General features: G+C 36.6%; 3 protein-coding genes across 3 annotated transcripts; 1 reads left to right on the plus strand and 2 right to left on the minus strand.

Annotated features, from left to right (window-relative positions):
• Positions 1-833: 833 nt before the first annotated feature.
• On the plus strand, positions 834-4,105 carry LOC120633313 (general odorant-binding protein 1-like). The gene is made up of 3 exons (XM_039903502.1): positions 834-974; positions 2,118-2,298; positions 3,218-4,105. The coding sequence occupies exons 1-3, from the start codon at positions 834-836 to the stop codon at positions 3,397-3,399; spliced, it is 504 nt and encodes a 167-aa protein (XP_039759436.1). The 3' UTR covers positions 3,400-4,105.
• Positions 4,106-7,968: 3,863 nt separating this feature from the next.
• Positions 7,969-10,046, minus strand: LOC120633164 (pheromone-binding protein-like). The gene is made up of 3 exons (XM_039903295.1): positions 9,912-10,046; positions 9,212-9,392; positions 7,969-8,268 (listed from the first exon to the last, which is right to left on the minus strand). The coding sequence occupies exons 1-3, from the start codon at positions 10,041-10,043 to the stop codon at positions 8,087-8,089; spliced, it is 495 nt and encodes a 164-aa protein (XP_039759229.1). The 5' UTR covers positions 10,044-10,046; the 3' UTR covers positions 7,969-8,086.
• A 4,275-nt stretch (positions 10,047-14,321) lies between these two features.
• On the minus strand, positions 14,322-16,909 carry LOC120633103 (general odorant-binding protein 2-like). The gene is given in 3 exon segments (XM_039903213.1): positions 14,322-15,091; positions 15,709-15,889; positions 16,682-16,909. Coding segments are annotated over 3 exon segments (588 nt in total). The 3' UTR covers positions 14,322-14,912.
• Between the last annotated feature and the right edge of the window lie 55,180 nt (positions 16,910-72,089).

Raw genomic sequence — 72,089 nt, forward strand, 5'->3', positions numbered from 1 at the left:
TTGTGCATCTATCATCCCACAAACTACTATTAAAGACAATTGAATCTTGATTCATGACGCCTCGGGTAATTGCGGCTCAGTGCACCATCCGGTCGCTCAGATACACGTTAATTGCTAAAAATTAAAATTATGGTACTGTGTTGTTACGTTTTAGAGTTCGGGTAAACGCTCAAGTTTCATATTTGCATGATCTCTATGAAATATATGCCCTCAGCACTGTTACGATGTACAAATATATATGACATCTACAGATGTCTCAGGCGAAGGACATTGCCAACTCTTTGCTGGGTGCCATATCTAATGTAATTATAAAAGTATATTCCGATGAAAGGCAAAATTAATAAAAATTTGGACAAATTTACTCTCAGGATGCGTACATTTGGCCGGACCAGAGACCCAAAAAAGTTAATCGACGACAAAGTGAAAGATCACGGAGGCCGAATAAACACGATAAGCTAGTAGTGGAGAGAAAAACTCATGTTTGTAAATTTGGCGTTGGAAGCAATCTGCCGATTACCGCCTCTGATGAATTTGGTCTGATCAGGTTCACCCAGGACTAGAGATGTTATGTGGTAGAGTCACTACAAACAGACATACTTGACGTTTCAAAAATGCTTATATTAGGTCTACTTGAAATAAATGAATTTTGAATTTTGACAATCAATGAAATATCCGTGTGGGTATAACAGAAGTATAATGCAAATGGAGTAGCGGTATATACCAAGTTAGTAATATACTGAACCATTTCGCTGTGAAATATTTCTAGCTTAGTTAGCGCTTCTTAACCAATATAAAATGCCAGCAAATAGTGCTAATCGAGCATACACGATAAAATGGTGCCCAAAGCTAGATGGCGTTTGTTCGCTGTGGTAGTTTTCATAGTTTACCAAGCACAACGAGCAACAGCTTCTCAGGAAGTTATGAAGAAACTTACCACGGGCTTCGGGAAAGCTTTAGAAGAGTGTAAGAAAGAAGTAAGTTATATATAATGATATTTTTCAAGAATAATCCAGTTTCTTAACCAGGTTATTTTTAGAGAACGCATAAGAACATGCTAGAAATGGATCCAAATTAAATTTTGGTTGCTGGTAAGATGACGCTGCAGTTATTTATAAAAAGCTTTGTGATCTTTAAAATACTGGATGAATATTGAAATGGTTATGAAAATTTATCTAAGCAAAAAGAAATGATGATGAAAATCTATGCAAGGGTTGGCTGTCAAGCGGTGTTTTACCAGATATATTTTGGAGAGTTAGACTAGACCACTAATTCCTATTTGTTCTATTTCTTCCCTTACCATGTTAACATCGATCTGCTAGGAATCGTAAGGTTCTGCACGCCTATACAGTTGATATCCTATGGATACGTACAAAGAGCTTTGTTTCTTCTAAATACGCACCGAAAAGATTTGGAGTTCCCTAGCTTCTATTTCCCTAACATCCTATAGTATGATTTCCTTTAAATCTAGAGCTAACAGGAGTCTTATAGACAAGCGCGCTCCACTTGAGGCTGCATCATCGCTTGCCATCATTTATTATTTCTTATCTGTCCTTTAATGTCATGATACTTTTTAGTGTAAAGTTTATTTCCAAAGTATTCAAAAATAATAAAACCTATATAAATTAAAAAAACTCTATTAAGTTAATTTGTTGTAACCCATTTGTTATTTTTGTATATAAACAACGTGTAAATGAAAACGGAAATAAAACTTCACGGGTTTTAGTGGTACATTATCTACTGTCTTACTTATATGTTATGTATACTTATCTGTGAAAACGAAAACCTAATAGTTTTCGACTAAATCATTGCAATAGTTTTTGCTGAAAGGAATGAGATACAGGCCTATACAAAAGTAAAATCAAGTGACTCCTTCCCTTTTATCTTTAATAGGGCTCTCATAAGTAAAAACTTAGAATATTAAGAATTCTTTTGTATAGAAAAATAAGTATGCTTCTTTTGATTTAATACTAAAATTATACGTTGTATACTAAAAATTAGCGGAAAGATTTATTACTTTATAAGACACGGAAGTGACGGAACCAAAAAATACAAGTAATTATTTTTTTTAGTTAGGAATAAGTATTGTACTTTCATTAAATATAATTGTATTTCTGCAGTTGGGTCTCGGTGAGCACATAATGAACGACTTCTACAACTACTGGAGGGAAGACTACGAACTGCTGAACAGAGACACCGGCTGTGCGATCATGTGCATGGCCTCCAAGTTCGACCTGATCTCCGATGATATGAATCTGCATCATAAAAACGCGCATGAATTCGCGAAGACCCATGGAGCTGGTGAGTTTATTACCATAAAGTTATAGCAGGTATAGGTACAAGTTTTCCTATAGACCGGATAATTGCAAAACTTTATTCTTACGATTACAATTCTTACGATTTATGAGTATAAACAATGTATAAAAACAGAATTATGTCATCTTATGCCAAACGTTGACAAAAAAATACGTATTTATTGTAAGATAAAATTATCATCTGTGTCATAATACCTTAATATCGAGAGGTTTTACAGGAACTCTATGTTAAGTTAGTCGTATGGATCTGAGACATGGTCGCTAACTATGGGCCTCATAAGAAGTCAGAATCACTCAGCGGGCGATGGAGAGAGCTATGTTAGGAGTATCTCTACGTGATCAAATCAGAATTGAGATCCGTAGAAGAACTAGGGCGGGGCACATAGCTCGGAGAACAGATGGACGTTGGGGTCTTAAGGTGCTGGGTCGGGCCCCAACGAGGTGGACAGATGACATCAGGCGAGTAGCTGGGTGCCGTTGGAAGCAAGCGGCCCAGGACCGTGTATTGTGGAACTCCCTACAAAAGACCTATGTCCAGCAGTGGACGTCAATTGGTTGAGGTGATGATGAAGATGATGATGTAATGTTTGCTACGAAGTTATGAGATTTATGATTTTATTTTGCTATTTGCTGTATAGATACAATTCCAAGAAACATATCTAATTTTAAAAGTGTGCAGCTTGATTACCTTAGAGCCAATGGTAACCTAGGTTAGTTTTCAATTTCCTATCCCACGCCCAGTTAGGGCATTAATTAAGTTACTAGCTAACAGTGCAGCACAGTACAGTGTAAATCACGTTAACAGTGCAGATTGTAAAATCTAGTTATTTATTACCCAGATGATAACTTGGCCAGATGATAACGTTAACAGTGCAGATTGTAAAATCTAGTTATTTATTACCCAGATGATAACTTGGCCAAGCAGCTGGTTGACATGCTGCATGAATGCGAGAAGGCCCACAGCAATGTGTCCGACAACTGCTCGAAGACCCTGGAGATATCCAAGTGCTTCCGAAGGAAGATACACGACCTTAAATGGGCGCCCTCGATGGAAGAGATTCTAGAGGAGTTAATGACTGAGGTTTAATACGAGAAAAAACAATTGGTAACTGGAGATGATAATGAGCATTCTTCAAACACAACTTTAGAAACTAGCCCAAAAATAGGAAATCAAGTTTATTTTCATTACTCATTTGCAAGCTTGCATTTGAATCTAACATTTTGAAAAGGCAAAGAGAAAATGATAACGTCCATACATACGAATGTTTACGATAGAAAATGGAAACGTGGGTAAATGGGGTTCGTAAACCTGATCTATTGTCTAGTATATTATTAAAAAAAAAAGACCAATAGGGTTATTTAGATTGACCAACATTTTTTCCTCACCTGTGTAAGTAAATTGTTAAACGGGTAAAATTGGAACCTACGATTTTTTTTTGTTAAATGGTCTGATCCCTAAAATTGTCCCCCGTTAAACTTTGAACAGGATGAGGTCAAAAGATGACAAGAAAGTAAAACATAGGATATGTTACTAATATTAAAGTTGACAATCCAAATATGAACTAGATTTATTTTTCATTATAAATATTCTTTTGAAATTAAACCTACCCGGTTACGATATTAACTTTAGAATTCCTCCAGTTATCAGATCAATGATAATCTAAGACTACAACGACCTGCTTAACGTTTTATGGATTTTCTTAATATTTTACGCTTCTCCCAACAACTTGTCAGTTAGCTTATAAGTTATTTAATCTTCATGTATTCTCTTGTATATTATAAGTGGTGTGGAAGTGTGACAATCAAAAATAAATATTGAATAAGAATTAAAAAGCGTGTCTCAGAATCATTTGGACTCTAGGTACCTACCTATATGCATAAATCCCAATACAAGCCCATAATTAAAAATTTCAAAGTTCTTCTATTATTCTTAATCGGTCTCAAAGAAATCACTACCAAATCGAAACTAAATTCGTCGATTTAGTTTAATACTGACATTTGTGCACAGCTGATGCCAAGAAGCTCCTAATTTTAATACAAAATTGTTGACATAAGATGTAGAAAATATCTGACTCTAACCAAGAAGACAAAGCTTGATTTCTTAGAGGTTACAAGTTACATGAGAACATCCAAGCAGGTGGTTTCTAGTCTTATTAGAAAGATGCTTGCTATTGAAAGTTGCAGAATCTCCTATAGTTTAACCATATATTTATTAGTTTAACCATCAGCAAAAGCCTATAGCAGTCCACTGCTGGACCAATTATAGTTCCCGGGCAGACGAGTTATTGATCGCAGTAGATGGTATTAGTAGCACAGAGGATGCCACTTCCCATTATATTCTCGCCAGCTTCTCTTGGGAGGCAGCGGTTAGCTATTGGGCTAGCTACACGACACTACGCAATTCTCTCTACGGTCTGAGGGGGGGTTCAAGCTGCCTTGATCCCTTCCTCGTTAGCGCGGGAGCCCCAACAATCGGTTGTGGGGGTTAGTAGACGTCCGGGAGGTATACAACGGGCTCCCCGGGCGTCTAACAAAGCCAACAAGAGGGACATGCCGTGGTGGTTTTGAGTGTGGGTATATCCCGTCCTGTCCTAGGTTCGGAAATAGCAATAACGCTTTTCCACCACACCAAAAAAAAAAGATCAGAATACAGTAATCGCCTAGGTCGGAATAAATCAATCTTATCGCCAATATTATTAAAGATTTAATCAATAAATAGGGTAAACCCAACGGACTACCCAACTGACCCACCCTATTTCCTTAAAAAAAGGGTAAATAATAATAAAAATAATAATGAACTAAAAGATATAATAAATAATATAATTGAGTGATAAGAAATATAAGTAAGGATGCAATGAATAACTAAATTAATATATTACGACAATACACACATCGCCATCTAGCGTAGCCCAAAGTAAGCATAGCTTGAGTTATGGGTACTATGATAAAAGATGAATATCTTTATGAATACTATATATAAATACTTATAACTTGGAAGAAAAATTGCCATTTACTTCAAAGACTCTTGTAGTATGTCTAGTGGCTTTTCATAGATATGGTTCTGCTCTACCTTGGTCTAAATGGAATATCTCTTGAAGTTTTCTATCATCATTAGTTTCTCCATTTTTGCTAATCTCGGCCACAACTTCCTAATACCTCAGGAAATAGTGAATATAGTGCTTAAGATAAGTGTATGTATTTTTTTCATTTGCTTGGCTTGAATATAAGTGCTTGAAATCGAACAAAGTAAAATAATATCATACTTAAATTATTTTTGGTTAAATTATTGTAATTAAACACATTAAACACAATAAATTACTATTTAAATAGATATAAGCACACAAAAAGTGCTACACAGCCCTCTCTTTTAGGTGAGGAAAGGAAATCAAAGATATCTTATTTATCCTACAATTTTTGGTATGCTGTGTTACCCTAGAAAACAGAAATCACGTTTAGCGTTAGTTGTTATCTCGGTTTGTGTTAGACACATCTTTATTTATCCATATAAAGGCGGGGTCACAATACCTTTTTCAACATAGAAACGGATTTTAAACGAAGCTTATTTCATCCGGATGCCATCTGGCATTTTCATATAAGACGATAAAATGGCTATAAGTTAGAAAAGTGTCGTCACAGATTTTGCACCCGGGTCACGTAAGAATGAGGGTAAAGTAAACAATAAAGGCAAACATCTTAGATGCTAGGGCACAGGTGCAGGACGGATAAACGTCGCTGCTACGGGATGTAACGATCCATTGTCGGGGATGGGATTGCTGACTTAGATATATGTTGCAGTTCCCATTGTTACTTTTACCCCCAATGCAATAAAAACGGTGTTATTAGTTAACAGCTTTGAAGCAGAAGAATCAGTTGGAATGCAAGTGTCCCAGCGATAGTCCTTAACCATGCTTGATGAAAATCTGATTGAGGCGTGTCAGCAATTTTCCAGCACACTACTCAAGTGTAAAAAATTCGCGATAAACTAATTCTAAAAGCACAATACAGATAATTTAGCTATTCAACAGATTATTTCATTCAGCCTCTAAGAGAATTTCTATAAAATTTTGAGTACATTTAGTCGTGGAGTAGTACATTTATCCAAATGTGATGGACTTTTCCTTGACCGATTTCGGCTACGGTGTACATCTAGCGAGAGATTTTCGAACTACGCGGGAGTTATTATAGTGCACAAGTGTATGCGCAAACACAGGTGCACTCTCGATTCCTTTACTCTCCGACACGACTGGAAAGAGATCAGGCGCAGGGCGAAACTTAGAACGAGCGAACGAGAGCCTTAACGTGCTCTCCTATGCATGGGGGTGAATCACCACCAATTTCCTAACTCCGGGTTTGTTCTAAGAATTTATTGATAGGAAAACCCAATACTATCGCCAATAGGTATAACCAGATTCGGGGATCGAGCCCAGTACATTGTTATCTGCAGTCGAATATGCTAAACACTAGAAAAAGGAGGCAGTCTGAACTGAAGAAACATGTAGAGTAAAAATCAAACCAAATTCCATCGAAAACACACTAGCTTATCCAAACTGTTACTTAATTACCTCCACCTATTGGAACGCGTATACTTATACGCTGTTATCAAAGTTTTAAACAAAGTAATTATTAAAACAAAATGTTCGCCGCAGACAGGACAATCGCTGTTCTAGCGCAAGCTAGCTTCATACAAGGCTCCCTAATTGAGGTTCGGTGTTGTATAGACGCTCGTAAATCCACAAGGATCGAAGCAGGATTGAGCAAGGCATTGTCGCACAGGATTTATGGTGGATTAGTGATGTTAGTAACCTACGGAGCCGGTTGGGGTCTACTACTTATTGCATGTGTGTATCTAGGTTAATTATTAACACTTCCAAAAAAGATGGAGTAAATACTTAAAGTTTGCTTATACAAGTATTTTGAAGTACGACGGGCATTAGGAACGATAGATCGCACTAGACGTAAACAAATTATAAGATTATAATTTGTGACTTTGAAAACCAGTTTTTGGAGAAATAAGTGAAATAATGTTCAATGAATCAATCAGTTCTGGGGGCAGGACTTCTCTGGTAGATATTTAGATGCATCATGCTTCTCCAATTGCAGCTGATACTAAGCGTGGCTACGGATTATTTAGATTTAAGGCACGGTGGTCGAAAACTGCTATTTCCTAAATTTAGACTGGTACCTTAATACACACCTAATAAATAAGCACTGAGGAAGTCGATCCCAGAACCTTGTGAACTCTCGTTGATCATGCTAATTAGAATAAAATAAAACGTAGTCGATAATAAAATATGAACTTACTAATTTTACAAATTCCTCCTGATGTAATGTAATGTTACAAATTGTCCTGACTGGCGCAGTGGATTTGAAGTTAAAGGTCTCGGACACGATCCCCGCAGGTAAAAAACGGCCAAAGCCTTCCCATCAGTCAAGATGTTTCAGACCAGAGATAGTTAAGTTATTTTTTGGCCGTGACTTTTTATGACTCTACCCATAAGGAAGTGCCGCTAAGCGGTTTATGCCGTGAAGAAACCAATAAGGGGTATGAATTTAATATGCCATACCCCTAACAGGTAAGCCCGCTACCATCTTAGCTCGTACCATAGCTTACCACCAGTGAGTCAGTGCTAAATAGAAGTGGAATAAATAAAATGCATTTAGCAAAAATGTGTATATTAACAAGTGAGTTCGTTTCTTTATTCTTCTTTCACGTAGCAACTGCCGCCCGCATATAAGATATGCAGTACAAGCGAACAGAGTAACGTAGCTAGGTATCATATCTCAGTGAGTACTTCAGTAATCATAACGTCCATCTTGGGTACCCAGTTCAGTTCGTGCATGGCGTTTCGAAAGCACTTGGCTATCTCGAGGGCGCGCAGACAGGAGTCGTCCACTGCGGTGTGCTGCTGTTCACACTCGTGCACCGTGGTCACGAGCTTGGACGCCATTTCGTTTGCTGAAACATTATTTCAAATGTAAAATCAGGCTCGGCTTCGGACGTGCATGGAGTACTGCAGTCATCTTTATGACGGCTCAGCTAAGTACCAATTGGTCGCTTTGGATGCTGTAGATCGCCAAGCCAGGAGACTTATGGGTGACGATTCACCGCTTTTGGCTAAACTCTGAAGTCTTGATCATCGTCTTAAACTAGCTAGTTTGTCTGTGTTTTATAGGATATACTTTGAGGAGTGTGCTCAAAAACTGTTCGGTCGCGTTTCCTCTTCACCATCTTACAACGATTACTTAAAGCGATTTGCAGCTTCTTTTCTTATACGCATGGCTGGGGTTTGGAACGTCCTCCCGAGTTCTGTATCTCCTTATTATTACAACCTGGGTATCTTTAAAACAAGAGTGAAGAGGCATCTTCTAGGCAAGCGCGTCCCATCTTAGGGCACATCTGCACTTTCTATCAGGTGAGATTGTGGTCAAGCACTAATTACCAATGAAACAAAAAATATTTTAAGCTGGTGTACTTAACGGCATCAAATCTGTCTAAAATAAAACTCTCTAAAACAAATAACTCTTGTCAGCTACAGGCGCATTTGTGAGAGCTGTGTCTTAATAAGTAGAAGGGTTGCATTTCTGCGATCTAATGTTTGCACTTGACTGCAAACCAGGAAGATTAGGCCGTGGCTAGTTACAAACTTACAACTACTTCATCACTTATCACCAGATATATTGAAGAAGAGGAAGAAATACTTTATTGCACACTAACATCAAAATATATTTGAAATAAAGAATAAACCAACAGAATAAAAATTGCAGACCTGCAAAGGCTGCCTTATTGCTGCAAGTAATTTCTTACAGCAAGCTCTTATATTGCAGTGAAAGGCTAACTTGTCGAGGACTAAAGAAAATCTGAATAATTATATTCGGCGCAAGTAGTGATAGTTTATTACCGGCTCCGTGGCTTACAGCAAATTCCTCAGCATTTCCATGGTGAAGTTTTCCACTAGTATCCAGAAGGTTGAGCTTTTTGCTCATACAGGCGATAGCACAGCCGGTATCTCTGTTAAGCAAAGCGTGATCCACCTTCCAGAAGTGGTACAAATCGGATAGCACGTTGTCACCAAAATTGAGCTGGAATTTAAATAACACATCCATAAACTCTACAAAATATATTTACTCGAGAATATGACTGAGCATATGATTGATTACTATCGAATAAAAAAGGATTTCTATAAGAAACTCTTATAAAAACATCGGTTAAAATGAAGATTTAGCTCGAAATCCAAACTCATATTATTTCATTGTAAGTACACATTTGCAAATGTAACTGATCGGAGAGAAAACCAAATATGCTCAAAATAAATATGTTCATCAATAATTATCATGGACTATTTAATTATCCTTTAACTAACACTAACTTGTCAGGTTAATATTCTAGATATTTTACTGACAAAACCAGTGTGACCAGTTCTTTAAACTCAGACTACCAAAGCCAATTCAGCAAAGAAAGATTCTTTACCATTATCAACCCAACTAACTCCCTCTGCTAAACATAGAAATCTTCTCTGTTTGCTGCAATAAGATCGAGCTGGATCTAGGAAAACAGTGTTAGTTAAAACATTCGATTTCGTCTTATATTGGTTAACTCACCTCACGTTTACATTCATCCAACACCTTCAAAAAACTTGACGTTATACTCTTCATAATTAACTCACTCGAAGATATTTCATTTGCACCAATTGCAATTAGCAATACTACAACAATTGGATTAACCTTAACCATATCTGTAGCTTCTGTTTTAATTTGTGTTTGAGAATACATGATATCCGTGGTCACTTTTATAGGATTACTTCTGATCTGGCTTTCGATGTAACCGTTAACTACCGTTTAATTGACTATGCATAATTGATACATGTCACCTTAAATACAGTGTAACGTGGAAGTTTTACGCTCATGTTTTATTGCATCTATACTTATTTTAATTGTTGCTTTATTTGACACTTGATTCAATTGAACGTCGTTTTTCTCACGTCATGATAATTAATTTCCTTTATGCCTAGACCTATTTAATGCGAGCTTATGTTTATTCGCTGCTATCAGTTTACTTCCATTGGTCACTCGTTAACATCATCATCAAATCATTACCAGCCCAATACAAGGCTTGGGTCTCCTCCCCCAATGAGAAGGATTTAGGCCGTTGTCCATCACCCTGGTCCTGTGTTGCTTGGTGGACCCCGCACACCTTTGATAGCATTATATTAAATTGTGAGGCGTGCATGTTTCCTCACGATGTTTTCCTTCACCGTTGAAGCTAGTGATATTTTAGTTGCTTAAGACGCACATAACTAATATATTAAAAAAGTTAGACGTGCGTGCTGGGATTTGAACTCGTTAAAGGTATGTATCTTTGTTATAAATACAAATAATATGAGCCCTAAAATACTCCCTAAGAGGTTAGTTATTCGGTTGCATAAAACGAACAAAACTCAGAAAACTTTTCTACGTTGTGATCGCGTTGCGAGCTTCTCCGAAACTGAAGCCGGAGTTATAACCACCGCTTGGTTACGAATATAAAAATGTATCTCATTTTTTATATGTTTGTTACCTATATACGCTTTAACCGCTTTATCGATCTTGATCAGAGATTGCTAACATCCTGGTGATAGACATTGAGTAGTATTAGGGATAATTAACAGTTCCAATGGGATATAAAAAAAAAACGTTTTTTACCTAAGCTATTTGTATATAAGTCATTTTGATGGTGGAGTAAAACATCAGAGGAAAACTTCATGCTTGAGAGTATAACGTTCTCAAAAGCTTGTGTAAAGTATACCAATCCGCACTTGATAATCCAAATCCTTCTCAATCTAAGAGCACACCGGTGCCGAGTAGTGGGCCGGATAACATTATTGGATATCACTCTTCTTAAATAATTATCGTGAATTTGATAAAAATAGTGCTGATAAATTAAGTATTTATTGAATAAAACTAATACGGTATTTTAAATAGAAATGTAACGTTAGGTGTCCAGCCTCGCTGCTGCACATAATTCCGAAAGCACTTGGCTACTTCTAAGGCAGCTAAGCATCGATTTTCCTCTTCTAAGGTTCCATGATAGCATTTTTTATAGAGTTTCACCATATAGGTCACCATATCGTCATCTGTTTAAAATAGAGCCTTACTAATTTATAAAAACAAATGTGTGTTTGTCAGTTTTAGCACGCAGCAATAGTCGTTTTCTGTTGTTACTTTTTCGTTTCAAATGAATTTTAATTACATTGTCTAAGAATAAAGAACCTCTTAAAAGCAAAAGTGCCAAGCTTCCAGGACATAATCCACGCTGCGATGGTAATGAAGCCTTATTTTATATTGCTGGGTAACAAGTTTTTACCCATATTCCCTTTTTATGGTGAACGCTTAGAACATTAGAGGTAAAATAATAACTGTAAACTGCTAAATGGTATGTAGTGACTAGCCGTTTGTTCGACAAACGAATTTAGAGTGGAGTGGTTTTTGAAGCTTCGATATTACGCGTGAACGCGGTTTCTGGACTAAGCCATAAAAAATAATACCATGTTGTTTACCATCATACCATTAAAAAGTTAACTAACCACCAATGTAAATTATTACCACAGATCAAATATATAATTTTAAGAAGCACCTGGACGATTAACCTTGCCTAGTTAATAATATTTCACAGAGTTACCACACCTTAGATAGTTTACTCTTGCATACAATAAGTACATACAAAATTAAAAACTGCTTACAAGCTCGAACCAAAAGAATAACTGATTTCCTTCATTACATTTTCATTTGCCTGCAAATACATAATTATCCCAGTCAGAATTATTATTCCTTTCATTTTCTCATAAACTTTTTAATTACTTTGATTATTTTGCCATTTTAATATCTTTCATCAAATAAGTATTCCGATTATACAGCAATGTTTTGGTTCACACATCACAATTGATTATCCAGCTTGTGCGAGTCGTGAAACCGATTTGTTTTGTTAATTGCTCACATCTGTTTGCAACTGCGTGCTAATTATTTAAGTTGCATTGTTTTTCCTTGATGCACTTTCTGTGACTTATATTTATTTCTTGAACGCGTGGTTTAGTTACCAAAACCTTGTCTGATTGAGACAGTAGCCGTGGCTAGTTACAAACCCACCAACTACCTCGCTAGGAGCCGCTAGAATAACCGAATACCGATTTTGGAACTTCCTACAAAAGACCTCTATCCAGCAGTGGACGGCAATCTGTTGAAGTGAAGATGATAAAGATAATGTGGTTAATAAAACCATAAGTTAGCTTGTCCAAGGAAAAGCATTTGTCAAGTATCTTAGGATTCCTTACTTTTTAAGAATTTTCCAACTTTCGATTAAATGAACGAAATCACATGTGCTTATTTGTTAATAAAATCTACATGTCAAAAATTCGTGACCACGCCGTCTTAAGTAGTCTATCAAGTCACTTAGCACTTAGCGTCAGTAAAGGCGTACGTACTTACCTAGCGATTGAATTATCAAATGGCAAAATGATGGCTTGATTATACACTCTGCAGCGCTAAGTGCACTTTGTACTTAATCATTTTCTTGGGATTAGTGAAGGATTTGAAGTGGCGTCACGATGATTTTAAAATACTTATATGTTAACAAAATCTCAATTCCGATTTACATTCAAATTCAAAATGTATTTATTTTAAGTAGGCTTATTTTATAAGCACTTCCAGGTTGTATGATAGTAGCGAATCTACCACCCATATGTAAGGAAGATTCGGTCGACAATTTCATTTTAATAAAGATTCTTATCACACTTCTAGAGTTACCGATTTAATATATAGCGTAATAAAACTATGTGTGGCAGGCCTACATAGTTAAAATATATTATATAAAGTATTAAAATTAATCCAAAAAGACTAAAAATAAGACTACTAAATCTTGCAGACGTTGCATTGCTTAAATGTTAGATATATTACAATAACTTCTCAATAAACATCACATTCATCATTCTGATCACCGTAAGCTTATAAATGTAATAATGCTAAACATAGGCCTCCTGTCTCATAGCTATTTAAGCCTCATAAAAAGCTTAGACCCTCCAAGTTGGTTCGTTGCTTGCGCTTTAACTACAGCTCTTATGATAGAGTATTTTGTCATTTTTTTTTTAAATATATTTCGACAATACACAAATACACATCTAGCCCCAAAGCTAAGTGTAGCTTGTGTTTTGGGTACTAAGATGAATATTTTAATAAATAATATACCGAATTACTTTTGTATATAGAAAAAAAACCGAGACACTGAAAAACATACATGTTCATCATCCAAGCATTTTCTAGGAGTGGGAATCAAAGCCTTAGACTTCGGAAGCAGGTTCGCTGCACACTGCGCCAATCGGCTGTCAATTAAGTGATAATGATCAGAACAAGGACACTAGTCCATCTAAACTTGGATCACCGTTTCTAAACCGACGCGTTATCATATTATTTGCAAGTCTCGTTATTTATAGGAATAACGCTAACTAGACTGCATTGTGATTTACCAACAGATGAGATTGCAGTCAAATTGTTTTGACTTATAATGAAATTAAATAACAAACTAGCTGTATCGCAAACCATGGAAACTGTGAATCTTGCTCAAAGTTATGGTGACAAAAAGTATTTTTATTTTAGTAATTAATTTTTAATTCATCCGTCTACCGCGCTTTATCTTCGTTATTTTAAATAAAGATCTCTTTTGAAAGCATTCGCTTTGGTGAATCGCCAATTGCCGTAGTTTTATTCGTGCTTTATTAATATTAAAAGTTTTATGTGCTTTTTATCTTTGATCGGTTAATTGTAGACGTGTGCCTGTTTACAAAGCGGTCGGGTGTATTCATTAGTAACAACATAATTATCTCCGCGGTAATTAGTCGGTCTTGTCATTTGTTTTACACCAAGGATAAAACAAGTTGATGTAACTTGTTTTATCACTTTTTACAAACTTTAATACGTTGAAACAAGCACTTCTAAGATGAGGTTAAGTGGACATATTCAAAATAATAAAAAAAGCCTTTTTATTTATATATTTGTATTCTTTTAAATAAGCGCAAAATCGGTGTCCTTATTCTCGCAGTGAGTTATCGTAAGATATACTTGTTACAAAATAGCAAAATTATAACAGAGGTAGGTACTTTTTTATGTCAATCCCACAACATTAAACCGGGCCTTAGATTCAAAATATTTTGGAAAACTTACAGACACTTAACATTTTTCTCCAAACAAGTGAAATTAGGGCATTTGATAATATATTAAATTAGATATCTTAAAACCAGATTTCCGATCAGCACGTAAATGCAACGATAAACATTATATGGGTAATGCAATCCTTGCTTATTAAACTAAAATGAATTAACACTAATAATGAAAGGTAAAAGAATCAAAACACGAAAAAAATCAACAACAAATAACTTTGATTAAAACTTAAATTTTCATTCTGGAATTTAATTCTATATGATATTAAAATCCTAAATACGCACTAAATGCAGGACATATCTATGTTGCGACTTATCTAAATACAAGGACGATCAATTATGACGTACAGATGCTATATCTAAGAGTACTCGTATGTTATGATTCGAACGTCATAGAGCATCATGACTCCGGTGAAACTCAATACTTTTCTAACACAGCCTCTATCATAGTAACTTCCGGTGCGATCCCTTCCTTCTTCGCGTTAACTTTGAAGCACGCTGCGACCTTCACCACGCGGCTACAGTCATCTTCAATATTATTGTGTTCTTTTTCGCAATTATGGATGAGTTCTACCATCTTTTCAGACAAAAGTTCACCTGAAAGTTTATTATTCTTAATAACGAAAATCTTAGAATCATTAGCATTGCCAATTAAAATTGTTAAACAACTTTATTTGGCTTTAAAAAAAACTGCCTGTTGTAAAAATGATTGCATGATAACGATATTTCGTCATCTTAAAACAACTAATAAGAATATATTAGTAACTAGTTAGTTAAACGTTGGTTCAGTATAAATATTAAGGTCAAATAACTTAAATACTTGTTGTTTTGAAGTGAAAGTTTTTAAGAGCCACATAACATTAAGGCCCAAATGATTTGGTCCGAATTTCTGTAGAACTGACTTAATAATTATTGCTGTAAAAAAATTTGGAGTATTCAAACATGAGTAGACTTTGTTCGTATGCTAAGCATAAATAAGACTTTATATCACTCATGTATGAAAATAACACTATTTTTGAATTTTAACTAGCGTGAGTAAAGTTTGAGTTATCGAAACTACCGGTTATCGGTCTCCAACAAAAATTCACGAGAGTTTAGGCGTTTATTATATTAAAAAAATGAACAAATTGGTCTCTCAGCCAAATTAAAAATATCAAACAGATAATATTGTAGTTTTGGCTACAGTGACTAGTAAAAATTTCCAAAAGACCAACCTTTAGGAAAGCTCTTTACATAATCGTGCATATTGATATGGTGAATCCTGGCATCATCCTGCATAAGCGAGAACTTGTTGGACATGCAGATCAGTGCACAGCCCAGCTCGCGGTGAACCACCTCAAAGTCCTCGCTCCAGAAGTGTTGGAACTGTTCCAGAACCTCAGGCGACAGACCCGACTATCATTAAAGAAACAATTTTATTTTTATTTCATCAGTGTATAGACTGCTCTCACTTGCAGTCAAGCTAGAGCAGCATTAAAGTTATGATGCAGCCTAGAATGGAGCATGCTTGTATATCGAAAGGGTGCATAGTATATCAACTACGTAAGGATGCAGAAAAAATGGCATATGGTTATGTATCCAGCCTCTCTTTAGGGGGGATTGAGTTCGATCTCCGGCACGCACCTCTTAATTTTCGAATTTGGTGCGTTTCTAATTTTAAATTAATTGAATATCACTTAATTGCACGGTTAAAAAAAATACATGAACAAAGGAGAGTTCTCCATACCGTTCTTAAAGATGCGTGAAGTCTATCAATCGGAACATGGCCAGCGTGGTGGATTACGGCCTAACCATATCTCATTCTGAGAGGAGACCCAAGCCCTGTAGTGGGCCGGTAATGATGAGGCCGGTAAGGGTGAAGATCCTTAAGATGCCTCGTAGTTCCATGGTAAAACGTGACTGGAATATCTAGATCGAATAGATCAGCATTGCGAAAAATACCATCTTCAATTGGCCATAAGCAATTAATACAATTTTTCCCTGATAATATGCTGAAACTGCATGCACTACTCTACATCTGGTTATTCCTCCGTAAACTTTTAAAAGTGCCCAAAATATTGGTGTTTGGAGATATTTGTCAATTCTTATCTGTGTACGTATACAAATGTCGTGCAATCCTGGGCCCACTTATGAAGCTACAGCACCCACCAGTGCGCAAAAAAAAAGTCAAATTAAGATTGTTCTTACCTCTCCTCGACACTCTTCCAAAGCTTTGCCAAAATGCGCGGTGACATGGCTCATGGCCTCTGCTGTACCACTCACTGGTCTAGACACCGTGGCCATGACCACTATTACTACGACTGGGTACCAAAGCGACGCCATGCTGCAACCTCTGACTTTCTTGTTATGGGATTCACTTCAAAATCCCTTTATTATATCGGAGAAATATTTTTTTAATCCCACATTACATATCATTAACCTCTATTTGAAGATCAAGCATTTTTGATATTTAACGAAACGAAACAAGATTTAAAATTGAAGACTTGTCGCGTGTCTAATTGTTTATAAGTGATGACATGCGGTATTGAAGTAATTGTAAGTTTGGTGCAGCAATTGATTCCGCTTCGGTAAGTCGTGAAATACAGGTATTTGATGTAAGGTCATTTCTAAGTATATGTTTACATAAGTCATTAAGACTTTGAAGCACTATATATTGGTAAAATGGTTTTTTTATTAAACACCATTTTCTCCACCGTTCCTTGCATGATTTACTTGAAAAATTTTAACATTAATAAAATAAACCCCACTTCTTTGAACAAATATATATAGTTATAATGTTGTCTTCACAAATTTATTGGGAATGTTTGTTTGCACTAATAAAACAATAAAATTAAAAGCAACAACTGAACCCACTCATTCCGACAATTCAGCCCTTGCCAAAGACTGCCCAACAATAAAATATTTGCACAAATGGTTTTTTCTGCGTTAGTTCTCATTTCCAAATCTAATGCCACCACATGTCTGGATTAAGCCAACAGTTCCAGCAATAAAGACCAAATTCAAAGACTATCAAGTTTTTCATTGATTATTAGCGTAGCGCCAATTACAAATGGAATGGGCTACGACTTAATCATGAGTATCCACACAGAACATAACATTAGAAAATATCTATATTTACTCGGATACATGGAGTTAATTTGATATCTCTGCGTCATGTGCTCACCTGTGCTCGCTATTATCTCCGAAACAATAAAGAGAACGCGACAAACATACGCGACTCCATCGCGCGGAAAAATGTAAAAATTTACATATAAATAGATCGCGATTTTGGTGGAAAATATTTATTTCTCCCCTGGCAACACTACGTGCCGGGAATTTGCGATTAGGGCAATGGCAACACACGATTATTCATTGTTGCCTCCCTTAAGTTCGAGCACAGATTGAGTTTTCAATCTTTCTTTGGAACATATTTTTCTAGTATAAAACTTTAATAATATTATTATACATGTTATTTGGTTTCTCCTTAAGCCATATTGTTTTTAAATCAGTGAATGTATCCACACACAACAGAATGTGTCAATTAAACCAGTAATGTACGACGGAACAGAGAGGTTATATCAGTTTAGCCTCATTTTAACCGCTTTGTATGTCTGTTTGTGATTTGGTTGGAAAGATTTTTAGAAAACGTATGTTGTACGTCCACAAGGGGGCAATAAAAAATTGCTGTTTTTTTTCTTTCCTGGAAAACTTGACAATATACATCACAGTTATCACTTAATAGCAGGTTACGGACAGGATCACTGCTGTAGTCCACTAAGACCCAGTTTGGGCTCGCTAGGTCAGGTAGTCGATAAGTTATCCCGATATATCGTTGACAGAAAGATGTCAGGATATGATGTAGAAGCCAGTAAAGGCTTGTTTTTGCTTAAAATTTAAATAATATACATTAGCATTTACAAATTGTTTATTCTACAGGTATTATTTTTATTATATTATGTGTCAGAGAGCTTCTTTTATTTTCTTGAGAGCCAGCTGCTGTCACGAGCTGGCTCGTTACTGTGACGAGTTGTCGACGAGCTACGCGAATGTATAATACATTATGATTGATGATACAAATCCCACTAATAGTACCTTCTGGTTCTGAACATGCGAAATACCTTAAAGGAAAACTTTTTCAATTTCGGTTTCCATATTGCCTACATCCATTGAATTATTTAATCTTAACTTAAATCATAACGCTGAGGAGGTAATATGGGTTCAACGCGCTAATCTCAGGAACTACTAATTAGAATTGGAAAAACCTTTTTCAAGGTCAAGTCAAGGTCAAGTTGCAAGGTCTATTTATCAATGACGGTTATTGGCTATATAACATCACGCTACAGGTTTAGTATGCCAAAATAATGTATAACGAAATCGTTCCTCATTAAAAGTTCTAAAAAAAGTGTGGGACATAATATTTGTAAGGTTGGCTTTTACTCGGATGACGTAATATAAAAGATCGCTGTTCCTAAAATGTAGAAGAGCATTTGGCTTTGGAAGCATGTTTTTTTTAAATTAATTTCTTTTCGGTTTGGACATAATCTTGCACATATTATATGCCCATTTTACCACAATTATAACTATTATTTCGAAAAAGATTATAGATAATTACATTATAGTATCTTCAAGTTGACAGTTATCAAAACTGTTATTGAAATAGTTATGAGACTATTAAATCAATGTAAAGTAAGTTTTAATGGGACCTAATCTCAGAGCTAAAGGCTATGTAATAAAAAGACATTTAATGCACATCAGCCAAGAAACGGTGAAAAAATAATTTTGCATCACATAAAAATGCACAGAATTGTGAATACAGCCGACATTCTCCAGAAATCGTTTAAAAACTAGTGTGTTGGCTCTCTAATGCATTTTTAAAAGAAAAGACATACCGCCTTGTGTCTTGTGTCTTTCCGCGTGTAACGTGTAAGGATGTTTTAAAAATTGTCGTATCTGATAACAAGAACCAGCTTGTTATCTCTTAAAAACTGTATTTTAAGTTTTAAAAGTAACGCATGAAGAATAACATCCAATAACGGAAAGTTGCAAATTTAATTGAAGTGTATAAATTAATAACTGTTTAGTGCAAGTTGTGTTGTAATTACTTGTTACAGCACAAGTCATGTCCGCGTGGAATGGCGCCAAGAATGCTGGCCGTCAGAATAAGCGAAGAGTGTAATTTATCATTGCTGTCGTACCTGTACGTGTACGATGGCAGCAATGTCCATGGATCAAAACAGAACTCAAGTGACATTTATGATAATTCATTCAAGAAATTTAAATAACGAGAAGTAAACACCATTTTTGAGAATAGCTATAAATGTTGTAGAACCATTTATTATAAATTTACATAAATACGTAATTTTCAGTTACAATACAATAAATTGCTAGTTCAGCTCACGTAGTCCATCCCACGGCCCATTAGCCGGAGTCCCTTCGTACCGTCGCCCCGGGCATTGGCCTGCCGCGGCTAGCAAACACTATGAAGCAAAAAAATGTATGAGCAATTCATTAGAGCCTGCAATAGACCTATTTGAGTACAGTAGCAAAGCTTTTTGTGGCAAAGCTCGTCTGGGTAAGAGCTATCACCATACGTGTTCATGCAACCTAGTAGCATTGCTGTGTTCCGGTCTGAAGGGCGTGGTTGCCGGTGCAATTACACGCACCTTTAACACCTACGCCTCATGTTGATGGAGACAGGATGGCACTTCATCGTTGGAAAGTGATTTCCAATTCCACGGTCTTATGCAGCTTGTATCGAGCAACTTAGTGACCACCCTACCGACAAAGACGTGCCGCTAAGCGATTTAGTGTTCCGGTGTGATGTCGCGTAGAAATCTATTAGGGGTATAACTACCATACCCCCTAACAGGTACATAAAGGTACAACAGGTACATACGTCTAAGATGCAACATAACTTACTACCAGGTGAGATATTAGTCAAGAGTTCTCCCAGTGGAATAAAAAATAAAATAAAAAAACTCCCCGCGAATCACTTGATGTCGTCTGTCTGCGTGTCCACATACCAACGCTGCGCTTTCCGGACAAGATCGTCATTCCAGAACCTTGAGACCTCAGCGTCCAACAGATCATTGAGCTAAGCACCCGCCCAATGCCACTTTAGCTTCGAAATTCGTTAGAGCTATATCGGTAACACAAGTTTTCGAAACGAAACATCGAGCTCAGATTTCTCCATCGCCCGCTGAATCATTCTTAGCTTTGAACACTATAGGTTACTAATTTAATCTAGTTCGGTCCTACAATTTCCACATTACCAAAGTAAATCAAGTTTTCGTACATTAAGGTTTAATGGTCTCGCCGTAGGAACTGCGGTCGTCCATCAAGCTGTCAGCAAAGTCTACAGCGGTGCTGCGTTGAATATACATGTAGAACCCCAGAACCCTTAAAATTGCTTCAATGCCAAGTGCAAATATAAATTGGTCTCCTTACATCATTAGCTATTTGTTAGTCCAACAAGGGAAACTAAGCTTTATGTAGTTGTAATAATAGATGTTTACTCTGCATTTTTATCGTGGCCAAAAACACTTCAGCTTCAAACAAAAATAGGTAAAGAAAAGTATTAACACTTTCCAAGTTATTTTTGCTTATTAAGAGTGAACTCTGTTACCATGGTTTAAGGTATGAATGAATAAAGCACCTTGTTGTAGAAAAATAGACTGCACGTGAAATACGTCCCACGGGGTATTTGCACAATTTTTCACCAAAACAGCTTTGAATACGTAAATACAAGTTTGCATGGCTGATAAATCGTAGCTTATGTTTCTATTAAAATATATTATACGAAGTAGTGTATAGTAGCGATGCTCGGTGGTTTCACCCACACCAACTACGGGTCGTAGATCTATTATCTACACCTTTCGTAATGAATATTAAGGAAGTCGTAGATAATATAGCACTGTTGGAACGACAAGTGAGTTAACCACCGGTAGAACGGAATGAACATCCAGCACGTAATTGAAGGCAGATTCTACCGAAAAAATACCGATACGTACTCAGCACTAGTAAATTATTTACAATGGAAGCATACTGTTTCCATTACATACAATTATTACATACACACCAATATAACGGTACGCATTTGGTTGTAAAAAAAAAACTAAAAAAAGTAGGGTTACTTGGAAACAGTATTGTCATTAAAAAGTCCACCTTATATTGCAGATTTATGGTTGAGCAATATAGAGAAAAAGTATAAATCAAAAAAAGTAAGTGAAATATGCAACCAGTGCAATGTCACAAGCTCCGCTAACATGGAGTGACAGACCATTTAAATACACCAGAAGTAGAAATGGATCGAAAATTGAACCCTGTGGTACACGCATTAAAGTGCATGAACCCTAAGAATTTATGAACTTTTGCCCCGCGAGATAAGACGTAAACAAATAAAGTGCAATTTTCTTGACGCCATAGTTTAGTTTAAGTTACCAAGTTTCATGTTTAACGCAATCGAATCCTTTGGATGGATCACAAAAACACCAATGGAATTCTCCCAACGTTTTTAGTTTTAAGCCTCTTGGGCGGGCTGTTGGTGGACTCAGCAGTTTAACTGAACGTGAGCTGCAACCATTGCTGATCCAAGACGTCGCTCCACTTACCTGGCGATGGTGTGCAAATGCGCGCTGGTGGCTAACTTGACTAGGGGACGGTGGGGCGGGCGGCTGGGTCTCGTGGGCGGACTGTAGGTGTACTCCTCCGTCTCGCCGCCCGTCAGCCACGACCAGTGCTCCGTCATAATGTCACTTCACTTCACTTTGCTTAAGATAAAATTTACACTTTTAAGTCTTCTAGCACTTCTTGTCTCGAGTTTTATAACTTTCAAGTAAGCAATTTTTTGTATAATTAACTTTATATTTATACAAAAGAAGCTAATATTCTTTTTTTTAATGACATTAAAAAAAACACACTGACATTTGGATCTTTTGGTTCAAAACTAGTTTTTGAAAAAATTTTAATAATGAAAATATATAAGTTATGTACAAAATGTATTGAAACCCTAAAAATCTAAGACGGTGATACTAGATCCTTTTGGTGGAGGTCAGGTTTAATAAGATGCCATCTCATTGAATATAAAAGTGAAAGCAAGGCTGAAAATTGCCTAGTCTTGCCTGATCATACTGTCAAAGCACAGCTCTAATAAACACTGAGCCTCTCTAGTTTGTAACCTAGTTCCAAGAAAATTTGACAAGTAGACAAAACAAAGTTGTTAAAAACAGCTAAAATAAAATAAAATAATTTTAATAAACTGTCGAGTGCAATTAAACATCACATCTGATAGCATCAAAACTGTTAACGAAACTCATTCGTCAAAGGATTCAAAGCTTCAACTCTTATTAAATTCACGAACAATGATTTATTGCCCCTTAACTAGACGAGCAGTCTACAGCTGACGATTTTCCGGCCAAAACAAAGGAATGTAACTTTTATTAGATAAAGCAAAAGATTTGGAATATTCCTTATGACAAAATTGTTCAGTTCAGTGAGATGATGAACCTTAGTATATTCCAATTGGAGTCGAAATTAAGTTATTGGTTATACTGCTACGTATGTACGAGTTGTATTAAGGAAATCTATCAAGTCAAGTCAAATAAATAATTCTTTATTCAAATAGGCACATAGATGGCACTTTTGATGCGTTATTGTATACAAAATGTGTACATAGCAGTGAGTAGTGATGGCGATAACTACAATCGTAAACTTAAAACTAAAGCTACGAGGGTAACATAATAATGAATAGTGGCAATATCGTGTAAGTACGTGAAAAACAAATAAAATGTAATAAGACCAAAAATACGGTTTAAAATTCAGTAGCTTTCTGAGTCTCAAAATGGTGGCACTGTAAGTTTTGTTTATTTAAGTACATAAAACTAGTAAATTTTGTAGCATCGGAGAGATGCAACGTAGAGCACGTTTTTTAGTACATTGACAGCTTTACAGATTAGATTTAATCTAAATCTAGGTGAGTAATTCAATAAATCAGTAAAAAAATTATAAACTGTTAATTAGCAGAGAGTGGGGCGCTCCGCGTGGCAGGCAGCCATTGGATGTAGAAGGCTGGGGGGAGAAAGAGTTGGCGCTGCTCAAAAGAGGCCTATTTCCAGCAGTAGATGCGTATTGGCTGATGATGATGATGATGATGTACATCAAAATATATATAGCTTACTGGCACTGGCAAAGATCTAGAAATAGAACTGTTTGTAGAAAAAGTCTAATATTTTGTGTATAACAGAGCACTGGCTCACCAAATCTCTATTAACGGTACACATCAATAACTTCATATTGTCAAGTGTGTTCTGCAGAAAGGCTGCAATTCATGGTGGATCCTCAATTTTTATCCGCAAACTTTTAAGGAACGAAAAGATGTGTTAAGTCTTTCTGGAGAACGCATTATAGAGCTGTCTTGTGTGGAGCTGGAGCGATATACTCGTATTATAGTGTGCGTATACCATCCCCCCTCAGGTTATTATAACTATTTTGAAGATATAATGGAGGATGTATTCAGGCGATTGTGTATATCTGTTAAAAAAGTTATAGTATGCGGAGATTTCAAAGTTGATATTCTATTAGAAAACGCGACTACAAATAGATTGCTTAACTTATTTAAATGTTTTAATTTGAACCATGCTTTTAGTGAACCAACTAGAATCACAGCAACCTCAACATCTTGTTTAGATAATACTTTTTATAACTGTGATATCCTACACAAATCGACAATAAACAACTTAAGGTCAGATCTATCAGAATAATCTCAATAAAAATAAACAAATTGTAAATTGTAGGCCCATAACTAAAAGCAATTAACGCGATTCAAAGGTGTAATATCCGCTAAATTGGGCTACAGTCGGCATAAACAAAGTACGGATAGGCTCTATGAACTGTATAATAAGACGCCAATTTTCCTCGAACGCGTCAAAACTTTCTCTAAAATATTTAAAAAGGTTTGTGTCCAAGCAAAATCTCTTCATATATAAGATAAATTAATGAAATCTGACAACAAAATACAAGCAACCTGGAAAATTGTTAATAACGAGTCTGGAAAAACAAAATATTGATTTGAATTACGAAGATTTTGATTTGATGTTAATTACAAAGTATGAAGTGTAATGTAATATGTACTTGATGCATAATGTACTAATTTAATTATGTTCGTTTAACTAGCGCATAATATTTAAATTTTATGACTTACAAACTAAGTTTCATGAAAACAATGTTCATGTCTGTAAGGAGATATCGATTCTGTCTCTTTGACTAATATGGTTCCCTTTTACTATGCTAGAATCGATTGACACCTGTCTCATTTCACAGCATATTGCGGGAAAGAAATAGATGATGGGAATTCATTCATATAATAGGGCTAGTTTAGGAGGTAGGAATAAGGTAATAAATCTTAAGACCCTCATGATACTGTGTTAAGATATAGGGAGTTCAAACCTAGCGTAGGGTAGAGTGTTTACCGCACGCTGGGCTGGAATAGAATAAATGGTGGCACATATATTTTTGGTTATTGTACTTCAATTATTTTCGATACAGTTAATGTTTTCCATCAATCTATTATTAACAGATTAGTAATATTTTTCAGACCGTTTGATCGCTTTTATTTACCTCTGCGGGGGATCGAACCACAGAGGTCACCATCGCACTAGGGAGTTTGTGAAATGTTCCTAGACACAGGAATAGAGAGGCCCACAAGAGAGGATTATACAGCCTAGACCACCACTGCCAAAATGTGAGCGGGCGTCAACGCTTAATTCACATCTTTTTTTTTGCCCGTTGTTAAGTTTTTAATCATAGCTGATATTTAGTACCCAATAGAGCTCTTCATTAAATTAGCTCTACAATTTACTTATCCTTGACAAAAGTTTGTTATTAAAGGATAAAAATGTATAATCAAAATGCAATTCCACGTAATCTAAGTAGAGTGGAGACAAGGGCGATGCCCCCGTAGCCCTTCTTAACATTTATAACTGATGAATTTGCTAATACCCACACTCCTGTAAACAACAAAGCAGTTAACCGCCAACAGTTTCATTAAATATTTTTCTTTTACTGTTAGCATACACAAGTTTTGGGCAGTATTAAATGAAACAGAAGTATTCTTCCCGAAAATTATTATTTGCACAGATTTATTTCTAATCACTGTCATATATCTACCTATTATGTGCGCTTGAGTAACAAACATAATTTTTTTCAATAAAACATAGTAATAATTAAAAAAATAATGTGGAAGTCTTAATATCTCATGAAATTTATTTCATAAAACAAGTGTGCAATTAAAAAAAAAGTGTGTGTACACTCGTTAGAAGTTATTCTTATTTGGCTAAACAAGATAAAAATCTTTTCAAAAATTTATCTTTCGCCTTATTCGAACATTTGTACAAAAAACGACGCTAACAATAGAAAAAATACTGTTACTAATATAGTTTTTTTATAAGGCATTATCAAGTTAAATCTGGTTTATATAAAAATCACAAGTGTCGGTTTATTGTGACGATGTGGGCGCGCATCGTAAAAATTTACTGTCATAATTTTTTCCTAACGCGCCAAAAGAAGTACAACTTCAATTATAACCAAGAATTCCATTAATACGCCTATGAACATTATCAACAATAACAAAACAACGAAAATCCTAGACTGGTGAAAACTGGAGTTAGTTAGAATTATTCCAACGTATTCCTTAAAAGCTGTATGTATGGTTCAATAATGTCTTAATTTTTTTAATTTGCACCGCGCGAATATTTCACGTACATTATTGAGACCTAAAGCAAGTGACATCAACGGGAGCGCACAACTTCAATGATCCCTGCCTCTCTGTTTACAGAAGTTTACCGACACCACTTTAGCAGCCCTCAGACCAAGTAGGCGTTAAGCGTTAGGCGTTTCTTTTGCTGAAGATTCGTCTAAAAGATAACTATGTTTATTTTAGAATCATAAAATGTGTAGTTTTCGCCGCGGCTTCGCAGGCGTGGCAGTAATAACTGAATAATTATTAAAAGTTACCTAAAACATCCCGTAACTTCGTTTACCTAATAAAAATGAAATCATACGCTCTATCGGTTTTCTAATAACTTTTTTGGATTTAAATATTCTTTGTTTATCATTTGAAGTTCCAGGATTGACTAACAAACATACGACAAACTCCATTTTATATCAAGGCGAAGTTTTAAGCAACACTATAAGTTCATCTATATTTTTATGATCCTCAAATTCGTCTAAGGTTCAAAAATGTTAAATTCTCATTCGTACATATGTCGTTTGAAAAAGAGGCTCTTCATTTTATATTTAAGTCGGAAGATTAAAAAAAGTCGATGTAGTAAGGGTGGATTCCGGTAGTTGCTGAACCTATATATGGAGCATTTTTAAATAAATTTGGCATAACGTTGAAATATTTAGCTTGGCCACGCTCTGACTCTAGAAAGGCTCTGTAAGTTGAATTTCGCCAGAATACTGCAAACTATTACGTAGTAATGCCACGTTTTCTATAAGCCTCCTTGGGGCTGGCTCCGTGTAGTGTTCAATATATACGTCACTCGGAAATGTCTTTTCACAGTTCAACCTTTATCCACCAGTGCAGCCAGTAAGGGACGCGCCCTTTATTGCGCGGGTGATTTATCGCCAGTGGAATGCATTGCAGTACTTCCTTACTATGGATTATCCAGGAGGTGACTCGTAAACCGAGGGCGGGCTAAGTAATTAGCAAGAGCTTTGGAGATTTTAATTTTTCGTTGTGTGTACCACATAAAAGGCTCAGAGTCTATCAGCGGGCGATGGAGAGAGTTAAGAGTATCTCTACGTGACCAAATGAGTATATCCGTAGAAGAACTAGAGTTACAGACACAGCTCAACGAGTCGCGAAAAATGGACATGGGCTCCCAAGATGCTGGACGAAATCAAAGCAGTCGCTGGGCCCGCGGGAAACAAGTGGCCTAGGACTATGGATTTTGGAACTCCCTAAAGTCCTATGTCCACCAGTGGACGTCAATCAGTTGAAGTGATGATGATTTTGATCTTGATTGTTTTAAACAAAACATAGTCACAAAACAACATCATGAGCCAATGAGTTATGTATGTTCACCTACTGCTATTACTAGAAATACGAACTGCGACTTGTCAAGTCAAAGTTAGGCAAATTAGGCTTTATTTTCATAATATGTGGTGGACTAAGAATATGACAACGACTACGGCGTCAGCCCGTCTCATTGTGAGGAGACCCGTGCCCTGAAGTGGGCTGTTAATGGTTTATAAACCCTTTAGTTTCCCACAGCTGAGCTCAGGCTTCCGCACTAATAGGGATTTCAAAGGTCGCTTTAAATGATCCACTCTTCCATTGCGATGCTTTCCAAGTTTTTACTGAACGTATAAACACAAAGCTTTCGTAATTGTTACAGAAGTACTTTGACGTCACATTCCTTTTGGACCGGACAATGCATTACGAGTTACGACAAAACAACTGCAAAAAGCAAAAGCACGTACCAGACACTTCATCAGACCATCCACGACAAAATTTGCAATCGAAATTTAACCTACTGCTCTACAAATTAGAGCTACAATTCCAACAAACAAAGATATTTTTAACAAAGCACTGAAAACAATTAAGATTCAATAGAAAAAAGACTTTGTTGTGAGTGGCATAAATATGTGATTACGATAAAGGACAGCTTACAGGAATATGAAAAATAATGCAACGTTAAATGAACCTTACTCTCAGGTTGTGTAGGTATAAATTCGTCTGATTATTGAAGCAAAGGGGTAGGAGCCCTTAATCTAGGGGTTTTGTCGAGATAGAATTAAAAATGTTCGTTTGTGTACATTTGCATACGTTTTACGGTCGTTACTTTCACAACTGAATTAATGCTAGTTTTTCGAACAGAAAAGTCCCGGGTTCTAAAAGCAATTAAAAAAAATGCTAACTATTCAATACTTTAATTACCATTGATTGTCTGAACTTTGAAAAAAACCCTTGTTATTATAGCTACTTAATAATAATTCTTTATTTTCAGGCAATAGTCCCATAGAATAGATTAATGCAGTCAAAACAGATATTTGCCATTTGGACCTAACAGTTTAAATTTAATAAAATAAGATCTTGTATAAGAAAAATTAAGTTTTTCGTCATTTCATACGAGTAGGTATGCTTTTTCTTGTTTCAAAACCCTCGAAGGCAGTTTAATACAAGTTCATATTTAACTCATAAGTTAACGTTAGACTAGGCAACAAAAACCCAAGTAATATGCTTAAGTCAAATTCCAAATTAGATTTTAAAAAATGATATGTTTTATTTTTTATTATTTAATTATACAACTATAGGTTACTCGATATATAGTTATTCCGATTTCATACCCCATATATTATTACAACCAAAAATTAATTTAACCCAATAAGCCCAACCGAAAATCTAAGGAAAACCCCGAAAATGTATCAAGCATTCGTTCAATTCTCAACCATATTTCGCAGCCGATAGGATTCGTTTTGAAAACAGCTCGTAACCTCGGATAGTAATGTCACAGCACTTCAGTTTGGACTTTTTCATTCACAAAATAGAGTTTATTTTTCTATACAAGTCCTTAGCGCCTGACAGTAGTGCAATAGCCATGTCTGCACCATGAGTCATAGTAAAGCCCGTTTCACACAAGCGCAGAGTGAGATTGTTGAAGTGTGTGTGACACACAGAGGGCACAGTGTAAAGAGGAGCGTTATTTTTCCCGCCTATTTTTTGTAACTTTATTTTTTTCAGATAGTTATCTAATATTTTGCTTCTTTGCCGTTGATAAACTCCTTCCTTTATCACGCAACACATGAAAGAGCAAATTAGATGGCAACCACATAGAGAAGATATGAAAATCTGACAGCAAATGAAATAAATAAGGTGTTATCAGAGAATATTACAAACAAATTACTTATAATTTAAACATCCTATGAAAGGAAAGCTCGATTTAAAGGAAGGAATTTCACGTCAAAGTAATTACGGCGAATGGTAAATATTTAGATACACTATAAAATCGTAATTATGTTTTTTAATTCAGGGAAATACATACATTTTTAATTTTCTATCCGCTATCACCGCCACGATACCGCGGACTTTAGGAGCGGGTGCCAGTTTATGTGAAATCGATGCACCGCTGTTTGTAAACATTCTGCATCCACCCTTACATCTGTCAGATCCACTCGAGCGAATAACACCCTTATACTAAGGGGAGAGGGGCGGGAATGACGCGCACACGCCAAACAACATTCAAAAGGCTAATCTTCTTATTTTGGCGAAGAGAATCTATGTAGACTAGTATCGCTATGAGTGACTTAAAAACGGAGAGAGATTATGAATATTTTCACGTTTTTCAGTCGTATTACTTGATTTATCAACTCTTACAACTCAACTCAACTAAACTTTAATTTCAACAAACTTCCTTTTGATTTGAACGAGTCGTTTGCTTGGTCCCATTTTGATAAATATATGATGAATATCTTGGAGGTAAAGGACGTAACTATATATCGCAATAAGAGATATTTGGGAAATGTTTAGTGATAATGTGTAATTATAAGTTGTGAGTTATTCGCTGTAGTCTTTAAAGAGTTCTTCAAAGATTTTATCATCTCCTAGTAAAATAATGCATTAAGATTTGAAGCAGATTCAGTGGAAGAGTCATACAAAGAAAAGAAAATACATAAAAAATACATTAAGTACAAAAATAGTGTTTAACAATTAATAGCGCCAAAATTTTTAATAACTGTCACTCAATGATTTGAAACACAATTTTAACTCTTAAGGCATGCACACACTACACGCTTCATTATAAAACACGCACGTAATATATTAAAATGTTTAGTGTTTTAGTTTATTTTGTTTGCGAGTGCGACGCGGTGGCGCGCCCGTGCAGCCACGTTGCGAACTAACCTAAACCTTGCCTACAGAGCACAGACGGGGGATCGTAAAACTCCTATAACATTCCTAATAGTCTTGATCCTTGCCTCGGAACGTGTTTGCACTAATGACGTAGCCGCTATCTAGCTAGCTATTTATAACCTTTGCTCTTTACTAACCACGATGGATCAGAAGCAGTGCATGTATGTGGCGTTTGAATGTGTGTTTATTACCTACAAGTAGTCTATTTTGATACGGTTTTTATTGCATAGCATGCTTTAAAATTTTTTGCTTGTTCTTAAATAGTCAGTGGCGTGTACTAGGTTTCTTACCAGGGTATGCCTACAACAGGAAAATTGCATAAAACGGCCAAAATTCTCCTCCTATACGAGTTTTATATCAATTTTAGGGTAGGCAGTGCTTTTGCGCATGTATGAAGTGCACGCCACTGGATATAGTTTTACGGTCATACACCACGAGAGTGTGCATATTTTTTATAATAATTTTAATAGCATTATAGATTAATTTGCCTCAAAAAATGCTTCATAAGCTGTTAAAAAGTAAAGCAAGACAAGTAAGAGGTTACTTTGAAAAAAATATCAAACTCAATTATGTAAGCGTAGATAATCTTAATGAAATTGAAAAAAAAAACAAAAGTCACAATTTTTGCCATGGGATGCATTAATTATTGTGTCGTGATGGTTATTTAATATTTATAACTTGTTATCAAGAGTTAGACAAGAAGACAGTAGTTATATTAGCATATTTAACTATAATTTATGCAATCAAATCTATTTGCAATTCCTTTGATATCATGTTGGTTTAAATGACATTTGTTTCATTCATGTTCTACTTTAAATTCACTATAATATACTGCTGTATTCATTTTTATTAATTTGTTTTTATGTAAGTTTATTCATTTCATGTAAAGATTTTTAACTTTCTAAAAGTGTATTCCAATCTGAAAGTTATTAAATTTAAAAAAAAAAACCCCAGTGGTCTATTATCGTAGCCACAATATCGTACAACCACAAGCGTAGACTTAGTTAAAAGGTGAAATGGTAGATACATGTTTATATAACAAACCGTATATCCACGCTTAATTCAAATCAAAACAAATAATATATACTTCATACAAATAATATACAGGACCATACTGATTTATTGAAATCGAAATGAACGCTTCAACAGCTTACTTTTCAGAGCCCGGATTTTGCATAAAGAAACATTATACACACGAATTATAACTTGTAAGTTGTTACTTCATACATTTTTGGTATTAGTTAAAGAAGGTGTCTTAAACATAGCACAGACATTACTCACAAAACACATTTGTTAAGAAGTTAACATTTCCAATGCCATTGACAGTTAGGGCCCATCTTTATAGTATAGGGATACATTAAAAGGTAAGGTATGAAGTATCAAGACTGTGCATGCGTACAATAAAGCCACCCCGTCACCCCGGTGGCTGTCCGAGGCGGGCGTCCCCCGTTCATTCATTTGGCGCGTACTACGAGCGGCGCCGTGGGGCTGACCTTGTGTGCACTCCGCCTAATGCCATTGTTGCTACTTTACATTATTGAGCTTAAAACTTTATATTTAAACTCAAAAGTTTGTTTATTCAACTAGACGTATAAAACTTATGTACGATGTATGATGGTGCCATATACATTCGTAAACTTAAATCTAAACCAACAAGAGTTGAAGAAGCCCGCAACCACCTCAGCCGGTTGTAGTTATAACTATCTCACGGTGACACTTAAAACTATTTAAGGACAATAATTTAACCCTTTACTTTTTAACTGTTACAATTATGTTTTTAACTTAATCTAAGAACCTGCAGTGTAATGTAAAAAGCGTTTTACAAATAGACTATTGTTTTCCATGAAATTAATTCTCATAAGATCAAGAAAATATTACCACTGTTGCAGTAGGTACCTCTACTGGCGTAGGTATATAAAATACACATAGAAGCTAAAACCTGCCCAGAAATTATAGATTCCTATTACAAAATATCTAAACCCTTCTTCTTGCATTGAAAAGCGATACCATTTAAACTTAATAATATGGATTGACACAAAACTTAGAAAGTATCAGAACAGTCAACCGTAACAAAATGATTGAATAAACGCATCAAATATTCGGCAAATATTTATACTCTCAGAAATAGCTCGGCGTCCCCACGCTTGTAAATAATTTTATTTATCATATAATTACAACCCCACGCCCCCCTACACCCTGCACCCTATAAACCATAAACATTAAACGCCGCAGTGTGAGCGCACCCTTACGAATGCAAGTTTTATTGCTATTCGATAATGAATTATTGATTTTTTTCAAGTGCTCATTATGTACAAGTTCCGAGTAAGTGTCTATGGTGAAATGTGGGTAAGTTATCAACAAACTTAGTTTGAGTTGAGCGGAGTTCAGAGGCGGTCAAAAATGTGTGTTCTTATAGCTGATATAATGAACCTAATAAAAAAATAACATTGTTTGACTGAAATTTTCAACTACTGTTATAATCATCGTCATCACTTCAACCGATTGACGTCCACTGCTGGTCATTCAAAGTCAAAGTCAAAGTCAAAAATATCTTTATTCAAGTAGGCCCACAGGTGGCACTTTGGATGCGTACATAAGAACCACACGGTAGTGAGATGATGGCGATAACCACATTCGTAAACTTAAAACTAAAGCTACGAGGGTTCCAAACGCGTCCTGGTCTAAAAAGAAGCCCACAACAAACTTAGCCGGGTGTTTTTTTTTTGTCATCACCATCTCACAATGTCATTTTAAATTATTAGAAGAGCAACCTGGTTAGAGTAATAATTTTTTTTTTTTGGTCATTGGTCTTTTGTAGGAAGCTCCAAAAACTTCTGTCCAGCTTGTTTCCAGCGGCTTCCAGTGGCAGGACGACCTCTGACAGATGGACTAATATGATAAACCCTTATTGGAGCAGGCACTGGAACTGCACGACCCGACAACCCAGGGCAGATTGACCTGGCGCCTTGAAATTAAGAGACTAAGGGAGCATATTTCTTTGTATAAGTATTCGGCGTTCAATTTGATAAAAGTTTGAAACCCAAGTTGTAACTATAATTTAAAATGCCCCTGAATTCGTGTGTCCCATGGCATCTCATTAAATTGAAATTACTATTTCAGTTGAAGTATCGTCTGAATAAGTATGTGCTTAGAAAGTACATCCTTGTATTCGAGTGATCAGTGCAAAACGAAAAAAGGCGGATAAAAAAAATCAGTTCTCATTCAATTATTCCATGTAAAAAAAATTAAAGTCCTTTGAGAGCTGTCAGAAATAACGTCGCTAAATTAATTCCATGCACAGTAAAGATTTGAATGATATATGCATTTAATCTTGTTTCTAAAATTAAATTTATGTTCTAAGACTATTCGTTACAATGTCGCTTAAACATTCGGACACTAGTTTAGACGCGGCTTTAGGCATAGAGGATACAAACACTACGTTAGCGTTTGAGGATAACAAACGACATTATGTTAACATTGACAAGGCAAACACTTCACAGTTACCGTGCGGCGGGCGGAGGTGCCGACAGTGTTTGTGAAGGCCTCGAGATAAAAGATTGGTCACGCGGCGCAGACATTAACATATTATTTGCTACTTGTTGGATTTTAACATACCAGGCCTTGCTTTTGTTTTGCTGACAAGGAACAAAAATAAGCAAAAACAATATTGTTTTAGGTCTACGTCGACAGCAAAATTAATTTGCTTAGAACACACGCAACACTAGAACAAAAGATGTATTTTGGACAAAAATACATCAAAGACACTCTCCAACTGCAGAGTTAGGAGTTGGTTATCCAGAATAATTATTTATTTATTTACTTTTACACATACCACCGTGAAAGTTTCCCTTACCATCAGTTGTCGCACCTTGTTAGGTGAAAATGACCACGGGTGAACAACAAAAAAAAAATCACAGCCTTTATAGTCTATTCAGTAAAAAATATAGACATAAAAATGTAACAACGTATAAGGCGTGTAAACACACTGCAGGTATTTGTGTATAATTTATGTGATGAATTGCAGATGATTGGGAGCAAAAAGACTGATTTTGTTGATAAGGAAGAGTGGTTTATTATCTATGGCTGAGTTTTTGATTCAAGAATAAATATTATAAATGTGCAGTTTCTGAGGATGTATGGATGTTTGTTATTCTTGCACGCAAATACTATTGAATGGATTTTGATACGATGATGATGACTGATACTTGGTATGGAAATAGAGTATCCCCTGGATTGACACATAGGGTACTTTTTACTTAATTTAATTTGCCCATTGATGAGACTGCGTCGTTTTATTACAGAGTTGCCATGGTAGTCGGTGGCCACATATTTCACTTAACTCAAACGACGTTGGTGGTTTCACAAAGTCACAATTGCTAATTTTGGAATGTCAACTCAAACAAATGTGTATAATAAACATTACAACCCCTTTTATTTAAATACCTTTTTTTTATTACTGACTTGTAGCAAGTTAGTCTTTGGCTGCCATCTCACCGAACGGTAAGTAATGGAAAAAATTAGGATGAAGTCTAAGATAGTAGCGGGCTAACCACAGCAGTCTACGATCTACCATCTTAGACTGCTAGCGGACGAACCACACCACATAATACCGGCAGGCTCAATCGCTTTGTCGTTAGAGTGGTACCTATTCATGACCTAAGGGCCTCTGACCTCAGACCAGACCAGAGAAACTTCAGAAATTATAAATTCCAAAATCTGCCAGGGATCGAACTTGGGACCCCACCCCACCTAAGCATAAGTTTACAGAGCTCCACACTGTGCCAAGGAGGTCAACAAACCCACTTTGTTTTCTCATTCACTTTGATCTAGGATCAACCCATTCATTTAAGTAATAAAAATATGAAGTTGAATGAAGTTTCACCTACATAATGAATGAAATATAATACACTAACTAGCTTCTGCCTGCGTTGCTCGTCCGCGTTTATTACTGTTTTTAAAAATCCCATGGGAACGTACTCCGTTCTTTCATCTAGAACTAAAAATCATGTTGATTGGTTCCTTAGTTAGGGCGTAATGAAAGGACAAACAAACAAACACACTTTCACATTTATAATATTAGTTAAGATCGACGAGAAGTATTATTTTAACTTCTAACCGTACCTCCGTGACGCCCTGCGCCTGACAAGTTTTTCCCCGCGAAGTCCGTGTCGCCGCATACATTAGGACAGACGGACAGAATTAATTATAGCGAATGCGTAGGACCTGCTCCCACTTACCTGTAACAAAAAGAAAAGTTTTGCTCTTAATTGTGTTGATTAGAGCAATCTATAGAATTAAACACAATTGACTGTTTGTAATGCCAAAACAACGGCATATTGAAAATGTGTACTGTATTAAAAACAATATTGTTTAGGTTAAATTATAAATTAAGTTAATTTCATTTAAGGGTTACACAGTAAACCAAAACGAGGTAATGTGAGTTAGGAAAACAAAATTTTGAAAAACCAAGAAAAGAACTCGTACAAGTTATATTGACCGACCAAGCAGATGACCCTGATTGTATGTACATACAACGCCTATAAACAGAGCAACACTTCGCAGGGTATGCGAGGGACATATTCTGCAAAGTGCCTTCCTTTATCCATCAATCTGACGCCTAGTTGTGCCTGTAATTACACCGGCGACCACGCCCTTCAGACCCCAACCTAGCAACGCTGCATAGCGACAACAATGCTGCTTTGCAGCAGAAATAAACACGAGCTCTGTCACAAAAAGCTCCACCATATTATAAAGCTATGTTCGATCGCGCATCAAGAAGCTGCGCATTAAAAATGATCCGTGAACAAAGTGTTCACGGATTTTTAATGCGCAGATTCAGTTTAAAAAACATTTATGATGCTTAGAACATATTAAATAAGGTCACACAAGCCCCAGCCTATCCCGCAGTACATTCACCTGGCTAAAAATACAGCCCGGCTGAGTCGCCGCAATAAGCGAATCAACCGCGCCCCGGTTACGGATGTTAAATGCATGCCTATTTTAATACCTGCGTACAGTTTGACTGCCTGCACTTGTAAGCTCAGGCTATATCCATATAAGGAAACTATAGTAGGTAAGAACTATATGCAAACTAGGAAGGACGAAAGTACGTAGGTACATTTTTTGAATACATCAAGCTTTAATACTTTGTGCTAATTTGCACCTTAAACTAAATACGTCAGCGTAACCCTTTCGATTGTCAATTTTCATTAGATTGTCATAAAATTTAAATGGGACCGTTTCGAACCCCTGTCGAACGAAAAAACAATTTTCAAATCCGTCTTTAAATAAGGGAGATAAACGCGTTTGTTCGGGCTTAGCTCCGTCATTTATAGATAAAAAATAAAAAATTTAACAACCAAATTGACAACCTGCACCCTTATGAAGGAATGGTATTGAAAATACGAATACCTTTAGGAATATGATGTTTTTCCAGGACCAAAAGTAGGCTATGGTACTCTCCGTCCTTTTAACTAACTCAAAAACTCAAGACGTTTGGTTGCGTAGAGCGTGAAGGAAGAACAAACAACCACTTTTTCCTGCTGAATTTGAAACGTGAGAGCACATAATACAGTCGTTCTGTATTCTTAGAATGAGAGTTTTATTTCTACGTATTCTCGAGTAGGGCCTCGATAATTGAACTTCTTAAACAAAGCTGGAAGGTTTACCTAGAGTTTACCAATTGCAAAGCAAAAAAGGCTGTAAACATTTGTCAACAATTTTTTTTTATTATTTGATATCATCGCTGGTGGACTGAATTCGGAAGGTTTGCCCATCAGCACGACTGACTGGATGTTGGTGATTGCAGTACATGATTGAGTAGTGGTAGATGATGAGTTGAGTAGTATCGAGGGTTGGTGACACCGGTACCTGATCTGCCGTCACCACACGACACTATTCACTTCTTTTATTTATTCAATTGGAAATCGCTCGGTGGATTTATCGCTATTCTATAAAAGTGCACTCTGCTCACCAGTGGCTCGCGTTGCACACAGTGTAACGGAGGGCAGTAAATCAGCCCGCGACGCTTGCCGAGCCGCAACTGGACAACGTGTAGTCAACTGATAGATATGTCGTGTTTTTTGCGATATACTAAAGTTTTAACCGATTACTAATAAAAGGAACATATATGAGTTCAATGCCCAAGTCTTCTGGCATTATAAATTAATACGATATTTATGTTTTTCATTTGTAAGAATTTATAGAAATAAAATCTAAAAAAAAAAAATTGGTTGCCTGTAAAGTCGGTATACGGGCGAAAGTTTTACGTGACAACGACTTTGAGTGGTAAAATAATTTTAATGTGAATATTCATTCGTATAGTAGGAAGAAGGATGAAATAATAGTAACAATTTAAAACATTTATTTATACAAAGAATTATATTTAAAATATTAATTTATACAAAGAATCTCGCACTGAATTTCATATTAACAAAATTTTATTTTTACCTTTACACATACATACGTATTTATATACAAATATACATACAATAACTTGCAATACATTTGCGTACAATGAAACAGCGTTTACTATAAAGAGACGCGTGCCTTTCACTTTTTATGTCTGTCTCTCTCGCTCTTAGGCGGGCGCGTGCCTCTCACTCGCTCTCATTGTGAGCGCATAACGTGAGCGGAGCGTAACGCAGTTTCTTGAAGTGTCACCCGGCAAACCAATTTATAAGACGTTGTCACGTCAAAATATTACCCTCAAAGTAAATAAAATAAACAGGGAATGTAAGAACATTTCTCAGAACGTAAAATTGAGAAGTCCAATAAAAACTAAACTATTTTGCATTTCTTAGAAATTATTCATTATTCTTAAGAAAATTTAGTCTAAAATCAGAATTGATTGACAACAAGATTTGATTAACAAAATCTAAAGTATTGCGAGTTTTGAGAAAGACCTGTGGTAGAGTCATTACGAACAGAAAGACTTGACAATGCAAAAATGCCCAAGTAAGCCTATTTTTGAATTCTGAACATAGTCAAAAGCTAGTACATAAAAGGTTAAAGTTAGTTTTGAAATTCTGTTATTTACACTAGATTTAGTCGTGGATTTATCGCTGCTCCATAAAAACGCACTGGTGACCACTATTGCCCCGCGTAGTACACAGTGTAGCCATTACAGTAACTCAGCCCGTGTGCCGCAACTGGACAACGCACTCCGCTGATGGATAGCTGGTGTTTGGTAATATAGTGGCCTTTTACCGACTACGGATTAAGGGTGAAGTCAGTTTACCCATGTGTGTTTGTTTATTTGACCGATAGCGTAACTTAACTACACGTATATAGAAGATAATATTTGGGGACTAGACAGATGGCTCACCTGATGGTAAGTGAAAAAACCGTCGCGTATAAATAGAGCCACTTCGCCGAGCATGCAAGGAACATGTCGTAGGTGAGGAGTAGGTTTTAAGCCTCATGTGCCTGTAATTACATAGAGGCAGTATTCAACTGGAGCTCTGTCAAAAACAACTCTGCTGCAATTATTTTATTGCTCTGCCTGATGATATAGTGACTGCAGTATCACCGAGTTGAGGAATAGACAAACATCAAAAGACAAAAAACAAAAGAAATTCTATATCTGCTAAAGCTGGTGTTTACATAATATAAAAATAATTCGCTCCCGCCGTTTATACGCTGAGTTCTTTTAAAATACGCAACAGATTTTATTACAGTTTTCAGCAATAGATTGAATGATTCATTATAACAGAAAAGTAACGAAATTTCAAGATTATTAATGCAAACTTATTTTCGTGCGTTTACATTGCAAACGCTGGCTGAACCTAACGAGATAGAGGGATGGCCGACTGGGGCAGTGGGCTGCAACAGGCTTTCTGAGTGAAAGGCCGTGGGTTCGATTCCCACAACTTTAAAATGTTGGTGTGATGAGCATGAATGTTTTTTAGTGTCTGGGTGTTTATAAATATTCATCAGTCCTCTTAATAACCATAACACAAGCTACGCTTACTTTGAGGCTAGATGGCGATGTCTGTGTTGTCGTAGTATATCTATATGTATTAAAAAAAAGTTATGTACAACGGAGTGGCATATCTTATAGACTCTTTAAAAAAGTCCGCGATGTACGCGACTTAAACATATAGTTTACCTCCTAAGGAAAACTTATTAATTAAAGAAAGATATATAGATACGTGTATAGATTAAAATTGCCCTTACAGCATACCTTAAAATTAATATCTTAGAGGATCCCGCTAAATAACAGATATATCTTACATACAGCGCACCCGTGCGAAGTCGGATCGGTTCACAATAATTATAGGTAACGTGTGCCTCTTTACGCAATGAATCGCTAAGTAAATGGCCTTAAGGAATTAAGTTTGAGCCGAAGTACAGTGGCATCGTTACTGATCTACCTAATCAACCTACAAAGTAACAAATCCCCGCAGTGGAACCGTAGAACGTGACAGCCGGCCATAACAGTTACCGCGTGGACTGATCGCAGTCACGAACTGCACATTACCTTTATGTGTCAGTGACGGTGTCATGTACAATTCGCGGATAGGTCTATGTGGAATCTTTCGCCTGAGTAAAATTGTTATGAAAATATACTTTAATTTTTTTGGTTTATACGCGACATCGCACCGTAACACTAAATCGCTAAACTAGCCACGGCTAAAGCCTCCCACCAGGCCAGAGAAAATTCAGAAATTATAAATTTCCAAATTGACCCTGTCGGGAATCGAACCCGAGGACGCCAAAATAAAACTTAATTTGCTACAGATACTCCGCGAATTGTTAAATCTTAACAATTATTCAGTTTAAAGTCCGGTTTAAAGTCCGGTAGATCCGGTGTCAGAGCGAAACGTGCGTATAGAGTACATTGCCGAAGATCTGTTTGGTGTGGAGTATAAAGCAACCTTTATATTAATAAGTAATTATAAATCCTTCCTGCTTTTCGCGGAATAAAGAAAATGAATATATCATAATATATCATGGAATTCTGTCAAGTAACGCCTGTTTCTATCCATTGAATAGAATTTCAAATGATTGATTTTATTGTTATAATTTAAATATCACTTGCTTAGCGGGGAAGGAAAACATCGTGAGGAAACCTGCCTGAGAGTTCTCCATAATGTTTTGAAAGGTGTGTGGAGTCCACCAATCCGCACTGTGCCAGCGTGGTGGACTACGGCCTGAACCCCTTCTCACTGTGGTCTGTGGGAGGAGACTCGTGCCTTGTAGTGGACCAGTAATGGGTTGATATTATGATAGTGATCATATTTAATGCCGTTAAAAAAATATGCATGCATTTTAAACTACGACATTTATTTTCTTTTCGTTTTTTAAAAATCATATCTCCCACTGACAGCTGTTCCCAGGCTGTTTGCCATTGACGAAAATTCTTCTTCTTAGTCGTTTCAGTCTTGACAGACTGGTCGTGGTCGTCATCTGGGTTTTGTGGCTCGCTTGACAATACTTCGCCACTCTTCTCTAACGGATGCCTTTCTTGCGCATTCATGTAGAGGAGCCTCGATTGTGGCCTTCACTTGGTCCGTCCATCTCATCGGTGATCTTCCGCGTGCTCTGGTACCTTCTACTTTACCTTGAACCACAAGTCGCTCAATGGACACGTCATTACGCCTGGACACGTGACCGAAGAAACTTAGAATTCGCACCTGAACTGCAGAAGAAAGGCGCTGTTTGATTCTGAGTTCGTCAAGAATTGATTCGTTTGTACGAAACATGTTCCAGGTCACTCCCAACATTCTCCTCCAGCACCACATCTCAAGAGCATCTATTCTTTTCTTCTCAGTCTCCCTCAGGGTCCACGTCTCCGAAGCGTAGAAAAATATGGGGAATATCAGTGCTTTAACTAGCCGGATCTTTGTGGCTTTCGTTATATGACGATTCCTCCATATCCTGTGCAACTTGTCCATAGCCGATCTAGACATTGCCATTCGTCTCTTGATCTCGTCAATGCAGCCACCATTATTGGAGATCTGCGCACCTAAATAGATGTACGATTGAACTACATCACAGTTCGCAATTTGTGTTACTTCCGGCGTGTTGTTGTTGATACGGTCGACAATCATCATTTTGGTCTTAGCGCGGTTGATCTTCAGGCCAAATTCAAGACTGATGCTTTCCATCTTTTGCAAGAGATTTTCTATGTAGCGGGCACTAGATGCGAATAGAGTGGTGTCATCCGCGTAGCGCAAGTTGGAAATCTTTAGGCCACCAATTACAACTCCATCTGGCCAGTTTTCTAGAGTGCGTCTCATAATAAGCTCTGTGTATATATTAAACAGAAGTGGCGAGATTATGCATCCTTGACGAACCCCGGCCTTAGGTTGAAAGTGGTTCGAAAATTGGTCATCTGTCTTTACAGATGCAGTACCATCTTCGTAGAGACGCCTAAGTAGGTGCACGAGGTGTTTCGGCGTTCCCATTTCCAGTAGAGTCTTCCAGAGCACAGGCCATTTGACAGAATCAAATGCCTTTGAGAAATCTACAAAGCAGATATAAGTTGCTTTGTTAAATTCGCGAGACTTCTCAATTATTTGGCGAACTATTAAGATTTGCTCCCTGGTGCCTTTTCCTTTTACAAATCCTGCTTGTTCCGGAGCTACTTCCTTGGACAAGTAGGACTTCAGGCGTTCGTTTAGGATGTGCAGTAAAATTTTGCTTGCATGTGGTATAAGAGCAATAAGACGATAATTACTGCACAACTGACGAAAATATGGCGGTGCAAATAATAAAACGGGAAAAGGCCGTTATCTTAATAGAAAATCGGGGGCGGGCACTTTGCATAAGGAAAGTGAGCAGCGAAATTGCTTCCTTTTGAATATTTTGCTTTGTCACTTCAAGGGTTACTTGAAGGGGCCGGAATTCAATACTGTACTACATGAGCTATGAGCCTTCAAGTTAAATGGAAAATTGCCAATCTGCACCATGTTGTTATGACTAGCCGGTAGGTAGGTATGTCTGAGTAGTCCTACAGACTACTACTACTACTATGTAGCGTTTAAATGGGCCGAATGGGCGTAAATATCTAGAAAGGTAATTATATAAATCTTTTGTTTTTCTACTACAAGTTAGCCCATGATATGCTATCTCACTCAATCGGAAGCAGTCTACGCTGGTAGCGGGTTAACCTGTTAGGGGGTGTGGTAGTTATGTTTAACCAATATCTCTAATCGGTTTCTAGGCGAAATCGAACCGTATCGCTTAATAGTTAGCGCTTAAGGATGGATGCAAGACTAACTGACTTATGTATGAATTGCTCAGTGAGTAACTTTGTGAATCATGCCATATTTTACCTTTATCAAGTTATACTAGTTAGGGTACAGTACTTACTCTCATAATTTGTTAATATCGAAGTTATAATCGTTTGTGGAACTTTACCTACTTTGACGAGGAAGTTTATATTGTAGTGTACGCAGCGATTCCGATACCTGCGAGTGATAAGTCGCACCTGCAACGTCCATGAGTAATTAATACGAACGGCTTCTGCAAACTTTGGCAATGCCAAGTTTGGGGACACGATTTGATTCAAAGGTATTATTAGTTAAGGTGAAATAGAGATGTCCTAAGTTGAAATCGCGCAATTCGATCCTAAATGTCCCCTAATATCTTAATTCCACTACAAGTGAGCCTTTTACTGCAATCTCACCTAATGGTAAGTAATGAGTGTACTCAGAGATAGCAGCGGGCCAACCTGTTAAAGATATAGCAGTTATAAGCTAATCGATTTCAACACGACTTCGTACCGGAACGCTAACTTGGCGGTACGTCGTTTTCGTAGGATGGTAACTAGCACCCGCCTAATATAATGCTATATCCTGATTTTAGTATTTGTTTTTTCATGACACCTTCCTGTGAACTTGGCCAACAGTGACACTTGTCAGCAATGTTCAGACAAAGGGTCTTTTATATGTTACCTTGTATTCTTGGTCTCATATATCAAACAACTAACTAATTGAAACAGACCTCCCCTTTCCCCTACTTTTTGTGGCCGCTACGAAAGTTATGTACCCGGCATCCGGGGCCACGTGGCGGGCGCGAGGAGCGTTTATGCGCGGTCAGCAACTCGGACGAGTTGCTGACTTGCTTGCGTGCAACACAGACTTTTATTTAGTAAGTTTTCTTTAGTTATCGCGTGGGGCCAGATTAAAATGGTTTTAGTTGAACCATTTTTACAACATCTGAAATTTAATGTGATAATTCGATTATATATTCGAAAAACGTAAACTTAACATAACTAAATTCGTATTAAAAGAAAAAAAGTTATAGATCTAGCTTTTGTGATAAGTTTAAATCACATTGATCAATTATCACTGTCATTTCGCAGTTTAAGTTCTGTTTTTAATTATGTACTTTTGATTATTAAGTGTGCGTGGTAGGTGATAATCATAGTTTTAGTAATCATGTCTGTAATTATTTTCAGCCTATTAGGATCACACTGCTGAACATCGTAACTGAGCTCTAAATTCCTTATTTACTATAAAAGGTATCTGCTTTCATAGGAAATGAGGAATTTAGAGCTTAGGTCTTTAGGGCGGCTTAATAAGTTATATTTGAAACTGATAATGACAGCAATTCACCGCAAACAACCATTTAAAATAAATCTCATAGAATATTCTAAAATTACAAGACCAACGGGACACTTAGTCTATTAATTAAGTGATAAATATCATGTGTGTTTACACTCGTTCACGTTACTTGCTCCAGTAGCTCGTCCCAGCAAGTAGCAAGTGTGCAATGAATGTGTGGTATGAAGGCGGCTCGGCGTGACAGATTTAGCGCGGTGGTTGTTTATTTGAGCTATATGTGGTGCAGTATGAATAGCCGTTCCCGCGCGGCGCCGGTGGCTTCGACCGACAGCCTGCGTGCATTTTACATACACTTTTTTTACACCTCCACCTAAGACCTCGCTTTATCCCGTCTTATGACGACCTCTATGGCGCAACGGTGAGCGCTGTGAATTTAAGTAGGAGGTCACGGCACGTCTTTAGAAATAGGTGCCGCTAAGCGATTCAGAGACCAGACCAGACCAGAGAAAATTCAGAAATTATAAATTTCCAAATTGCCCTGCCAAGAATCCTCCTACTTAAACTCGCAGCTTTGCTCCAGGGAGGTCGTCAAAATAGATGTTTCAAATACCTATTCATCAAATTTCCTAGCTATACCAGTCTTAAGCACCCTGTACAAATCACAGTAGATACTAGATATGCACTACTTAACTGCTGCACGTCACGAGGAGTAATGGCTAGTGGCTGGCGGGGGAGCCAACGAGCCTCGTTAATGCAGTTCGTTAGGAATGCAAATAATCCGCCAGCGCGACAGCGAGGTGACAGCTCCCGTGCGTCAGGTGAGTTAACACGCGAGTGTTATTCGCTCGACTCGGAACTAACATTGCAAATATACAATCGCCAAAGTTTAGCGAACTCTCACATTTGTTTTGTTTAAAAGCATCTGCATGGTATTCTTTTAACAGACTTCAAAAACGAATAATTTCATTTGTATTATTTTTAATTTACCTCTATCATTCATTAATCGATTTGAAAAAATCTTTTTATGTTTGAAACAGTGTACATACTTCCTAATCCGAGGTGACTGTTCACATATTATATACAGCAATAATAAACATACCAATCAATCTGAAAAACTCCGTTTCGCCCAGTAAAATTCAAATAAAAAAATTCTTTATTCGTGTAGACCTATCAAGGCACTTATAAAGCGTTCGTACATTTATGTTAACATAATTGTAAGGGGATTGTGATAACTTCGTTCGCCAACTTAAACCTAAAGCTACGAGGGTTCCGAACGCGCCATGGTAAGAAGAGCCCACAACAAACTTAGCCGGGTATTTTTTTTGTTATCACCATCTCACAGTAAATTCATATTAAGATATGAAGTTAGAGATATACATACCCAAGTTTTTTTATCGTTTAAGTAATCCTTAACATCGTCAAGAAGGTAGCTATGGCTGAACCGGCCATGGTCAAAAAACAAATAACACACTTTTTCCTATTTCTAATATGGGTTATTTTATATGTAGGTATATTAATGGTAAGGTATTAATAATGTTTTTATTTTAATTCACTGTAAATAAAGCAATACTCTGTTTATGTAACTCGCCAAACTTAAACAATCTTGAGAAATAAAATATATATTTTTTAAATAATTTAATCATCACATTCATCTTACTAATGTTCCAAGGGCTTAGTGCTTGTGAGCGGGCGTTCTGTTCTGTTCTGATTTATGGCCGCCGCCCATGAACATTAAACAGCACGAGAGGAACCGCCAATACGTTGTCGGCTTCTGGTTATCCGCGCCTTAAATAACTATGTTCGAACTCGGTGGAAACACCGCAGAAGAAAGCGTTCTTAAATTGCATGTGCGTGGAAACAATTAACTAGTAAGTATGTCTAAAAGTCATTCATTGATTCAAATATTTCATCACTCAAATATGCACATAGATAGCACTTTTGACGCGAATAATACGTAAAAAGTATGTACATAGTAGAGAGATGATGGCCATAACCACATTCGTAAAAAACTAAAGCTATCTGGGTACCAAACGCGCTCTGGCCTAGGAAGAAGCCCACGACAAACTTGGATGGGTATTCTTCTGGTTATCAGTATCTCACTTTGTCATCTTTTATCATTTTAAAAGTAACCTGGTAAGAGCTATTGCTTGTACCAGGTTACTTTTCACAACTAAATTTTTTGTCGTTTCCGAATTCCTTTAAACCTGACTTTTCTGTAAGCTTACGTTTAATACAAACTGAACTTTTTATGAGAGATCTGCAAGATACCAACGGAAGGTTGATTATAAAAGTTATCAAAAGTAAGTATCCTATAAAATTATTAAAAATTACTGCAGTAACGTTTTAATTTAGAATAGAAGAGTTTAACCCACTACCTAGGCTAAAATAAGTTTCTGCGATGCAAATTACGGTGACATATTTAGGATAGAGGTATTAAATTAACCTACCCTAAAGAACACAACTCTACTCTTGCCATTATAGAGACAGAAGTTACAAACCAACGTCTCTACAGAGCTCTAGTGTCCAAATAAATAAATATACTTTTAGATTGACCCAGTAAGTTTAAGTAGAATTCCCAAGACTTACAGTCGCGAAGTAATTACTGGTAAACTCCTATTTAATGCGATTATAAAATATTTAACGGTAAAGCGCAAGATTTAATTAAGCAATACAAATATTTTACCTTAGAATTTATCCAGCAACTCTGGTATGCCGCGTACCAGTGTTTTAATTAAATAACACTTTCACTTCATTACCTGAATATCTCAGAAACAATTGTATTTTAATTTAAAAACACTATAAAGTATAAAACTGTGGACTGTTTCTCAAGCACATATTTTAAGTTAGCATTTTTGTCGTTGATTTTGAATTATAAGTCTCAAAATCATAGCACTATTATATATATTTTGTCTCCATTTATTATACTGTCAGAAATTCAATACTTTGTCCGTTCTAATAAATCACAGTTAAGTTTACGTTTTATGATATGAGTTTAAAAACATTATCACAAATTACTTTGAAATTAATTTAATAAATTTATCAAAACACCTGATTCATAAATGAGCAAATTCACTATGCATCATGATTTAAAAATCAACAAAGTTTATGTTGAAATACATCGCGGAATCATCGTAGACGAACACGTAAGCTAAGTAAGGGCGGGCGCGACACAGGGCGGGCGGGCGGCGTACAGGCGCAAGGCCGACTGCGGAGCGGGACTCGCATCGGGAATATGAACTCTCAGTGTCGTGCAGGGCGCAGATGCCAGCGGTACATCTTATAGCCAGTAAATGCACATTAAATAGTCTGAAACGGATTCTCCGAGAACCGATAATAGAGCTGGAGTGTATAATTCTTAAGTACATGCTTTCATACTCCCATACTATAAATGCAAAAGCATTTTGTTTGTTTATTTATCTATTTGTTTTATACCTATATGCGGTTCAGTGGCGTGCATAGGGTTTTGACCAGGGTAGGCATAAATTTGAAAGAATCTTCGCTTTAACTTTAAGAGTATTATAAAATATATTGGGTAGACAGTGCTTTTGTATGTATAAAGTGTGAGCCACTTGTTCCGCGCAACCACCGAAGCAATCTTGACAAATAAACATAGCTTGCATCCTGGAAAATCCATAAGACACTTTATAACCCGGGACCGAAACCACGGGGTTTTAAAAAAATAGAGTTACTTATGTAGTTATTGCACAATAGCAAATGTTGACAAATATTGTAAAGAGAGCCTCCAGGAAACAGATGCAGGATTTAAGAAAAATAAAAAATTGATCTTAACTACACGCTTTAAGCTTTGAGAAAGCAGATAAAGCCAAACAAAATTAACTCGTACAGCTCTTCATACAGGGCATAGTTTACAAGTAGTGCATATAATCCGAATAAACAATTATCGAGTGGCGGCATCAATGCGCGACCGGTTCGCCACCTGTCCCGTTACGTGACCTATTAGCCACTGCTCGCCCAATAATGTTACATAATAGCACCGTGTGGACGATGAGCAACTCTTCTTTAATATTGACTATTAATATACTAAGTTCTTTTCCAATAATTAGGAAATATAATTAGTACTAACTAAGGTACACCCAAGTCCGAAAAAAATACTCGCATTATTTTTATTATCACCATTAGTTACTTAATCTAAGTATGTATTTACTAGTAGGTAATATATTATTTATTCTCAAAGTTTTTATTATTTAAGTATTCCTGTCGGTTATTAACCGTGTTTCCTCCAAATGGAAGAGATTATTAATTTTTTTTATGTTGTTTGGTTGTAATTTGGTTTATCAATAAAAAATCAATTACGAGTTAGTCTACAGCCAGTAAGTCATTTAGTGTTGATTCAATCGGATCAGGCCTGCCCACGCGGACTTGTCGGACGTATGTTAGTGGGCCCTACCGGTATTTTATGTCACTACATTTCCTTACTGCCGATACATAAAAGCTTAGTAATTTCATGAATAATTAATAAAATGAATACATCCATTTCTTTATCTATTTAAAAGGTTAATATTATAACTTGTTTAAGCTACAACGGTTTTAAAACGGTTAAATATCAGTACATACCATTGAACCACCTCATGTTTGAAATCACTATGGTTAACTTATAGTGAAAAAAAGTCGCTCACTTGCCATAAAATTCACTCACTCAGTATTTCTATTTGTCCACTTTGCAAATATTTCGCAAAAATAATTTAATGACGGCCGATTGGCGCAGTGGGCAGTGACCCTGTCTGAGGTTGTGAATTCGATTCCCACCACTAGAAAAATCTTTATGTGATGAACATGAATGTTTTTCAGTGTCTGGGTGTTTACTTGTATATTTCAAGTATTTATGTATATTTTTATAAAATATTCATCAGTCATCTCAGTAACTGTAACACAAGCTACGCTTAGGGGCTAGATGGCGGTGTGTATTGTCGTGATATATTTATTTATTATTAAAATTCTGTTCGGTTAAATTTAACATTTTACACTAACTATTAGCCTAACCTTCTGGCAGTTCAATGACTACTCCTACCGGTTACAAAGTAACTGAGCAGGAAGCACTCTCGCAGAAGATGATAGATAGCGAGCTAAATACCAGAAACATTCCCCTTCATCTCTGCCTGCGAGTTTAATACCTCGCTTACGCGTTTAAGATATCCGCAATACATGCACGATTTATTTCGCTGTTTTGATGTAGGCTGCGGACAAACCTGATTGCTTACGACCGATATTCTCTAAACTATCAATTTCAATAAAATAATTACAGTTGTTCGACGTAAATCTTGTTTACAGTACGAATGATATAGTAAGTTTAAGTTTCTATTAGGGGGTAATTAATAGACTAAAAGTCAGATAAATCGCATAGTAACCCTGCGATTACTATGCGATCAGATTACCCTGCGATGTGTTTCTCTGTTCATAGGCCATGGTTTTCCACTTAACATCAGGTGGACCATCTGCTTGATTCCTCAGTTATTACTATTAAAAAAAGTTGAACAATTACACGCCTTTTTAAGTATCTACAACGTTCATCTTTGTTTCTCATATCCACAATGACACGTCTAAATACCAAGTGCCTGCAACATTCCCTGACAGATTCCACGTAAATCTTTTAGTTACGGGAATCATTTGTCTCAGTCGGTATTCAACAGTAAGTGCCTTTGAGGGATATCTGTAGTTAGGATCGCACGGTCACTGCCAAGCCTAGGCTGCCTACCTGGCCATTTTACTTGTTAGTGTTTTTACATTAGTGTGTGGATAATGAACATTGTATTTTTATTTTATTAATACTCTTTATTTGTTTACCACAACAAGTTAAGAATATCAAATAAAGCGGGCACTTAAAAGCAGTAGGATACAAAAGGCGGCCTTATCTCTAGCAGGTAACCTTAGTAGATTTATTGTAAACTATTTACACGATAAACTGTGCTAAAAGCAAAAAATGTAATCTGCACTAGTTTCAAACTTGCAATCGATGTGAGTCGTACAAGGTGAAGTGGCAGGCAGAAGAAGGCCTGGCCGAAGAAGAATATCATGGCTCAAAAACCTACGACAATGGTTGGAAAGAGCACCAAATCATTATTAGAGCAGCGGTGTCCAAAGTAGAGATAACCCTAATGATTGCCAACCTTCGTAAGGAGACGGCACCCTAAGAAGAAGAAGACCGATGTGTCTCAGTATGACAGAAAATAATGTTAGAGGTACATTATTTACTGTCATACACCTCCTAGACACCTCTGAAGTATTATTTCGGTTTTCATTTACACGTTGTATGAGGAGTGCCAAGACCAAAAATGCACGAGCTTGAAATCTCCATCTTTTTTTAAAGACAGACAAGGATTTTTAAGTATTTATATATTTTTTTATTTATTCCGCGGAATTTAACATCCACTTCGACGGGCATTTACTGAAGGTACATTAACTTTTATTCCATTGCTATTTAGTTTTATGTGTGTTAGTTTCGACGTCGACAAACGATTAACATTCTCTTGAAGAATATTTCTTAGTGAATGTTTAACCGTAGGGCCACGTCCTCGTTAGGTTAGCCGCGGTTAAGTGGATTGCGACAAAGACGAGAATAAATTGGTAAAATTTTTTCGCTGCTGTTAAATACGACCAATTCAATCGTTTTTGGTTACTACTACTGCATTTACTATATGCCACACGTTTCTATCCACAACAAGTCTGGTTCATATCGTAATGTTAAGCAGCCTATAAATCGATTGATCATCTTTATATATATATTTCTTGTGTGCGTGTGTATGTCACTGAACTCCTCCTAAACGGCCGGACCGATTTGAATGAATTTTTCGGTATGCGTTTGGGTGGCACCCTGGATGGTTTAGATTCACAAATCAACCCGACAGATGGCGCTGGGGTCCGCTAGTATATCATAAGATGTAATAATACTTTGAGTAGACTGTACGTCACAAAGTATGATCGACCAGGTTCATACTATAGGTACCTAAAAAAAATTTTGTCACAGCAAAATCGATAAGGAAAAAAAAAATTAATTTTTGTATTAAATGTGTCTTGTTGTTATTCAATGCCCTTAAAAACCTCAACACCAAATTTCACCGGCGTCGGTTCAGTCTTTTATTTAAAAATAAATAATGGTGCTTTAGATCTACCTGCATATCTTTTTTCAAAAAATGTTACCTCCCGCACAAAGTGAACTAAGTACTTAGTAAGTCTATCTCCGTCGCATTGGATTTTCATGATCTAAGGACATGATAAATAAACATTTTCAATTAAATTCAATTCAATTTTATTTATTTGCTGATACAGGTAAATAGGTGTTACAGGAAAAAAAATATATGCAGATCTTAACTGTACCACGCCAAATTGGCATGCAAATTGTTTTCAGGGTAGTGTTTAAAATTTTAATTCGTTACTACTAGGTACAATTAAAATATTGGCAATTACAATGTTTATAATAACACAATACAATTAATAAAATAGTAAATTACGATTAAGTTTATATGCCTCCCACAAGGAGAAGCCAGTGGGCCAGTGCGGATTGGTGGACTCCACATAACTTTGAGAATTCTCAGGCATGCAGGTTTCCTCACGATGTTTTCCTTAACCGTCAAAGCAAGTGCTATTTTTAATTACTTAAAACGCGCATAACTTAGAAAAGTTAGAGGTGCTGGGATTGGAATTCGGCCCCCCGAAAGTGAAGTCGAGCTTCTACCCACTGCGCTATCACCGCCTCTTGATACATACTATATCATGGAAGAATAAGATATCCGAAGTCTCAACTAGATATAGAAACATAAAATCACCCGCACCTTTGAAATATGATTGTTTTAAGGAAACTGCTGCGCTCACTGAAGTCGGTGCGCCTAGCAGCATCGCTTGTTGCCGAATCCCGTGGCCTGTGCAGAGGCCATGATCTTTTCTACAGATAACTGTGTAAGGCCATGTTCAATGTTTACATCGGCCGGTGTTTACACGGCGCGGGACAAATGAGCCACGTCGGTCGATACGTACTGAGGAGATTTAACGTTCGGGAGTTTCTACGACTTTGATGTTTTTGCTCATTCCATAAATAAATTATAAATATAAACATACGCATGCGTTGTTGTATTCTATTCCAAGAAATAATGGTATACTGGTTTGTTTTATGGCCCGTGTAGAGTTTTGAGCCGTTTGGTGACAGCAGACCACTTGTCACCACCCCTCCTCTTCCCGCTTTTCTGGTACGAGCCGACTAAGGGAAGGAATGTAACGAAGATCGGGCAGCAGCGTCCTCTGTTCTTATACAAACATCTACTGCAATCATCAACCCGTCGGCCCAGCATGCTGATTATGGGCAAAACCTCCCTCTGGGAGAGGTCTTTATGTTTCTTCAGTGGACTGTTATAGGCTATTGATGATAATAATGAGAGAGTTAGAAACTTGACGAATCACTAAGATTCGATTCTTAAATCAAGTATGTCAACGAACCGCCAAAAAAATAACTACCGACCTGCTTTAGTAAAAGTACGAAATGGGAAAGAAAGAAATTTACCTAGTTAACAAAGTTAAGTTAAGTTGAATTTTTGAAAGCAAATTTTATTTGAAACTCGTACACGATCACGCCAAATTGCTTGACGCACTTTTACGCTATCAGGCCCCCGAAGATTAATTCAATTTGACTTGAGATAACTTTATAATTAAAGTAATAAGACATAAAAAATTATATATTCATTTTAGTAATGATTTAAATTGTATGTCTTTCGAAAATCGCTAAATAATCGTCATCGTATGCGACTTACTAATAAAATGGTATTTAAATAACAACGATGCTATTATTATTTTTTTATTCCACTACAAATTAGCCCTTGCCTGCATTCTCACCTGGTGGTAAGTGATGTCGCTGTTATCGCGAAATTATGAACTTTCTAGAATAAAATCTACGATAATGCGGAGATAAAGTAAAAGCTCAACTACCAGCTAAGTGTGCGTTAGCAAGATATTTAAGCAGAGCTTAAATCTAAATATCGCGGCATCCAATCTCACGACGCCAAAACAAGCAATCTGTGATAAGCAGCACGTGACGGCGTGAAGCCTACGACTCATTCATATGTAAAACAGTAGCAGGCTCTAGTGCTACCCCCCTCCCCCGGGTGCCACCTGGGTAGGGTGGCCAGGCAATCTATGCTATCGGTAAAATCGCGAAAATCCTGTTTACCGACATAGCAGAGGTCTTCCAGGTTAAAGTTGCTGAACTAATAAGTCCGTACTGAACGTTGCAACAGCGTTGGTAGAATCCTCGATGATGAACTCCCAATAAAATCAATGTCTACGATTGCAAAATTAAAGGTAAGTTAGAAGTAATAGAACATAGTGGGAATAATTTAATATCCACAAAACTTAACTGAATGCTGTATAATAATCGATTTATCGCTAAGTGAGCTTAAGCACTTACACACACACAAACAATGCTGCCTGGGACGAGCTTTATCGCAAAAAAGCTACAAGAACTGAAAAAGTGCTTGGAATTTCCGAATTTTCCTTGGTGTGGTCTGGTGAGAGGCTTGGGCCGTGGCTAGTTACTATAACCTACCGAAATAGACGTACTACTAAGCAATTTAGCGTTCCGGTACGACATCGTGTAGAAACCGATTGGGCTTATGGGTTTAGTTCAACTGCCATGCTCCTAACAGGTAAGGCCGTTACCATCTTAGACTGCAACATCACTAAGGTGAGATTAAGTGAGATAAGGGCTAACTTGTAGTGAAATAAAAAAAAGCTAATTTCCTCAGAAATCCCTCGGAATTATTCGTCCTCATGGTCAGCCTAGAGTCTTCAATGGAGTCGGCGATAGCGTTGATTGAATTATGCCTCGCGGTCCATTGTGCGAGAGTAATATATTATAATACTTTACATATTTACATTTTTCATACGATTCCGGCCACTTTATCCACGTCGCGCGTCGCTCGTCCCACCTTTAGCATCGGAGGTGTATTATAGGAGAATTTCACAAGTGAGAAAAATGAAAGTCCCATTACAATGTTACCTACCTATATGTGATATATTAGCATACAAAAGCATTTTAATAATACGTAGTTATGTCCATTAAATCGTACATTAACTCAGTAACTACCTTCTACAGTAGTAAACAGCTAAGCCGTTGTATAAACTGACCAAGTTATTTAGTTAAATGCGAAACCTTTTCCAGAGGAGCGCCATCTTAGCCTGCAGCATTACATCCCAAAGCTTGATGCTGATCACAATACGTCAACGATAAATAATTGCTTAGTGCTTATATTTGATTTCGAAATTATACTTTATTCGGTACTTTATGAAGTCTACAATGTGAATTATTTTAATGTTTTATTCGCAGTTATGTATGTCATCAGTTATAATTTATTGGAATGCGTAAATAATATTTGTTTTTATTTTATTAGTTCGGAAAACAAACAACCAGAGTAGGCCAATTAAGAGGTTTCACAAATAAATAAATAAATAAATATATAACGCAATACACACATCGCCATCTAGCCCCAAAGTAAGCGTAGCTTGTGTTATGGGTACTAAGGTGACTGCTGAATATTTTTTATGAATAACATACATAAATACTTATAATATACATATAAACACCCAGACACTGAAAAACATTCATGTTCATCACACAAACATTTTCCAGTTGTGGGAATCGAACCCACGGCCTTGACTCAGATAGCTTTACAAATTAGATTATTTTTATTTTAGCTTTACATTTAGATTGACAAATATAACTTAAATAGAAAGGACGTAAACGCTGACATAGGAATGGTAGTTGTAGTTTATCAAAAGTGAATGTTGTAAATAGGAAGGACCAACATTAAGTGCTTACAGTTAAAAAGAAATAAAATATTTGATAAAAAACAAACTGGAAAATGAATAACCTAAACCAAGTTAGTAAGTTCTAAAATTTGCTGGACAGAATTTTACGCGGAGAGGTGGTATAAATTAAACCACCTCTCCGCGTAAAATTCCAGAAGTACCAATAATTTTATCCATAAGGACGGAGGCCCTCGCGATAATTTGTAGTTTACATACGTTTTTTCTAACTATTTCATCTCAAGACAGAAACCTCTTAATGAGATCTTTCCTGTAACACGTTGTACGACATACCTTTAATGAAAAACTAAAGTCAAAGTCAAAGTCAAAGTTGTGTTATGCTCTCTAAAATAACGATTGTTTTCCAACATCTTTATATTGTACATACGTTAACGTTAACGTTCTTGCAAATAAATGATTATTATCATTATTATTACCATCTACTGCAAATCCTCCCGTTGGGAGATGCCTTTAATCCAGCAGTGGACTGTTATAGGCTATTATTAATCAGAATTATAACTAGAGTCAGTATTGTTTAGTATTTATGCAACCATCGGTTTCAATTGTCACATCAGACTCAAGCTAATTACGAGTAGTCTGCGCAATTAAACCCCCCTCGGTTACCTGATTCAAATGTACCAATTGAACCGAAACGCCGCTGATTTAATATATCGCATTAAACAGCCAGCGGGTTCGGCGGCTATAAATGTTCCCGACTACATTCACTGTTGCACCGTTCAGAGCTGAGTGTACAGCTGTGACCTGTTATCCTATTTCAGAGAGAAAGGTTATGTTTTTATTAGTCTTGTGGATAATCTAGTCGTGAATCGTAATGTTTTCACGACCACTATGCCAGTGAGGTCTTTGTCGAAGACTTCGAGTAGCGTTTATAAGTGTGAGGTTCCGGGTGCGATTCCCGGCGTCAAGGGCATCTTGGGAATTGATAATTTCGGAATATACGTTGGGCTGGTCCGGTGGGAGGTTTACGGTAGGTACGATGTCGCGTAGTGACCGATTAGGGGTAAGGGTTTAATATAACTGCCGTGCCTCTAATAGGTTCGCCCATTACCATCTTTGGCTGCATCATAACTTGCCACGGGGTGAGATTGCAGTCAAGGGCTAGGCTGTCGAAAAACAACTTTAAGTCGCAGGGTTTTATATCAATTTCGTAAGGTTTAAGTAAGCGTTTGCAATGTATGCGCACAAAAATATGTTTGTTTTTTGGCTTTTTACTATAATAATATGCACGTTCATTACATATAAAGTTTCCCCTTGAATCAAGCTATCTATTGCTGAAAAGTGCATTAAAATTAGTGTTGCCCAAATGCAAGAACAAGACGAGACTTAGCCAGTCTTGGTCTTGGTCTTGCGCCAATACATCTGGTCTTGGTCTTGGTCTTGGTCTTGCGCTCCCAGTCTTGGTCTTGGTCTTGGTCTTGCAGCAAGAGTCTTGCAAGTCTTGCAATTACCTATTAGTCTATTACTATTTATTAAAGTTTACTTTAAATCTTAGAAAAACGTATTAGAATTGGAACATTGTGAGCTTGAATTAACATAGCCATAGTAAAGATCAAGCAGATTAATAAATAACTGAAGATTTGATAAGAAATTCGAAAAATCAACTGACCTATATGTCGTTTTCCATGGAAGTAACTGTTTCTTAATAAACATTTATGATTTATAAGCTTACATTTGCTAAAACATGTAAAAAAACAAATTAATTACAATAACTTGACTGTATTTTAAAGAACAATACTTATCTGTCTAGAAAGAGATTGAACCCTCAACTTATAAGAAATTTAATAAAAGAGTTTTACGATTTATCATTTATTTGAATAAAAAATAAAATACAACACAAATCAACAGCTTTATCATTAGGTTATGATACTTTATATCAATTCTTTTGACCAAGAATTAATACAAAGTAACCATCTGGCTGACTCATCACTTAACCTATTTCTATGTTTTCTAATTACTAATGATGCTTTAGAAAATAACCTCTCAGCAGGTACTGAAGTTGCAGGTATTGAGAGAAAATCACGGGCCATTTTCGATAAAATCGGATACTCTGTCTCATGCGTCCTCCACCAATCTAAAATCACCAATCTGAAACTTATTTATTCTTTGGAACACCTGTAGGTACTCTTAAAATTCGAAATTATTTTGCATGAATAGTGTCAAATGTTATGATTTCGGCGCGGCGGCAACGATTGTTTTAGATTTCAAAAGAAGCCGCCGGCGCGTGTATCATAACCATGTACTTCCGAAAAGCGGCAAATTTCTTTGAGAAGTAAGTACAAAACCTTTGATGCCGCATTATCAAAGTGCCGATGGTTAAAACATAACTATGCATGCACTCAGTTTGATTTTAATAGATATTTTTTTATTCGCTATGTTTATGGTATTAGTCGTAATGCGCATAGGTCCAGTTTTTCATATTCTTTGATATAGTTTTTTGCGTCTCATAGAATTCCTAAGCGTACCTACCTACCTATACACCGAACTGTTACACCTAACTACTCCGTGAAATAGCGCTAAGTCCTAGCTGCAAGACGCAAGAGTCTTGCAGGCTATGTCTTGTTCTTGCTCAAGTCTTGCACGGTCAGTCTTGGTCTTGGTCTTGCTAAAAATACGCGGTCTTGTTCTTGGTCTTGGTCTTGCAAAAACGCAAGAACAAGACCAAGACTGCAAGACCAAGACTGAATTTGGGCAACACTAATTAAAATCCGTTGCGTAGAAAGATCTAAGCGTACAAGCGATTTTTTTATACTACGTAAAGAAGATTACCTTCGAGTGTATATCTTAAATGAAAATAAATGAAACTCACCACCTTCATTTAATCCCTAGAAATTATCAAAAAATAATTGCAAGAAGCATCGTCATATACTGAAATCGATTCCGCGTATCTCTTAAAGCATAAGTTTGTTAACCGCCATGCTAATTAATTATTTGATCGTTGAAATAGATAGTTGTTACTGTGAAAATGATTGTCTTACTCGTATCAGAAACAGTTAAGCTTTTGTACTTTAAGCTCAGCCGTTAGCGGGAAAGGTAGCAATACCTCTATCTACCCATATCTACCTATAGGCGGAATGGGCGCGGGGACATCGCGGCGATTTATTGCCTCGTCGGGACCGAACCCACTGACGCTTTTAAATGATATTAAATCAGATGCACTTACCTCCTGCTGATAAACGAGTCAGTATCTAGATATGCTATACATTAGAATGGAACAAATGTGTGTTTTGTGTTTATTTATCTCGAATTCTTTGCGAGAAATAATATGTTTTTGAAACTCAAAGCAAAATGTCAGTTGCATGTTTGTTTATTGTCTGTTGGTTTGCCCGTGCAGATTTTCCTGGTCTTCGCGGATTATAGCAAATTAAAAGAAATTAATCGAAAAAAAACTTATGGAACAATGCCTATTGTAAGAATTATAAAAAGCATATCCTTAAGTATTTCTAACTCGTACTGGAGAATTTCTTCCTTTTTTTATCATCTGCATACCTCTATGCACGCCACATCATGGAATTCAAAAGTAAGCCTTGCTGTTATCCAAAGTAGAGTTGAAATATATATATATGAATATATATATTTATATATATATATATATATAACTGAACCAAAATAACGAAAATAATAAAATTATAAAGTGGAAAAACTTAAATAACACGTGTTTTTTGCTAAATAATTTTGAAACTTTATAGTGTGTTATATTGCACCTTAGTACGGAACCATTCATATGCAAACTCATATCTAAATCGCACGTTATTTCGGTGACGAGACTATAGGATGTTTGCTAAAAACGGTATTGAAGAGATGTAAGCCTTCCCCTCGGTTAGTTAGGCAAATTGTGTTCCAAACTAAACGTCTATGAGCCCAATTTAAGCAGGAGTCGCGTCCGATACGTCAAGTTCTGGAATCCAGAACGTCCTGCAAACGCAAACGATCTAGTTTGCTTTAATAGCGCATCTGATTGAAGACAAATTTATTCTGCATTTCGACGGACACTTAAACGATAAGCAACTTTATTTCTAGTGCGTGAAAGTTGAGATTTGGGTATGTTTTTGTAATAATGATCGAAGAAGTTTGGTCGTGAAGAGTAGGAAAGTAGAGGTTTAAACGGTGCCCAATTTAGGGTTGTTTAGTAGGTACCCTTGCACGTGAGAGTTTGTCGTCGATTTTACGGGTTTATCGAATTTATCATCACACCACACTACGAACTTTTTGTTACATAAAATTTTGTCGTGTCGCGTTCATGCAAATACTCTACGAAAACCGAGACAGTGTAACTTAGTGAATGTTTACTTATGTTTTGGCACGATATGGTTATAGAATACTTGGGTGTACTGTTGCCGAAAATTTTATATATTTTGATATATCCTTATTCCTCTCAATGCCTAGTGCCTACTGATAGTCGGAAAAAGAACATTATATAAATTATAACCTTCTGATATAAAATGATAATAATTGTATTAAATTTTGGAAGATTTTATTAACCTTTATTACATCTTTTCTAAACATAATTTGTTACTACTAGATGGCAATTCAAAAAAACACAAATCTATAGAAATCCTAGGATTTTTTAGGCAGCTTTTCTAAAACAAACAAGATTAAAATTTGTCACGAGTTATATCAGTTTATGTCGTATCGATATATTTAACAACACCTAGTAGCTTCATATTCCATACGTATATATATATATTTTTTTTTTTTAAATCTTATTTATTTGGGACTTTTATCATACGTATATATATATATATTTTTTTTTTTAAATCTTATTTATTTGGGACTTTTATCCAACACGTATATGCCAGCCCCATCATCCCATTAAGTAACTAGTAAACAAAAAACCTAATAATTATATTAATATAAGGGAAATGTAACAGATACAATCTGTTATTGCTGCCTATGCACAAATATCTCAACAACAGACCTGAAACCTTCTGTGGTCGGTTGAGAGAGAAGGCTCGTTAGAGCACCCACGTCAAATCTGTTGATTTTGTACCGCCGCATAACAGTATATAAATTAGACTGGTGTGTATATCGTGCGACGTTTTGTCGGCAGTGTGCTAAAGCTTCTCAAGTTTATAGTCTACCGTCGGCGAATAGAAAGAGCGGGATAAGCAAACCACAAAAAGCTTAAACTGCACTTTATTTCAGATATAAAAGTCAGCGAGGAAGCAGACATTCTATTGCCTGCTGCTCTGTTTTGCTTTTAGCGCATTCTTCCATTTTTTCCGTTGAACAAACGAGCGGTACAACGTTGCAACACCGATATCCAGGGTTTATTTCGGTGAAGAAATTATGGTGAAAGCAACACAATGATTGTGGGTTTAAGATATCCCTTTCATTGGTCAAGACTCTGCTTTAATTGGATCATCATCAACATCGTTATCAACCCATTAACGACCCACTTCAGGGCGGGTCTCCTTAGGGTTTAGGCCGGAGCCAACCTCGCTGACCAAGTGCGGATTGGTAGACTTCACACGACCTTGAGAACATTAGGTATGGCGAACTCGGGCATGCAGGTTTCCTCACGATGCAATGTTTTCATTAACTGTATAGCAAGTGATATTTTAATTGCTTAAATTAAAAAAAGCAACTACGAGAAGTTTGAGGTACGTGTCAGGGGTTGAACTCGGTCCCCCCGAAAGGGAATCTGAAGACGTGCCTACTACGCTACGCACTAAGCTAACGCCGCTATACCGCTATTTTATTCGATATCGAATTGCAAAAAAATTAAACTGTTACGGTTAAAATTTTGTACATTGAAGATATTTAAAAATTATTTTTGGAGGGGATCTATCGATACTGAACCCAAAACTGTAATTTTTGTCATTCGTGTCTGTCTGTCTGTCTGTATCTGGGCCGCATTTTTCTTTTGTTATACTTGCACACGCGACCGAAGGGTTTGGAATCACACATCCATATCCCTTAGGACTTAGGCTATGGTCGGGTTCCTTGACCATTATTTATTAAATACTTTGATCAATCCAAACACATCCTTTTACAAAAGCCTTGATGTTAATTAGGAGCGGCGCGAGCGTTTATCTAGTCTGTTAAAAGCTTCGGCGCCTGTCGCACGGCATTAGGATAAACGTCCAATAAATTAAGTTAATTAACGGAGCGAGAACGCCTTGTCCCTTTCTGATTAAACTCGAGTCTTAATTTTTTGAATCGTTTATTTATTAATTTCCGCTAGTCCGACCATGAACCTGAGTTTGGGTCGTATTATAACACGCTGGCCGAGTGCGGATCGGTTACTTTAACGTGATATCTAAGGCGTATGTACAGTTTTCTACATGATCTTTATCTGCACAGTGAGACAATACGTAATATTTAAATGTTAAAATAACTTCGAAAACTTGAGATTTGCGTGACGGGATAAGATCTCCGTTTCCGATAGAGTGGAGCCGAAGTCCTGAACACTATCGCGTATTACTTTAATTTTGATGATGCTCTCGTTTCAGAACTCTATTATTTACTTTAGGGTCGTTGGGATATATCCTATTAAACTGTAATTTAGAAATAATACTGCTTTAAGCGATGCTCTTACTCGCGGCTGCCTCAGTAGCTTTTATGTGGGAGATAAACTGTTTCTAATTTTTTAATATATATAACAAGATCATCTAATTAAACGTTATTTTTATCTGACATAAATGAAATGAAAAGTAATTTCTATCCACTGACCCCTGTTATTAATGTTTAAATACAGGGCCACCACGACTAAGTATAGGTATCACAATTGTTTTTATATTTGCATAACATTATCGCTTAGGTCGATTTACCTGATGCTCAGCAATTCACAAGATGGTACTGAAACTGAATTTAGGAGTGATGGGGGCTCTGATTAAGCTATTATCAGGAGGATCAGCCCTCCGCCCCGCGCCCCTACAGACGTCTTACCGGCGTGTTTTGAATAGGAAACCTATTAACAAGATGCCGGCACGTGTCGCTGTATACAGTGGGGCATGCAAATTGAACACCGAAATATATATAAATTTAAAATGTCAATACTAATACTATTGAAAATTTTATGTGTGTTCAAAAAAAATCCAAAAGTGCACGCCTCACAATCTCATTCATTACAATAAAATTGATTTTTGTAAATAATAATTAAACAACATCTAATTATACCGTGAAAAGTAATAGGCTTCTATTCTTCAAAATACGGAAGCCTATAAAAAAACCAACTCGATAAGTGAAGTATTTCGCTCGTTACCGTGACCACAAGATACGGGATCCGCACATACAGACACACGGACGTCCTAGACAGAACTTTTTAAACAATTTTTTAATTAGTTTAAATAATAAAAAGAGAAAAATATCATGTGTTTAAAATAGTGTTTTTTCTCAACATGTGTCTATTTATATTCACTTAAGCAATAAAGAATAAAAAAGTGACATTTTAAGTTGGAGAATCACTCAGTGTGCGTAAACTAAAGTTATATCCAGCTCAACGCTTTGCTTATGAAAAAAAATATCTAAATTTAAGAGAAAATGTGACTGCAATAATATGGACTTTAGAAGCGAAAATAAACTTGCAGTGCAATACACTAGACTACATAAAATAAGTAATTCATTTAAAGGTAATTGTATACAGTTTTACAATAAATTACCGGTTGATATCTTGGAGATGTCTCTAACAAAGTTCAAAGTTCTATTTTAGTATTAAAGGATAACGTAAACGATAAAAAAGCTTGGGTGTAAATTATTGCTGAAAGCAGGTTGTTTTAAAAATAACTTCAAATGACAATGTGAGATGGTGATAACAAAAAGAACACCGGGCTAAGTTTGGGTTGGGCTTCTTCTTGGAACAGGGCGCGTTTTGAAGCCTCGTAGCTTCGTAGTTTTAGGATTACGAATGTAGTTGTCACCATCACTACTCACTATCTGCACATTTTGTATGTAACCAATGCATCAAAGTGCCATCTATATGCCTGCTTGAAAAAAATTGATTTGACTTTGACATTATAAAACTTCCGTTTTCTATTGCTTACTCTGAGTCCCAGAAATAATTCACAAAATCCACCGCTTTGTCACTCCAATTGAGTGATACATTTTTTAGAAGCATTTCACTCGAGTTTTGTATATATTTTAAACCATAGGTTGCCTGGAAATGAGCGTCTAGAATCTAGATATGATTTAAGCTAAGCATTCTCTGTCAAACAGACAGTGCTAGAATCCAGCTAGAAAGTTATTAAGATGACACTACAAAGTTAAGAGTTTGTACGGTGAAATTAAAGTTTCTTCATACTCCACACCACCTTTTCGACGACCTCCCTGGTGCAACGGTGAGCGCTGTGTATTGAAGTAGGAAGTCTCTGGTTCGATGCCGGCAGGGGCAATTTGGAAATTAATTATTTCTGAATTTTCTCTGGTCTGCTCTTGTGGGGGGCTTTCCACTCTACCGACAAAGACGTGCTGCTCAGCGGATTAGTTTTCCGGTGCGAAGTCGCGTAGGTACCGATTAGGGATATGACTACCATACTTCCTAACAGGTTAGCCCGCTACCATCTTAGGCTACAACATCACTTACCACCAGGTGAGATTGCAGTAAAGGGCTAACTTTTGGAAAAAATATCACCATCGGATCATCCGCAGTTTTGAGTGACATGACAATATATTTTTAAACCCACAGTTTGTGAATTGAGGTGTAAAGCGCAAGCAGTAAAATGCAAAGCGGGAATTATCGGCAGCCTTTATCCCGGATCGCTCCCGGCGTCGATGAGCGACCAAGCGTTTTACGAGCTTTATTATATTTTATCGGATCCGAACATCGCGCGGCCAGATTCTTATCAGCTGATTGCTTACGCTTAAACCGATCATGCGTTTCACAATAGCTGTTTATTGGATCTAACTATTGAGGTACATTATACCTGTATGGATTTAACATCTATTTACAAGCTTTTATATTTTTTTTATTTATTATGTTTTCAAGGGAAACAATCAGTACCGTTACACATAAGCGTAATGTCGTATTTTTATATCACATAAACCAATGAAGTTTCCACAACTTGGTTATAGATAAACGATAACATTAACCACAAATTGCTTAGGATTCAAGTACCAAGCGAAAATAACACACCAAATTAAATTAAAAAGAAAGAAACAAAAACTTATAATACTTAAAAGCTTATAATTCTTATTTTGCCATCATTTTTATCCTAAAATTACTCAGTTCGTCTTACTATATTTGCTGTTGAAAGCAAATAAAGTTGACGGACAAATGACTTTTTATTCCTACTGAATACCTCGTCTTCCATCTAGCCAACGCAAAGGGAGGTTTACGATCAGCATTTTATCAACGACATGAAAAATCAATATTATTTAGAAGAAGTGGAGAATCAACCTAATAATGTATTATTCTATATACGAGTATATATCAACATTTGATCTCTTAAATCACGTGTTTTTTCTAAAGTAATTTCAGTAGTAGACATACGGTGATCGAATACTAAATTACGACGTTTAATATAACGCAGAAATTTATTATAATTCCTTTCAATTGCATCAATGTACACATGATATTGCGGATTCCAGCATGCTGAACAGTACCTACTCAAGAATAGATCGTATTAAGGCATTAAAAAAAAGAACCAGAGTTGAAGTCTTCCAAAAATCCTTAGTAACACTTATGATAAAACCAAGCATTCCGAATGCCCTATAGGTAATGATATTTACGTTCGATCTAAACAAGAGATTGAGCTCAAGTTTTATATAACTTGCTTTGTTCGTTTGTCTCTCTTCCGGTTGAATGTTGTAATCCATCTATCACCTATTAATGTCCGGTTCAGCTGAAACTCGTATGACAGCATGATGGCGTATGACGTGTGGCGCAGGCGCAGGCCGCCCCTGCTGGCGGAGCCGCGCGGACGAACCAACTTGCTCAACAAGGCGCCGCTGACGCGCGCGATTCGCACCCTAAACGATATGGCGGAGAGAACGGATCTGTTAGCAATGAAAAATTCTTTTTTTTCTTTAATATCTTTGAACGAAGACCTATTGAAATTAAAGGAAGGAAAAGCTCATAACAACATTTCATAGAATTTTCTCCTAATTTGCAACATAAATATAAGCAATTTAGAATGCATTTAATTTACGCTATACGATATAAGAATATGTGTTACCTTATACCAAGTTGGTTCTTTTTCCATTCTTTGAAAATAGACTGTATCTAATAAACAGGTTATCCTGATTTAGTTATATTTTTATAGTCCGGTATTTTTCAAGTGCTAGTAAGGAGCCCTAAAAAACAAGTAACAAAATGAAAAGCAGGACGACATATCAGTTCAGCTTATCCCGGATTACTCCCGACTTGAACGAGCGTAGGAACCGTTTTACGATCTTTATTATTTATCCGAGCCGAGCATCTCCCGGCGAGATCATTATCAACTGATTGCAGTCGTAAACTTAATATCGATGATTGACCGAATAACCGCTGGAGCGATTCACAGGTGTTTATTGGATTTAACACCTACTTGCCACTGAATAAACGTCGTTTCTAACTCGCGGATGCCCGCGACTTCACATATTAAAATTACTCTTACAACGTTCGATTCGATTTTCTTATTCCACTACAAGTTAGCCCTCGACTTCTATCTCACCTGTTGTAAGTGATGATTCAGTATAAGATGATAGAGGGTTAAACTGTTAGGGCTGTGGTAGTCAAACCCCTCATCGGTTTGTACGCGACATCGCACTGGAACACTTAATCGCTTAGCGGCACGTCGTTGTTGGCAGGGTGGTAAATTACCGAAGCTTCCCACTAGACCGGACCAAAGACAATTCAGAAATTATAAATTCCCAAATTGCAACAGCCTAGAGTCGAACCCGGAACCTCCAACTTAAATTCATAGCGATTATTTGTGATTGAGAGTGATTATTGTACTATGAAGGGCGTAGTTTCCGGTGTTAATTTAGGCACGTGTGGCTTAACAAATACGCATCTTATTAATTGACACAAGACAGCACGTTTCAGGAAGTGTTCTTGTCGATGGTTTCCCACTAGCCACCAGGTGAACCTTCTGCGTGGTCCGCCAATTAATAAGATAAAAGAAAACATATTTTATTTTATTGTAACCTCTAAAGTAACCATAAATAAAAGACAGACTCATAAAAGCTAAACAAATCATTGGCTCTATTTAATAAATATCCATTCATAACATATCTGAAATGTGTATAAATAGTTGATATCACCATCTCACTTCAATACAATGTTGCTTTGCTCCAACGTTTTAAAATGTCGGTTAGCATCTTTGCCCCTAATGGTTACACTTGCATTCTATGGTACTCTTTAGAGGTACAGCAAAAGCATGCTCTTTGCGTAAATGGAGGGGATATTATCCAACATGCTTTATGACTGAATGGACTTTATAATTTACAAGAAGCTCTTTGACAGTAAGCCATGCCACGCGGTAAATTAAAACGTAGCCTTATTTTTTTTATAGAAGTTTCTTCGGGATTTTTAGAAAACTTATTGTGCCTAAAAAGAGTCAATACTTTCGAGAAATATCTAAACAAATTTTTCTTTAAAAATACGCGGTGACAACCAACACATCAGCTATGTGCTTAGATAGACGGCCGATTGACGCAGTGGGCGGCGACCTTGCTATCTGAGTCCAAGGCGATGGTGTTAGCGAGTTCAGTCATCTTAGAACCCATAACACAAGTTACGCTTACTTTGATGACGATGTATGTAGGTACTATAGTAGTATATACATTTATTTAAGATCAATAAGATTATCTGCACGTATGTACTCGTACAAATATTACAAAAACGTACCTACACGTAGTACCTACGTTAAAATTTCGGACCCTTCAAATTTATAAAATAAACCAAAATTTAAAACTCGGCTCTAGCCCAACTCAAAAAAAAAGAACGATGCACAAGTGGGTTCCCAACTCGCCCTGGTCTACGAAGGTTTTTTATCATCATCTCACAGTCAATAAATATTAAGCTATGAAGTTAGAAGAATTCAGACCTAAAACTTTTTTGTCTTTGATATTATACTATAATAAGTCTTTGTACGAGTTTATTACGGTTTCCTACAAATCCCGTGGGAACCGTTTGTTACCCTGGGATAAAAGGTAATGTTAACCTCCGTCTTTTCAACTGTATGCCCAAAATCAAGCTGATTCGTTGCTCAGTTAGGGCAATAAAGTAGGACCTGCAAACACACTTTCACATTCATAATATTAGTAAGGTTTAGGTTAGTATGGTTTTTTCTAGAGGCTTACGTTTTATATAAACTTTGAATTATATTTCCAAATAATCTTTTATCAGAATAAACCTACTTCTTGAATGTCGATATTTTATTGGGACTTTAAACTAAGCGCAGCGCGTTTAAACCAAATAAATAACAATATATCTCCAGTTACGTCTCAAGCTGCGGTTAAACTAAAGGTTTTCCGTAATCCCCGTTCTCGATAGAATTGGCAAGATGCTACGTAGTTGCGAGTGGAATAACTCTAATATTTACAACGCTTGCATTTGGCAAGACATCGACTTAACGAATCGAGTATTCTCCTTGTGCGGTACCGGCGGCTACAAGGGAGATTTTAGATACGGACCTTGCAAGAGTATTCTAAATTAAACTACATTACGTATTTTTAATCGTTGCAAGAAATACTCATTACTTGTATTATGCAGTTTGAGTTACAGAACTACAAACAATAATTCGCAATCTATACCGTAACATTATTGGAACGATGCACAAGTAAGTTTTCTTTTTTTAGTATGCGAAGTTGTTTTTAGCATTTTGGCATGTTCATTTTTGAGTATTTTTATTTTATTCCAATATTTAAATACATAACATAATTTTCATGGAGAAAATTGTACTGAATCGTGTAACTTTATCGAATCACTAAACTTAGTACTGGAAGCAGATGACTATTCATTTAGAATATTGACCAGAGTAAGTCATTTCGCTGTGAAAACCACAAATAATTTAACAGTTTATTGTATTTTGACTTCATTTAACAGTCAGTACTTAGCACCTTTAATAGCTTGGCATTACCGGTTACTAGCCCTATCATAAATAAAAAAAACGTGTGTGTACTTATGTACACGCGTTTGAAGTTATACTCCTTTAGCGTAACGAGATAAAAATTTAAAATCTTTTAAAATATTTCATCTTTCGCCTTATTTTATACATCTACGTTGGTAGAAAATTTATTTAATACATTGAAAGTTTTATTATAATGCAATATCAGTTAGTTATTAAGTTAGATAATAAAGTTTATATAAATATCACAAAAAAATATTTCTATATAATTAAAGAAATAGACTTAATAAACATAATTAAATCGGACAACCAACATTAAAATTCGAGAGATTTATGTACAATTGAATCAATTGCTTCCCCGGAATGCGCCCGCAGACTTTGACAATTGTAAGTGTACACTGTCAAACCTTATAGGGTGTAACATCAGGGTGTCGGTTTTTTGTGACTCTCATAATTTTTCCCTAACGCGCCAAAGAAGTATAACTTCAAAAATGGATAGCAATAACTACTAAGCAGGATTCAAAAATAAAATATAACTGTGGATCATACCGTTATAAATGCTAGCATGTAACACATAAACGCGAATTCTAACGTTCACACAATAAAATAAAAGCGGGTATCCATAAAATTAATTTACGGAAACATCGCAATACTGAAAGCGGCACCCCACCAGGAACCGAACGCATGTCCCTCGCGGCCACTTAATTTCATTACTAATTCGCTGGACGTACCCACTGAATTAAAATGGCCGTCTACCCTCGGAAATAGCACCTTCAAACTAAACTCTACATTCTTAACTTGAAGTTGCTTGGCTTTAAATGTTATTTTCCCTTACACATTTCAACGGTTGTTAGGACTCTGCGGTGAGTAAGGAGTATCGGGATGGTCCGCGAAGTGTTTTTTTAATCCATAATGGGCCGGAGCTGATAAGGCCGGCTATGATGTACGGCGAGGCGTGGAGGTATTCAGGACACTGGTCAGTGCAAATGGCTTTGGTAAACGCAGCCTGTTTTGTTTTACTGTTAGTAATCTTTTGGTTGCACGAAAGGTTCTTTAAAAATTTCCCTTTTATCGCGAAATAGCGTTATTCGAGATAAGCAGGTATTGACATACATTTATGTTATGGATTTCAATCCTGCAATCAATAACAGGATAGCATTGCTGTATAAGTGGAAATCATATCCAAATTATATACTTAAGTGTTAATTAATTATAAACGGTGGTGAACTTGGCCTATTTCCTGTTACGTGCCCTGGCAGGTGGACCCACTATCAGGGGATATACTTGGGTAACATATTTTTTATCTCTTGCCTGTGCTAGCTGAGCAGGATTATTATCACTAGGTAACATCATCAATATCATCATACCAACCCATTACCGGCCCACTACAAGGCACAGGTCTCTTCCCACAATGAGAAGGGGTCAAGCTCGTAGTCCACCACACTGGCCCAGTGCGGATTGGTGGACTCCACACACCTTTGAGATCATTATGTAGAACTATCAGGCATGCAGGTTTCCTCCAGTTAGAGGTGCGTGCTGGGAATAGGACTCGGTCTCTCGAAAGGGAACTCGAAGTCCTACCCACTGGGCTATCACCGCTACACGTATATAATATAATATTTTTTAGAGACCTCCCTGGCGTAGTGGTGAGTGCTGTGAATTTAAGTAGGAGCTCCCAGGTTCTATTCCCGGCAGGGGTAATCTGGGAATTTATATATAACAGACAGACTTAATGTTTCAAAAGTGCTTACAGAGTATAAGACTACTCGGAACAAATGAATTTTGAATTTCCGACTTGCTAAGCGAACAACTTTAGGTGATTTTATATTCTATTCAAAGTACAACATACAAAACATCTTAAAATCAATTTCCGCATACTTGAAAATGTTCTCTCGCGAACTGGTGCATAGTTCGTGCTCGTAAGCCATCAGTGGCCGCGGGTCCGACAGCGCCATAATTAATGCGACCGGCGCGACGCGGAACTGAACCTGCGACCACCGCTGCGCCGTGTCACATCGACTACCTACGAAAATGGATGGCCGATCGGCATGAATGTGTTAGCAGAGGGTTGCCACTCAAATTGCCACTTGTTATTGGATAGAAGTAGGCGTTACTTTGCGGAAATCCATGATATATTATAAAAATTAATCTTAATTTGCCGAAGATCTATTTGGTGAGGCGAAAAAACCCTTATAGGTTGAAGAAATTATAAATTACACCATACAGATTCTCCTGCTTTTCGCGTAGTATAGCAAATTAAGATATTTTTTATAATATATCGAGTATTGTTTGCAATGGGCAATATTTTATTTTTAACTAGATCAGCTGTGGCTGGCCCTGTATCCCATACATATAATTCGCACTGCGTCCTCTCTCCCCTACGATAGTGACGGTATGTTGACGCGAAATATTTTCGAAAAAAGTGACAGAATTACTTATACAGATCAACATGTATCCTATATGAAGAGGGATTCCTGGACCCTAAGTAAGTTGGTAACCAAAATGTAAAGTAAGCTCAGGTTACAAGATTAATATTCATGAGGTCTAAGGTTTCAATGGGTTATTAATACCTATTCAACAGCTAGCTCGGAAGATTGTGCATGTAAAAAAACTGTCTACGTTTATTATTATTTGCTTTTATGTAATCCTAGGGTTTTCAATGGCTCTGTGTACACCGCACAGATTAGTTTGGATACTAAGCTTGTTCATTGTATATAATGAAATCTCAAAAGATCTTATCCAATATTGAAAGAGTCCAGGATTGGCATATGCTACTATTAACAAAGGTCGGCGAATTCTTACGCAAAAAAAATCATCATCATCACCCACTAATGATATCGCTATTAGAGGGAGTTAAAGCACTAGCCCAACACGCTGCTCCAATGTGGGTTGGCGGGCTTTAATTATTGTTATCAGATATATGTGGTAATAATCAGGATCGATGGTTTGATTTAAATATTTTATACACGGAGACAAATAGGTAGACAATTTGGGTAAGTATTTTTTGAATTTCTAGACAGAATAACTCATTTTCAAATAGTGAAATTTTTACTGTGAGATGGTGATAGCAAAAAAAACCTGGCTAAGTTCGTTGTGGGCTATTCTTACACCAGATCGCAGCTATCACCATAACTTAACATTAGTGTTAACATGTTAGGTAAATGTATTAACGCTTCATAAGTGCCTGTGATAAGGTCTACATGAATAAAACATTTTTGAATGTGAATTTGGTCTTCGTGATCCATAGTTACACCTGCTATCTACTACACCAGTGATGCAGTAAAAGAAAATATAATATAATTATATCTACCTAAATATGAAATAAGGTAGAGTGCCTACCCAGAAATGGGACGGGAACCGAACCTGCGAACCACCGGCACACTAGCACCAGTGGCGCTCCATGAGCGATGGAGATAAATAGCTTCCCGGTCGACTGTGTGCTGAGTATTACCGGCCGTTACAATATCACAGATGCCTCAGATAAACGTTACTTTGTAATGCCTCTAATATTTTAATTTGACATTGATTGTGATTTCGGACCGTAGATAAAAACAGTACTTACTTTCTTAAATACCTACCATCGGTCCTCTCAGAGGCGAAGTCCCAACAATTTTCTAATACCCGGCTACTACTAAGATTTATCTAATCGATAAACTAGAAGAGTCAAAATATATTTATTCGAGTAGGCCCATAGCTGGCACTTTAGATGCGTATAAACTTAAAACTAAAGCTACCAGGGTTCCAAACAAAGTAACTCTTTGTACGGATAAATAGTTTTAATTAATATCTATTCCATACTGCTGCGACTGGATTTATCTAACCGATAATCTAAAATCTACCTATGTTATACTTTATATAATATTTTGTAGTCTTCCTGAGACAAAAGATCACACTTTATAAACAAAACACCGATATTGACAATAGACTTACCAGAAACGGACATAAATTAGTGATATCTGCATATCGTCTGCGAAAGGTGCAGAATGTTGAACGGAAGCTGGCGTTACTTTGCGGAATCCTATAATATATTCTGAAAAATTAGCTTAATTTGCTATACTCCGCGAAGAGCAGGAAAATCTGTATGTTGTAACATAATATATGGGGAAGCGTGATTAAAACGCTACTTTGGACTTCAACATCGGATTTCTATTTTGTTTGTAATAAATTAAAATGTTTGTTTTACACAAACATTTTAATAATTTAATAAAGCAGATTGAATTTTTTTAAACCGCATAACAATCAGAAAAAATGTATCAAGTCAACGCAACACTGTGAGAGTTTAATCAACAGCGACTGTTATAGATTGAAATTAAAGAATCGATAGTTGGGCATCAGTAAGAGCAATCAGACTCGTATTTTATAAAGTCAACATCAAG

This window comes from Pararge aegeria, chromosome 21 (assembly GCF_905163445.1).
Source record: "Pararge aegeria chromosome 21, ilParAegt1.1, whole genome shotgun sequence".
Taxonomy (NCBI): Eukaryota; Metazoa; Arthropoda; class Insecta; order Lepidoptera; family Nymphalidae; genus Pararge; species Pararge aegeria.

What these genes read in the sequence shown, in the direction of transcription:
- LOC120633313 (XM_039903502.1), top strand. Translation starts at nt 834, where the DNA reads ATGGTGCCCAAAGCTAGATGGCGTTTGTTCGCTGTGGTAGTTTTCATA. An exon ending in TAGAAGAGTGTAAGAAAGAA is followed by an intron (nt 975 to 2,117) that starts GTAAGTTATATA and finishes GTATTTCTGCAG; the next exon opens with TTGGGTCTCGGTGAGCACAT. An exon ending in CGCGAAGACCCATGGAGCTG is followed by an intron (nt 2,299 to 3,217) that starts GTGAGTTTATTA and finishes TTTATTACCCAG; the next exon opens with ATGATAACTTGGCCAAGCAG.
- LOC120633164 (XM_039903295.1), bottom strand. Translation starts at nt 10,043, where the DNA reads ATGGTTAAGGTTAATCCAATTGTTGTAGTATTGCTAATTGCAATTGGT. An exon ending in TGGATGAATGTAAACGTGAG is followed by an intron (nt 9,393 to 9,911) that starts GTGAGTTAACCA and finishes TTTAAATTCCAG; the next exon opens with CTCAATTTTGGTGACAACGT. An exon ending in TGCTGTAAGCCACGGAGCCG is followed by an intron (nt 8,269 to 9,211) that starts GTAATAAACTAT and finishes ATAATGTTTCAG; the next exon opens with CAAACGAAATGGCGTCCAAG.